Genomic DNA, 72,089 nt, shown 5'->3' with positions numbered 1-72,089 from the left:
CACAGTTTAAGGAGAGCATGTTCCTGTTCTCAAATCAGAAGTACAGAAGTATCTTGCTATGAGGGTGAGGCTGGAAGTGATGAATAGGTTTATCATTAGGGTGGAAAGAGGTCCAAGAAATTGTTGGCTAGGCTTGCTCCATGCTAGCAGGTGATTATTTTGAGATTTAAGTTGTGTGACAGAGTGACTAAGACACACAATTGTACAACTTCTATTTTGCGCTAGTGTGAGGTGGTTTATCTGGAATGTCTTGCAGTAAACAATGCTACACCTCTCCCACAACCTTTTAGTCTGTTTGTATGTGTGATTGTAAGGTGGGGGACAAGGTGCTCCACTGCTGGGGAAAATTCAGAGTATCAGGTCTCTGTTACAAAGAGAATGTTACAATTAATTACCAGCCGAACACTGATAAGGGCATTTTAATAAAGGTGCAGTTTTGCATTGTTGATATGCATTGATAACATACATTAATTATTTGATCTTATTAGCATGTTGCTGTTTTTGTACTCCTATTAGTTCTGCACTGGAGATGGCTATAGCTGTCTTGCCAGTCTCATCTAATCAAACAGATTCATAAATACACAATTACGTGCATTTAAAGGCTTTGGGTTAGGCCTATTCACCCATTTGGTCAATCACCTATGATTCACATTGTGCTTACAACCACCACATTGTATAACATGTGGAAATAGGTAAGTCCCGGGTAGCCTTTGGCTCTCTTACACTGTGAGTAACAGAATATTGCCTGATTACAGGTGGTGTTGCACCTATAATCATTAGGGGTGGGCGGAATTTGCGAAATTCACTTTCGCAAATTATCGTGAAAATGTTAAAAATCTCCGCAAACACGTGGAAATATCGCGAAGATGCAGAAGTTTTTTTCCCGCCCGTTCGCGGTATTTTCTGCGTGGTCGCGGCTCGCCAACTTACCCATGCGGTTGCTCGCAGGCACGGCCATCTTGTTTTCACTTGTCTTGCGGTGCATGATCGCGAGAAGAAAGACGTGATCGCGCGACGAATGACGTTACTGCGGGCGCGAACTGTCGCGAGATAGCGCAAATGGCTACCAACAATCCAACATCTCGTGGAGAACGCGACCGGACCGGGAAAACTTGTCTGCGAACGCGGGGATTCAGGTAAGGTGATCGCGCGCACGCAAGAATGTATTATTTTACAGCGCGCGCAAGCAAAAAATATCAGGTAAAATGCAGATTGCGGAAATTTTGACATTTTCGCGCTCTCCGCAGAACGCAAAAATGTCAAATTATCGCAATTTCCGTGAGCGGAACGGAATTTTAGCCCAGGCCTAATAATCATGCAATATTCTGCTAGTCACAGTGCAAGAGAGCCAAAGGCTACACTGGACTTACCTATTGCCACATTGTTGTGATGGACTTGGCATGTTAAAGGATTGTTTATTCCAAACCATCCTAGTTCATCGTAGAATGACCACATGTATAGGAGTCTAAGTGAGACAGGTGAAGGATGCTGCTGCTTTTCATGGTTGGTGCCATATTGGAAAAAAGATCTTCAACTAGCTTGGATATGACATGTGCCTTATTGAGGATCTTAATACACATGCTGTGTGATGTGATTGAAAAGAAGTCAACTTCAATGTCAGGACTTGTCCGTCAAAGCTTTCCTTTGCCATCAGTTTTCTTCTTTTCAATCCTCATCCATTTTGTGGCAGCAATGTGATGATGTACTGTGCATAGATCGATAACGAGAGAGCAACTACAGTTGTTCTTTGATTTAAATGTAAAAGTCTTTCATTTTCAAGTTCAAACACCATCCTCATAATCCGACTCCTGAACATATTGACATTCTGCTCTGAAGTGGGTGTCAGAAACTGGATTCATAGATGGGCGGGTATGGGAGAGCATCGAGGTACAAAAGGCCACAAATGTGTTAAGGTAAAACAAAGTTTCAAAAATTCAAACCTAGCTAAGCCAGTGGTAGCTTTGGCACAAAGTAGACAGGCCTAATGTAGGAATATGTGTAAAGTATTTACAAGTCGAAAAACAGTTAAAAAGTCAAAATACAACACAGTAAAAATCCCACAAACATATTAGAAAAATAGATACAAATGTATTGTTTGAAATGGCATCAACGTGACAAAAACGATATAAGGAGAACAGGACATATGAATTTTTAGAGATTTAAGACAAAAGGTGCAAAGAAATAGTAAAGTGCCTATCAGTAGTCACTGCTTGCTGTTCATCAGGACCTTGGCACAATTTCAGGCTGACCACGATGGAATGCGGGTTGGAAACACCATGTGCGTTTGTCCTAGTGAAAGATTTCACCTTCTGACATAGTCTCTGAAATCAAAATCCTCCAGTGGGGCAAGATTGCAGGCTGCATCCACCAAAGTCTTCTTGAAACTGGATAGCTGATGGACTAGGTCACAATGACGTCATTCGATTTATTAGGAAAATCTCAGAGCAAGAAAAATTCAAGTTTTGTGGCCCACAAAGTCCTCACATTGGGCAGACACTTTCTGCTCCTCTGCATGGTCAAAATGTCTATCTTCATATGTAGTCTTTTTTATAGAGCTTAAAATCCTCCAGCGGGGCAAGCCTAATGCTGTATCGGATGAAGCTGTATTGAAATCAAACACCTTTGTGGCAAACTCATGCTTACATTTTGGAGGTCTTGGAAATTCCAAAGGTTTCAAGAGCAGCTCTTCTGGGTCACTTCCAAAGCTCCCCGGACCTCATGGACAACAATCAGGGGTCAGAAATCATTCCAGCAACGATCACCATCAGGGTCCAGTCCAGTTCCAGTTGCAACTGGCCCACTGTGCACTTCAAGACAAAGACATCATGCTGCTATATGTATCCTTGTAGCCACATAGGAGGTCAGTCAACTGACCATTAGAGCATACTTCTTAGTCCTGGGTACAGGTGGGAGGAGGCCCAGCCCTTCATGCCTCCACAAGGCCCTCTATAGGACTTTGAATCCAAAGTTCCAGGATTCAGGATTTGTTAGGAGAAGTACATTTTGACATCAGCCAAAGTCTGTGACCCTGAGACAGCATGTGGGGGTCAAGTTTCACTCCAGTAGAGGCCAACAACTGGTCCAAGGCAGGTCCAATTGAAATTGGTCAGCTGGACAGTTTTAGAAAAGGCCTCTTGTAGCTTCTCGTGGCCCTGTAGCTGGAGCAGTAAGCCATTCTTTTGACCGTTAGAGTCCAATTCTTTGTCCTGGTTAAAGGAGGGTGAGCAGTTCCAGTCATCTATTCTCTTCTCAGTCACAGTCAACAGATCCAGTCTCTTAGTTCTTCCACAGGTCTTGAAATTTTACTCAGGAGGGTACTGTTGGTGCCACATTTATTCTTGTTACTAGCCTGTGGGTGGGGGTAACTCCAGCGTCCTCCCTAACCAATGGGGTAAATGTTTCTAAAGGCAACTCTACCCACTTTTGGAACACTTCCTGTGTGCCCTAAATGGCCTCTCTCTACCTAAAAGCAAGATGGTGCAGAGCTTGTATGTCCACCCCAGGTGTGCCCAAGTAAATGAGCAACCTCTCTTCTGTGGTCACTCTAAATCAGTTGTCTGGGCAGCTTCTCTTCCACTAGGACAGGTACCAGGCTGACTGGGGGAACAAAGAAGAGTGTTGCTCAGGTGTCAGCTTATATTTGCCTGTGACAATATAGGCCTCTTTAAAGCTAATGAAGTTCTTGGCAAAGCCCAGATGGTCATGCTGCCCGAGTAACAGAAACACCTCCTCATATGCAAGCCTTTAGCCTCCTCTGGGAGAAGTTTAACTCCTCATCAAAGGGGATATTTAGCTACCAAGTGACAGTTGGAGATCATGCAAATTGGCCTCCAGAGGCGTTAGGCAGAAAAAAGTACATTTTCCAGAAGATTTATTACTAGTCGGACAACACCTGTGAATTAGGATTGTAATAAATATTTCATAAAGTCTAAGAACGGAATTTTTTGGTGTTTTTATCTGGAGATAACATTATTACATTTAATATTGTGTCCCAATGTTTTTCTATTAAACAGCTCGCTGTGCTACAATGAAATCATTTTGAGGCTTTTTCACTGAAAAAGCATGTGTAACATTACATTTTTACACATTAGGGGGTCACATATCAACCTTAAAACATAAGGCTTAGGCCTTTCAAAAGGGCTTATTTGGACAGGTTTAATTTGAAGCTTTGAAACTGGCCAGACAGGCTACAAATGGTAGGCCTACAGTCACGTTTGCACTGCCACTGCAGTGGAATGGACGAAGGGTGCTGCAGTCCACTAGTGACATATAACTTACTGGGCCTGGGTGCCCTATGTACCAAATACTCAGGACTCATAGGTGCGTTGAATATACTAATCAGGGATATGCCAATTTCATCATATTGGAATGGAGTGCGTAGGCATTTCCCCCTGGCTAGCAGAGGTAAAGTGCACAAAAGTCTACCTTCAGCAAAAACAGTCAAGGCACAAATATGGTGGTCATTCAAATGATGCTCATTTCCAACACCTTAGAATAATATACCACTATCTCCTTGCCTACATTCAAGACCAATCAGAAAAATCTTAATTTCCAAGGACACATTTGATCTGGCTCAAGTCCATCTTCTTACCTAGTCTTCCTCCTTTGCGGACTCCTTTCTTAATGCACATTGAACACCTCTCTGGGGCTGTCCCACCCCTCCTTCCTTGCTCCTTCTCTCTCATTGATCCTTCTCATTCCACAGTACTTTTGTTTTCTGCACTAGCATACCTCCACAGTTAAACTATTATGAACTTCATATGACCTTCAGCATGCTGATAGTCTGTTAATATTCTTCTCCTCAAACCATTACCAGACAGTCATGACAATTTGTTTCATTGTGTAAGATTTACCCGTTTTTTTTGCCTCTCTTCCTGCTCAACATCTTTTACTGACTGTTGATATCACTGCTATTGCTGAGGTCTGCTAATTTTAACCCTGTAGATTATGTATAGTGCTCTAACCCCTGCTGGCTACTCATTACTGTTATCGCTTTGGTCTGCTCATTCCGCTCATGTAACTTATTATTTTAATGTAAAGTGCCCTTACGCCTTCGGGCAATGTTCGTGCTATATAGAACTGCATAAATAAATAAATACACAAAGAGTGCAAGTATTCTGATGATGCACTTTACTAGTCTCATTCCCAACTGTTAATGGCATGAGTGAAACAGATGCATTGTCTTCCTTTTGCATGACAAACTTATCAGAGTTTTTCAATGCTTCAATTGGCTTTGAAACATGTGGAGGGTGGAACTCCAAGGGGTCATAAGATCCTGAAAGTGGGTATGTGTGGGCAGACCATTAACCCTCTGAAGCTTCTCAGCTGTGTCTGGGACAGTGCTTAATTTCAGCCAGTGGTTTCCGATGCTCGGCACACTTAATTCTCAACACCAGCTCTTATGACAGCTGCCACATGGAGGCGCCGATTGTGTCATTTAAAGATGAGCAGAAAAAAACTGTTATTTATTAAGTCAATATCTAATAAAAACAACTAATACCTGCAGCCCAAACCATCCTTATTTTTTTGGTGGCCTTAAATACTCTGAATTGTCACACTTACTCATAAGTACTGTCATTGGCAGCGCCTGCAGAGGCAGTGGGTGGTTCAAGCAGCAGTAGCCTCCTAACAAGGTCTCTGGCACTTACTTTTTTTTTTACAAATTAAGCACTGGTCTGGGATTTTTAATATTGACAAAAATGGAGACAAATCTAGCAAAAAAAAAAAGACAACTATGTCTTGGACAGTATTTCCATTTTAAGGAAGCGCTGTAAAATGCGGTGTATGCAACAACTACATCAGAGAACTCAGAAGTATTCACCATTTTACCAGCATGGATTATGCAAATAATATTGTCAGTGGCAACAGATTCAACACTGAACCACTCCAGATAGTAGCCACTCATAAACTTTGGAGCTGAAATGTTTCAGGATCTTGACAGCTGTGTGTACTTGGTGTAGAGCATGGCTGTACAGTTTGCGGTTGCTCTCACCTCAAACCTCTAAAGACATGGGGGCATATTAACAAGGGCCATATCGCTGCTTTTCTGGCTTTAAAAACCAAAAAACCAGTGAAAATGTCATTGCCCTATCAACAATGCAGTGCTAACATGCATTAGCACATGTTAGCAGCCGTTCTCCAGACGCCTAGCCACGCATCTCTAATGAGATGCAAAGAAGGCGTTCCCAAAGAAAACTACAGGGAAAAAGTCGGTAACCGCACATCGCGGTATTTACAAGCCGTGCCCTGACACCTATAGCGTTATTAAAAGCCGCGATAACCGCGGTTATCGCCGGTATCTAACGTCTGATAAATTTCAGACTTGTCTATCTGTTCAATGGGAGGTGGATTGAATGGTAGAGTCCACAACTCCCTATTAACAACATTGCCTTTAGCGCTGTCCTGTTGTCGCTGGTTTTCGCACAGTAATGTGGAATATCGCCGTCAATCGCCGGATTTCACATCGCCTGTTAGCCAAACACTGTGATGTGAACCGGCGATAGACGCCGATAATGACAAATGCGATAAATGCGTTCAGTGATTATTATCGCCTTTTGTTGTTTATATGCCCCTTGGTACTTCAGGGATGAACATAACAGTCTGTAGCCTAAACACTGCTCCACATACATGTCTCCATTATCGTACTTACAACCAGTACGAGCATTGTGGCTTTTCGACATTGCCAGTAGAGAAACAGGCCTGTCTTGTGTGGAAATGTGGATTTCCCTGATCAGTTATGTCCCCTATCTTGGACCCCAACGGTTCTATGTGCATGTTACAAATACATGTATGTTCCCTTCAGTTCCAGTTTCGAAGACGCAAACACATGTGCGTCCACCGTTAACATGTCCTCTGTCAGATCCGCCATGAATGGGCTGGATATTCGATTCCTAAGTATGAAAGGCCACCGACTTTATATGGCTAAGTTACTCCATTTTTACAGTTCAGGCAAGTAGGCCCGATTCTGTCCTCAAAGCCTTTCCCTGCTCTCTGCCTCTGACAGCTTCAGCTTGAGCCTGCATCTGTGACCATGAACTTTGTCTCATTCTCTGCGCGGCCCACGAAGCCTGACATCAGCCTATTCTCTGCCAAGAGCTGTATTTCACCTTCGAATTATCTGCTTCCCCCTCAGCCGATGCATTCCTGCCTAGTAGCTTAAGTAAACATTCCTCCAGTTACCAAGCAAAAGGCCCGGTTTCTCTGCCCTCATGCAAGTAATTCATAGCCCTGTCATCATGGAATATTCCCATCCCCTCGCATTCAGTGTAGACACTTAGACGCTTGTACACACACACACAGTCAGTATAGAATAGATTCTGTCCGAGAGCCCTTCCCTTGTGGATAACATAGTTCTTTAAACATAGGATATTAGATATGATTTGGGATTAGGTTGACATAACCCCAGACTTTTGTCTCCACATGTAGAGCTAAATGTCAAGTCCCCTTCACCCCCTAGTTGCACGTCAATTACACGTCATGCTGCTGAGCGCGCATCTCTGCCAAGTATTTCTGCTGACATTGCGAAATCATCTCCAGGTATCCACCCACACATGACAATTTACCCCTTATCATCAAGTGGACGCCCACATGGACGCCCACCTTCACGCCTACTTACACGCCCACATGCTCTTATCTCATTCTCTCTTGCTCTCTTGCTTACGTACAATTGAGAAATGTATATATACTGTACTCTGTGAATAATGTTTTGAGAATATTGAGAATACTTTTCAGCCCCGTCCAGATCCTTTTTGGTGATGGAGATATTCTCCCTTTGACTCGAGTTATTGGAATAAAGCCCTTTATGAATCTGATACCACAGACTCAGCCTCTTGCTTTATGCATGATCCTATTGTTAATATTTAAAAGTCTGAGAGCGTGATATTTTATTTACCACAGAATGGCGCCCGAATAGTTTAATCTCTTTCCCCACACGCCGGAGATGAAGGTCCTGTTTTGCCCCCTTCCATAGCCGTGATGGACTTCAAGCGTGCACGTCGCGGGTTTTTCCCGCCAACTCCCTCAGGCCACCGAAGGGGACAGACTGCGACAAGGCATCCATACGAGGCGGTGAGGAACGCAGATTGTCTACCCAGAGCCCACCTGCGAGAGAGCTGCGTCCGAGGTATACAGAGGCCCACCAGGTTTTCAAAGTCCCGATGTCCAGAGGGTCCGATGTCCGCAGTCGTCGAGTCCAGTCCATTCTCTGAGGCCTTCCGTTTCAAGGAGCTACTCGGTGAGTACCATCGCCGGGGAGGCGTGTTGACGCGCACATAGGTTGTGCCGGTCAAGACGGATTTGGGTACACAAATCCGGTCTGCACTGTTTAGCAGTGTATATGTACTGTTTAGCAGTATATCAAGTATTCCGAAGTATTCAGTTATTGTCAAGAATTCAGCGTGGTGATTAGTTAGGCAGACTGTCATCATTGTCGGTCGTTGTTAAAATGTTTAATGTTTAATGTTTAAAGTGTTCAAATATTGTGGTATGAATGATTGTTCATTGTTCACTGTTCATTATTGTGTTTTTTTCGTATTAAGTGAGTTCAAGAGTAAGTATTGTCGTACTTTGATATTCGGGAACCGCGTAGGGGACAGGGCCCTACCCCTGTCTATCTTGGTATTAGCGAACCGCAAATGGTAAATGCGGCACGTACGAGTGCTTTGCGTGTCGTTCTAGTTACGAAACGCACTGTGTACACGTATTCTGCTCAACTACGCGGGTTCCATTTTGGAAGCAGTGGCCATCTTGTCATTGCCCTCACATAGGCTATGATGGAGTTAATACGGGCCTCACAGTACATGAGCTTTCCCTCTGACTTCTCTGTGACCTGGGCAGCTGGCTCTGCTGCCCCGGGTCAAACCGGTCTCACGAGCTCCCCTTCCTCCGTCCACCTGTGATCCGTATCAGGGCTTGGCCCGTCATAAAACCCTTTCATTCTACACAATCCCCCGGCTAATCTCTTCTACACCTGCTTGTTCTTGCTTTATTACTTGTTTCCCAAAACAGTAGATGCTCATGTTTATTGGGGGGTCTATTTACTTCAAACATGGGATCTGAACCTTCCGGTGTAAATCATTGTGGGCTGGCCGAACTGGAATGTGGGATGGTCATCATGACTCTGTCTTTTCTTTGTAATGTACACTTGCATATTGCCGTATCATAAACCAAGGAATGTATGCCTGGAGCATGATATCTTGTACTTAAGGAGAAGTCCGTTCCTATGATTTTCAGCAGTCTCCTGAGAACATACACTCTGTTGTACTTCTAGGATATCTGTCATTGGTCTGCAGCCAATAAACGATTCTTTGACTTCACCCAGAAGACTCTGTGTTTCTGTAGGTCCGGAACAGGGTGAAACCCCGAAGTCTTAGGGTGTGTGCCCCTGCACCGCTGGGTCTAAAATACCCAGTACTTCAGTTTGGCGCCCAACTCGGGCCGATTTCAGCGGTACCAGTCCAAGCCAGAGGTTCGTGAGGAGCTTCGTGTGGAAATTCCGGAGGAAGGCCGCCACTTCATCGACCCCTGCATGTCGACGTGGTCCGAAAGTCTTTTCTGCGAGGTTCTCCGCGTCCCGACGGCTACGAAGGTCTGCTGCCCTGATTAATCGACCTGTTTTGGACCCTTGACGAGTTTGAGAGAGCGAAACAATCGAGAGAGTCTTCTGGTGACGTCATCGATCAGCAATATTCAGTTAAGTATAAGTGGAGCGTCTCCCATTTGTTTTGGTATCCCTCGGGATCGTTTGGTTTGATTTGGTAATTGGTGATTTGGTGTTTGCAAACCCCAAAGCCAGAGGACTCGTGTATTCACGAGAATATCGTAATCGATAATCCTTTGACGTTTGGATCTAGACTAGTGAGCGAAGATGCCTGGTTCTAGACTATTTGGTAAGTTATTCTGTTTGGGTTGTGGAAAAGATTTCCAGCTAGAAGAATCATGTCCGGTTCCTCCGGTTGGAACTCCAACTTATGAGCTCTATGTGAAACATGGCGTAGGCCCCATTGCATATAACGAAGTGTGGATCCACTACACCAGGAAAGATGGTGTTTTAAAATGGCCCCAAAATGGTAGTTTTTGATACCGATATTCTAGATAATCTGGAAATTAAATTGTTTAAGAAGAAAGCCCGGCCGGCGATGTTTGACTCTTTCCGCTTATGGCGAAAAGAAGCCAAACAGAAGGAAATTAAGTTAGCGAAAAAGAATAAGAGAGAGAGAGGTATGTCAGTAATGCAAGCAGCTGTACAATTTAAAGACAATGAAGAGGAGCAAATGAATGAGCAATTGCACAGGCAGCGTAAGTTAGGGATTGACAAATGTTACCCGGCTTTGCCATATTCTAAGCAGGATGAGTCGGAAGAGAAGGAGAAAGATCCCTTGATGTCACATTTGTTGAGTTCGCCACCCCCGTATGCTCAGACTGCCACGGCGCCTCCCCAGCTTGTAAATATGCCGCCTCCAGCGCATATACTGCAGGCCTTGCCGCAACCGCCAGTTGCTTTGCAACCAGTTCCTGTTCCTGTAGCGCAGTCCTCTCAAGCGCCTCTAGTAGTGCTTCCAACTGCCCCCGCACTTCCTGCGACTTTGCTTGATCCAGTAACTGCCTCCCCTAATACTCTTCCTTCTACCACTCCAGTACCTGTCTCTACATCCTCTTTTCTTCCCTCTGTTTTTCCCCCTGTTCTCGCTTCAGCTTCTCCTTCAGCGCGACAGCGTTTGGCTAATGTGGTTACTACATTAATGTCGCCTCTCTTTGGGTCATCTGGTGCAACTCCTGGTGTACAGCATAAGCAGTTGCGCAGCCAATTGCCTAACTCCGATGAGAAAAAGGTAATAGATCACATGGCGCGCAGATGGATCGTTTTTCCTTCACTGTATGATGTGGAATCAGTTGTCAACACTTTCCATCAATGGGATGCCCCTAAACAGAGATACGTGTTTGAGAAAATGTGCGAAATTCTCTGTGAAGAATTGGAGGATAGTGGTAGAAATCCGAATCCGCAGGAATTGTGTAGAGTGAGGTGCGATTTTGGAACTGGTATAATTGTGGACCGCGAAGTAGATAAAGCAGTTGCGATTGTACTGTCCTTAAGGAATGGCGACTGCCAACAGTCATTGTTTGAACATGAGGTCCTTGTGGGGAGTAAGGCAAAAGCGCGACAATACCCTATGCGAGAAGTTCCCCCGGTATGGAAGGAAGCAGTTGCCGCTGTCGGTGCTAACCCCGCTGTGCCAGCGCATTTCCAACGTGTTTGGGTTCACGTTCCATGGAAGCGCTCTGAGGTGTTAGCACTTAAGCAGTCCTTGCCTGATCCCCGTAAAAACCCAGCAGGTTATTATAAAGAGTTGTCACAGACGGCAGGGTCATGTGTCATGAATCTGGCCGACATAGACATGTTGTTCGGTAATGTTGTTCCACAGCCTCTATGGGGATCAATTCGTAATGTAGATCACAATGCAGAACTAGGGGATACATGGGCTAACATTGTTGCTGCTGATGCTAGACAAACGGGTGGTGCGAAACCAGAACCTTTAGTAGCTGAATTGCCTGGTAGAATCCTTACGTATATGAAGACAATAATGCCTGCGATGCGCGTAAATTGGGACAAGTTATCCGCATGCAAGCAAAAGAAAGATGAGACAGTGTCAGACTTCTTTACTAGGTTTGAGGAAACGTTTATTGATCACAGTGGGCAAGATATGAGTACTGAGGGTGGACAACGGTTGTTTGTGGACAAGTTTGTGCAGAATTTACTCCCTGACCTGTGTAGAAAGTTGAAAGATTCAGAGAGTTCTTGGGCCGTTTCCTCTTCAGCGCAAATACTGGCTACTGCACAGTATTATGAAAACAGAGATAAAGACGAGAAAGATAGGACGGAGAAGAAAACGAAGGAACTAAAAACGAAGGTTCTTCTACAGCAGGCCTATCCACCACGTGGCAGTGATAATAATTATAGACAACCCCAAGGTGTCTATCACCAACCCCAACAATTTCAGACAAACCAGCAAATGAATGGGTATTATCAACCACGTGTCCCTGTAGGTCCCAACCAATGTTCATACTGCAAAGAGGAAGGTCATTTTAAATATAGTTGTCCTAAATTAATGCAACGGAATGGTAATACGTATGGTGCAAGAGGTAGAGGTGGTCAGCAAGCTCCTAGAGGCAGAGGGCGTGGAAGTGTTCCCCAAAATGCGCGGCCTCTTCCGCCCCAAAGCGCAATTAATAGTTTTGATCAGCAAGCCAATGCGACTGATAATACGGCTCAGTATTACAATAATGATTATTATGCAGAAGGTGACGATGCAGAAAATAATGGTTACTAGGACTGCCATAGACAGAGAGAGGGAGTTGTTTCAGTGCCAGTGGATCAGAGTGGACCGTATGTTGAGGTGACTACAGCAAATGTAACGGAGCCTTTTCTGCTAGACACTGGTGCTGCAAAGAGTTCAATTATGCATTCCAAACTCCCTGGCGCACCTTTGTCTGGCGATATAAATGTTTCAGTAGGTTTTTCTGGCGCCCCAGTTAGGAACCCGATTTCTAGTCCCATGTCACTTTCTGTTGGACCTTGCGAGCTGAAAGCGCCCCTGATCCTGACAACAGGTTGTGGTGAGAATTTGTTGGGTTTAGATTTGTTGAAAAGATTGCACGCTACACTGTATTGTTCTCCTTTAGGAGTACAACTTACATTAGGCAAGACAGTGGTTTCCCCAATGTACTTGTCTAAAAACACGATGCCACCTGAATTGTCATCCCTTCCGGATGCCCTTTGGGCTACTGGTCCCAATGATGTGGGCCTCTTGGAAATACCACCATATGTGGTGACTCTAAAGGCTAATGTCAGACTACCACGTATTCCCCAGTACAAAATCTCTAATGAAGGGCAGAAAGCATTGTTAGACATTGTCAGCGACTTGATTAATAAGGGTGTGATTGAAGAGACAAGAGGCAACGTTTGCAATAGCCCGATTTTACCTGTCTTAAAACGAACTGATCCTTCACAGCCACCTGTTTACAGATTTGTGATTGATCTCAGAGAGGTTAATAAGATCGTCGTGCCTCAGTTTCCGGTTGTCCCTGATATAACTGCCTTGTTAACGATGATTCCAGCCTCCGCTGCATGGTTTTCAGTGATCGATTTAAAGAATGCCTTCTTTAGTATCCCAATTGCAGAAGAGAGCAGAGACATTTTTGGTTTTAGTCTGGGAGGCCGAAGCTTCCGCTTCAAACGCGCTCCCCAAGGCTACTGCGAGAGTCCATCCATATATAGTCAAGCTCTGAAAGCGCAGCTTGATGCACTTGTTTTACCTAGTGGCGCTATCCTGATCCAGTACGTGGACGATTTACTGATCGCCGCGGATACCGAGAAGATCTGTAAAGATGCCACATTGTCACTGTTGCGCCATTTGTCAGCTTATCATCACAAAGTGTCTCTCTCTAAGCTGCAATATTGTCGACAAGAAGTGACCTACTTAGGTCATCTCTTATCGAAGGAGGGAAGGAAACTGACCCCAGAAAGAATTCAAGCCATTGCACAGTTGAGTGTGCCAAGAACACAGAGAGAAGTACGTGCTTTCTTGGGCATCACTTCATACTGTAGGCATTGGATCCCTAGTTTTTCTTTGTTGGCAAAACCTTTATTAGCCTTAACATGCAAAGACACACCGAATCCTATCCCATGGTCTGAAGAATGCCAGAGAAGTTTTGTGGAATTGCGTAATGCATTATGTTCAGCACCTGTGTTGGGTACCCCTGACTACAGTAAGCCTTTTACATTGTATGTTCACGAGAAAGATGGATGTGCGTTGTCAGTGTTAACACAGCCTTTTGGCGACAGACCGCGCCCATGCGCATATTTTTCATCAACCTTGGACCCTGTAGCGAGGGCATTGCCAAGCTGTCTGAGAGCGACAGCTGCTGCAGCGATGTCTATCCGACAATCTGCTGGTCTGGTAATGGACAACACACTGATTGTCATGGTTCCACACGCTGTAGACACATTATTGAATAGAACTAAGACACAACACTTGACTAGTGCACGCCTATCGGGCTACGAGCTCACACTGTTAGCGAATCACATACACATACGAAGATGCAATACACTGAATCCAGCTACATTGTTACCAATTCCAGCAGACTCAGAAGAGATTGAGCAACATGACTGTCTGTTTAGAACAGAAGAAGAGACGAAAGGGAGAGTAGATCTCAAAGATACTCCCCTGACTGAGTGTGACGGCACTTTATGGGTAGATGGGTCCTGTTTCAAGCTCCCTAATGGTGACACGACTGCTGCATATGCTATCACGACTTTACATACGGTTGTGGAAACTGCACGAGTGCCACATAATTCGGCCCAAGCAGCAGAATTAATTGCCCTCACGAGAGCATGCGTGTTGTCTGAAGGAATGAGAGTGAACATATACACAGATAGCCAATACGCCTTTGGCGTGGCTCATAATTTTGGGCGATTGTGGAAAGAGCGTGGGTTCCTGACGTCGCATGGAGCTAAAATTCAGAATGGCAAGTTGGTGAATGATCTCCTTGAGTCACTGACTCTACCGTTGCAAGTTGCGATCATGAAATGCAGTGCGCACAAGAAAGTCACCGATGATGTTGGACGAGGGAATGCGTTTGCTGATGAGACCGCGAGAGAAACCGCACAGAATGTGAAGACTAGAATGTATGTTGCAGGCCCCGCAAGATGGGTTAATGATGTGGGAATGTGTGAGAATACAATAGAGAGTGTGAAGTTGCTTCAGGCTGAAGCTACCGAAGAAGAGTTAAGCAAGTGGAGAGAGAGTATGGGTAAGTTGGATGAGAATGGTTGTTGGATTGACCTGACAGAACATAGGCGATGGTTGTTGCCTGATGCATATGTGCTTCCAGTGGTTACTATGGCGCATGGAATGGCGCATATCAGTACAAAAGGTATCTGTAAGTTGTTGGCTCCAGTATGGCAGAATGTTGGAATTCCCAAGTGTGCAGAGAATGTGGTCAAGAATTGTATGGTATGCTTGAAGTACAACCCTGGTAGGGGAACCCCAACTCCGGCTGGTCACTTTGCACCCCCATCATGTCCATTCGAAGTTTTGCAGCTGGACTTTATTCACATGGAAAGATGCAACAACCTGAAATATGTATTGGTGGTTGTTTGTGCTTTCTCCAAATGGGTAGAGGCTTATCCTCTGAAAGATAACACTGCTCTATCCACAGCCAAAGCCCTTGTGAAGGAGTTTTTCCCCAGGTTTGGAATGCCGAGAATGGTATGGTGTGATAACGGGAGTGAGTTTGTGGGTAAAGTGATGAAGAATGTATGTGAAGGATTAGGCATAAGGCAGAAGTTTCACGCTGCAAATCACCCCCAATCAGCTGGACTGGTTGAACGCTACAATGGAGCCTTAAAGCTCAAGTTGGCCAAAATTCAGGCGAGCACTGGTCTTAAATGGCCTGATGCCCTGCCCCTAGCACTCTTGTCCACCAGAATGACGATACACTCACGAGTGGGACTTAGTCCCTACGAGGTGGTCTTTGGCCGCCCGGCTAATGTATGGGGTGTGCCAAGGCCCACTAAGTTCAGCGAGATTGAGCATCCAGTGCTGCTCGATTACCTGTATGATTTGACTGTTAAACTGCGTGTTTTGCACCAACAGGTACATGATACTCTTCCCCAAGCCTCTGAACCTCCTGGACACCCCATCAACCCTGGTTCGTGGGTCCTAGTACGGAATTTCCAGCGTAAGGGCAACGACGAGCCTCGTTGGATTGGCCCTCATCTTGTTCTTCTTTCGACAAGATCAGCAGTGCGAGTGAAAGGGAAGAAACACTGGATCCATGGTACTCACTGCAAGGTAGTCCCCTTGCCTCTGCCATATGAACAGTGGGTCAACGAGGGTATCGCCGACTCAGAGACAGACATTGTGCCTCGTTTTGTACCATTCAGTGACGCACGCCTAAAAGACACAGCTTCAGTCCAAGAGAGTGACAATATTCTGCAGGAAGCTGTGCCGCCATCGAGTCGACTGGACACCACTGAGCCTGAACTTCTTTTTCAAGACCAAACAGCACCTGGCCGTCTCCGCTATAATTTGAGACCTAGACCCATGGACGAATAAAGATTTCCTCATTATTTCCCTTTTGACATTTTTTGCTCTCCCATCTGAAGGACTTTCTTGATTTTTGTTTTTCGAACCACCATCCGGGTTCTGCCGCAGGGTCGCGGTGCCAAGACTTTGGGGTACAGGCCGAAGACGCTAGGTCGACGGTTCTGGTTGGTCTAGGGCGTTTCCCTGGACTGACAGGCGTACTCCTTAGCAGAAGAAACTCATCCACCGCGAGCGGCCCGAGTAGAGGATGGAGTTTTGTAAGATGGAGAGACAGATTGGAGAAATGAGCTTTCAAGCCAAGATGTGTAGAATTGTAAAAAGTAAATGTTTTGTCTTTTTGTGCCTTTTTACACTGTGTAGTATCATGATGTTTATTGTAGGATGTGTGTTTTTCTCTGCTCCAAAACCCATTGCACCCACTCAACAGCCTATACTTCTTTCTACTGCCTCCTCTCACTCTTTTCACCCTTTGCCTGAGCACGAACAGACCCGACGATCAGAGTTCGTAAATAACTCGTTTATCCAGCTTCTGCACCAGCACCAACTGGTAATGAATACGACCAATTGCTGGGTCTGTGGGTTAATGCCACATACCATTAACAAGGGTATTCCCTACCTGGTGCTACCATACAGTTACAATGGATCGTCATGGGCATTCCAAACCATGTTTCTCTATGCTCTAGATACATACTCCCCTCGCCAACCGCGTTCCATTAGACCCATCACCAATAATAAGGCTTTGATGAAAGGAATTGCCGATATGAGTAGAGATATTAATGCATACTCATCCATTCCCAAAGAAGAGCTGAGACCTTATATGGGATGGAACGCGACGGGGTATAGTATTAGTCTGGGTGAAAGACAGCGAAAAATCTCATCTCCAATCTGGGTCGTACCCCACATGGGTCGGTTCTGCTTACAGGGTAATGGTCAGAACCCTAGGGCTCAACTGGGAAGAAGTGACTGTACTGAAACGTACACTTTCCCGTCACAGTTTTCCCCTGCGTTTTTGGCTGCTAAGGGCACATACTTCATCTGTCATGATCGAGCATATACATGGTTGCCCCCTGATTTCTCGGGCACATGTTATATTGCGAACTTGCTACCGCCGACATTTACTGCCGCCTCTGATTATCACAAGACCAGAGTTGTGAGGGGTGTGATCAGTAAGGAGGACACTGCCGGTCAGGAAGCAGAAGACTTCTTCTTGGGTTTCCTGCCGTTTTGGGGACCTATGGTCAATAGTAGGAACCTGAGACAGCTGACTCGTGTGGTTGAATCCACCGTCAATGTAACGGCTGGTGCCCTTAGTAATTTGACAGCTGAGCTCCAAGCGGATCGCCTTATGACTTTGCAGAACCGCATGGTCCTAGACGTTATTCTTGCCGACCGCGGTGGGGTATGCAAGGTCATCCAATCCAGTTGCTGCATTTTCATCCCAGATAATGCTCCAACAGTGTATCAAGCCATCTCCAAACTCCATAAAATATCTGAAGCCATACACGTGGATAAGGGAGATTGGTCACTGGTGGGATGGTTCTGGGAAATGATATCTGCCTGGGGTTGGAAAGTTCTGATGGTCATTGGAATGATCTTAGCCATTCTTTTCCTGTTCTGTCTGTGTATACAGTGTGCTCCCGCGATATGTGGCCTCTGTGCTACCTTATGTGTAAGGAAACCTGTATCGAGGGACGAGCTAAGTAATAGGATGATGCTACAGCAACATCTCCATGACTTTGCGAACATTGACCTAGACTCGGATTAAGATGAGTATAGTGATTGCCTATGTAAGGGCAAAAGGAGGGTCTGTCGTACTTTGATATTCGGGAACCGCGTAGGGGACAGGGCCCTACCCCTGTCTATCTTGGTATTAGCGAACCGCAAATGGTAAATGCGGCACGTACGAGTGCTTTGCGTGTCGTTCTAGTTACGAAACGCACTGTGTACACGTATTCTGCTCAACTACGCGGGTTCCATTTTGGAAGCAGTGGCCATCTTGTCATTGCCCTCACATAGGCTATGATGGAGTTAATACGGGCCTCACAGTACATGAGCTTTCCCTCTGACTTCTCTGTGACCTGGGCAGCTGGCTCTGCTGCCCCGGGTCAAACCGGTCTCACGAGCTCCCCTTCCTCCGTCCACCTGTGATCCGTATCAGGGCTTGGCCCGTCATAAAACCCTTTCATTCTACACAATCCCCCGGCTAATCTCTTCTACACCTGCTTGTTCTTGCTTTATTACTTGTTTCCCAAAACAGTAGATGCTCATGTTTATTGGGGGGTCTATTTACTTCAAACATGGGATCTGAACCTTCCGGTGTAAATCATTGTGGGCTGGCCGAACTGGAATGTGGGATGGTCATCATGACTCTGTCTTTTCTTTGTAATGTACACTTGCATATTGCCGTATCATAAACCAAGGAATGTATGCCTGGAGCATGATATCTTGTACTTAAGGAGAAGTCCGTTCCTATGATTTTCAGCAGTCTCCTGAGAACATACACTCTGTTGTACTTCTAGGATATCTGTCATTGGTCTGCAGCCAATAAACGATTCTTTGACTTCACCCAGAAGACTCTGTGTTTCTGTAGGTCCGGAACAGGGTGAAACCCCGAAGTCTTAGGGTGTGTGCCCCTGCACCGCTGGGTCTAAAATACCCAGTACTTCAGTATCAGATCAGTTGTCAATATGCCGCTCTTCTCGAAGTTAAGACAGATTACTACCAGAAAAGGGGTGCTTGAAGAAGCAGTTCCTATTCCTCCTAGGGACACTACAGGACATTTTATTTTTCACAAGCATGGCTTAGACGCCATATTATTCCTTGATCTATGGGTGGACTACACCAAAGAGTTACCAGAAAGTCAGAGATGGCCCGTAGCTGGGACCTGGGATGCCGAATGTATCATGAAAGTCGAAGAAGAGTTGTGGAAGAGGAAAGCTAGACAGTCACAGAAAGACGCTGTTGAATTATGGCGTAAAGAATAGCATAGACGCACAGAGTAAGCGCTCAGAAAAGAAGAGAAAAGTATGGAGGATTCAGACAAAGCCCGAGAAAACGTGTTAGTTGAGGAAGGTATCTGAGTAAAAGCAGAACAAGTAGATGGACAACGAAACACTCTTATGAAAGAGAAAATGTAGACCAGCTTGGAAGGATGCCATTGAGTTTTTGGCGCAAGGCGTCACATAGAAGGTCAGAGTAAGTGTTTCACGAAGCAGAGAGGAGTGGACTGGTGTCTGGAAAAGCCAAGGATGAGATGTTACAGGAGGAATTTGAGCTGGTAAAATGAGCGTAGGCTGACAGAAAAAGAAATACTGACGTTGCTGGTATTTATCCCGTCCTTTCAGAGGACCTAGCAAGAGTGGCCCCAGTAAAAAGACCAGTTATAATACATATATTAATTACATAGTAGCCCAAAGGTTCTTGAGCCCCCCACCAAATGAACAGCGCATAGCTGGTGTTTACATGGTCCAACATTTGACTACATTGTCAATAGGAAATTGAGAGGGGTGCAGCTAGAGAAGGAGCAACTCCTGTGATTTGATGACACTCCTAATGTACAAAGTGTTAACGAAAAATAATTAGTGACAAGTTTAGCTTGGAAAAAGAATTGTGGGTATTTCGAATTTGCAAATTTTTCATGAATACAGGTTTGTGTTCTTGATGGTCCAGTGAGCCAATGTGCTGGGTCAAGTCGGTAAGATTATGACCCCCTGAGTGCAAATTGTATGTAAAAATAATTTTTCAATTGAGCGAATTATTGCAGTTTTTATGGAATTGAGTAGTCTTTTTGTCTTTGACAGCTTCAGAGTGAGGAGAAGGTGGGGGCCGTGTAGAGCAGAATGTGATACAGAAATCGGAGACAGATTCTGACCTTGTAGCCAGTGTAGGTGGGGGCCGATGAGAGGAGCAGAACAGGGCACTGCTTAGAAGGCTTCTCTGACATCGCATCTGTGTAATGCCTGCAGCTGGAGAGCCTTGGGGCCAGGAGTAGGAAAAACAAAAAAAAAGATGGCTGGCAGCCCAGGCTCAGGCCGCGCTGAGGGGCTATTTTTAACTTCTCTGATAAGACAGGGCAGCTGAGAAATGTAAGTCGAGAAAGATTCCCTTGTTCTATTCTGTGCAAAACAAGTGCCCCGAGGAAATGTCTATGGAGAAGATTTGTTTTATTTTTTAGCAATTGTTATATTGCTTCTGGTCAGAAAGTAAAATGTTGCTCTTGTTTGGAATTTTAAGGGCTATGTGCCTATATAAAAACGATTTTCAAATTCAGACATTTTTGAATTGTGGCCACAAGCTGCCACCAGTTGCATTGGATAAATGATCCAGTGGTTACGGGTCTGTGAGGAAAGATGTGAGATGCATCTTCGACTAGGACATGAGGGTACATTGTGTACAAAGAAGCATAGCACATTTTTATAAAAAAAAAAAAAAAAAAAAAAAAAAAAAAAAAAAGAGACAGGTTCGTGTGTTCGTCATTTTTTGATTATTGTTGCTGATCCTGTGTGTCAGACTTGACGCGGTCATCATTGGGATGACCCACTGCCAGATGGGGTTGTATAGGGCAGGTAAATAAGTTATTGATTATAAGCCTGACAAATTAAGCAGGCCAGAATGTTCGCATCTGAGCTGTAGGTACTGTAATTACGCATCGCTGCTCATTTATATATGTTAGTGTAATTATCTATGCTTTCTGTGCCCGGTATACTGATGGCTTGGCACAATTACTAAATTTCACAGACATGATATTACCTTTATCATGCTGTCAAAATAGCAGACAACACGTTATCAGTGTATGTCTAATTGGTGTTGGAGATGAATGAAACAAAAGAAAAAGGCTATGCAAGACTAAAATATTTTTCACATAACTGCCTTTCTCTTATAGACAGGCAGCCTCGGTCATATGTTTCCAGATTGGACATTAAGGAACAATTATGATCTGTGCACTCGCATTTTAACTCTTGAAAGGCCTGTTTTAAATAGGGACTGCCACCACAGAGGGACATATGAGGCCCGGTATTTAGGGTAATGAGAAAATATCTGACAGGATTTCCTTTTTAAAGTTTGCTTTAGTAAGCTCATTCTTGTGAGTGGTGGCCCCAAAAGTTGACTTGTTTTTGAATTAGGCTATTTATTGTATAGGTGGAAATTATTGTACATTGACTGATTTCTTTAGCAGGCCCCTGAGGAGGTTCGCTTCCCGCTAGCCCCTTAAGAAATTAAGCCCCTTAGAAATTAGCCCCCTTAGAAATTAAGCCAAGGAAATAGGTATGGTGTTTTCCCCTTTTTCTCATGTTTTATTGTGATCTTTCAGGGGAATTAGTCCAAGCCCCTAATACAGCTTCTACTAAAGTCCTCCCTTGGACACAAGAACACACTGTGGCATTTGAAGAATTAAAGAGAGCTTTATGTCAAGCACCAGTTTTAGCAAACCCTGATTACAACAAATCGTTTATGTTTTTGTGACAGAGCGGGATGGAACAGCACTATCTGTCCTAACACAAGATCATGCAGGAAAACACGAGCCCTGTGCTTATCTTTCTAGTACATTAGACCCAGTAGCACAGGCTTTGCCTGCGTGCCTAAATCAGTTGCAGTAACGGCCTTAGCCATAAGACAAAGTGACTCGATAGTGCTGGGCCACCCTCTGACAGTACAAGTACCACACGCAGTAGAGGTTCTCTTGAACCGGACACAAACACAACACCTGACTGTAGCTAGACTGACGGATTATGAGCTGACGTTATTTCAACCACACATAGAGATCAGACGATGCAACATACTGAATCCTGCTACCCTTTTGCCCTCCAGTACAGAAAGCGTTTCACCACACAACTGTGTTGAAGTAATACATACCGTGACTAAACCAAGACAAGACTTGACAGATGTTGCACTCCCAGACCCCGACCTAACACTATATGTTGACGGCTCATGCATGAGGACAGGGGCGGGAGAATTAGTGGCAGCATATGCAGTGACTGCTGATACTGTAATAATAGAGACTAAAAGAATAGACATATTGTCAGCACAAGCAGCAGAGCTCATCGCCCTGACACAAGCGTGCATAAGAGCTAAGCACCTGAGAGTAAACATTTACACCGATTTTCTGGCGAGAAAGAGGTTTCTTGACCTCTCATGGGGCCAAGATACAGCATGGCCCCCTTATTCAAGCCCTACTGGAAGCAATACATTTACCAACAGCCATAGCTATCCTAAAATGTAAAGCACATACTAGAGCCACAGATACCATTTCCCAAGGCAATGATCTGGCAGACCGAACTGCTAAACAGACAGCTCAGACCCCACTAGACATGACAAAATCACAGATACTATCACTGTCCAAAGCCATGACAGTTAGGGATCCTTCCAGGGATGTACAAGACATTCAGACACATGCTACTGTAGACGAATTAAAGAAATGATCGGAACAAGGAGGGGTACTGACTGATCAAGGTTGGATGACAAAGGGCAAATCCACATGGTTTCTTCCTGATACCATGGTACAAGTGATTATAAATACCGCACATAGTCCTGCACACTTAGGAGAGAAAGCAATGATAGATAGCTTACAGAATATATGGTTCAACAAGCACCTGCGTGCAGCAGCGAAACAAAAGGTCAGAACATGTATGATCTGTTGCCAATTCAATGCAGGTAAAGGCATTCCGATGGAACAAGGTGGATTCCATCCACCTGACCACCCTTTTGAAGTGCTCCAAATGGATTATATCCAAATAAACAGATGTAGAGGTTACAAATATGTCCTGGTACTAATGAAGCAGGTGTCCCTTCTGTTAGGGTATACCTGGAAATTCCATTGTGTGCGACATCCTGAAGCAGCAGGCCTTGTAGAAAGACATAATCAGACATTAAAAATTTGCGCAGACAAAGGTATAGACTGGATGGTAACCCTGCCGGTTGCCCTCTTTTACATGCGAATTGTAGCTCATTCTAGAACAGGCTTATCTCCCTATGAAGTGGTCTTTGGTAGACCACCAAAATATGTGGGCACTACAATGCCTAAAAGATTACTTATGTTGACAGTAACATGCTGACAGATTACCTGGCTTCCTTGATGTCTGCACTACTCTCTTGTTGTTCGCAGGTTGCTGCCGCCTTCCCTGACAACACCCAGGTCAAAGAATACTCCATCGCTCCTGGATGACAGGCGCCGAAGTCAGTGCTCTGGACCACGGGGACGGCCGTTAAAGTCAAAGTGCACCTTCACCACTCTTTTACAAAGGAAAAAAAAACTTTGAACTTGGATTTTGAACAACATTTTCTAGAGGAGAATGCCCAGAAGTTTCCACAAAGCTAAACCTTGATTCAAAAAGTCAGAACCCGTTTGATCAATTAAGTCCACTAGGTGGTGAAGCGGTTGAACATGTATTCTGGCTCGCATAAGATCTTGGACAATAACATAAAGCAGAAATAAGAGAGTTAGATAAGAAGCAAATAGATGTATAGTGACTGTAATTTTTCAATATCTTAAGAGCATCACGATAATATGTATCAGCTTAATACTACATGCTATTTTTCCTCCTATTGCCTCACTTTTACACTCCTCCACTAATGATACCATAAAGCACACATTTAGTGATCTGCCATCCTATGAGCTATCATATCGACTTGCCTTACGCAACAATACCTTTATTCAGATGCTGCACCATTCACATCAGACTAGCAATGCTACAGACTGCTGGGTCTGTGGCCGACTCCCCCCCCTATCAGAACTATAAGGGAGTTTTGCCCCTTTATTCTCTATCCGTTCACACACAATGGCTCCTGTGGAGCATGGTTTAGTTTGATTAATTCCCTAGATTCGAATTCCGCAGTTTATCAAGACAACTGGGTATGGGGAAACCTGAACTTAGTTTTGCTTAAAGTCTGCTACCCTAACAAGGAGGGACTTCCCAAAAGAACAGGAACTGATCTAAGAAATGAAGTATATGGATTAGGTAATTTTACACTTAACCTCATGATCCTGAACGTTGAATCTGAAGCTACACCAATCTTGCCCGCCATGTCCGTATTCCCAGTAAAAGAGGAATTATGTATAAGAAAGAATGGCTCCATACACATGGGCCATAGTAAATGCACCACTGTAATAAAATTCAGTGATCAAGGCAAGTCTACATTTAGAGCTTCTCGTCATTCCTACTTTATATGTGGCCAGACCGCATATATACGCTTACCTCTAGATTGGGACGGTACCTGTTACATAGCATTCCTCCTACCACCTGTTTTCCTAGCTCCTCCTGATTCTCATAGAAATACTCATTTAGTACACAATAGACAGCAGAGAGATCTCCCAATTGTCAATTACACTGAAACAGCATGGGAAAAATACACAGATTTCAATAAAGGTTTCTTTCCCTATATAGGTACAGTTACCAATAGTAAGCTGATACGTAGATTAACCAGAACCCTTGAAGCAGTAGTGAACGAAACTATTTCCGCCTTAGGCAATTTAACAGAAGAGCAGTCTGCTATGCGGATTGTTGTGCTTCAAAATAGTCTTGTCCTTGACGTTATCCTGGCCGATAGGGGCGGAGCTTGTAGGGTCATCGGATCAAGCCATTGCATTTTTCATACCAGAAAATTCGCCATCTGTATATAAAGCCATAACTCGCCTTCATAAGATTGTAAGCCAGATACACCAGAATCCAGGCACCTGGACTTGGTCCGGTTGGTTTTGGAGTGTATTATCTACCTTTGGATGGAGGGTCCTATCCTTCCTAGGTATTGGCCTTCTCATACTATTCAGTTGCTGTCTATGTCTACAATGTGGACCAGCGATCTGTGGTCTGTGTGCCACATCGTGTATTCCACCACCAAGATTTCATTCAAGATCACGGAAGAAGAAAGAAGAACAAATGATGCTATATGAACAGATCAATGGATTGATGAAGATTGATATCTCTTGAAGGGCAAGTAGGGGACAAGGAGGGAATGTGGAAATGTGGATTTCCCTGATCAGTTATGTCCCCTATCTTGGACCCCAACGGTTCTATGTGCATGTTACAAATACATGTATGTTCCCTTCAGTTCCAGTTTCGAAGACGCAAACACATGTGCGTCCACCGTTAACATGTCCTCTGTCAGATCCGCCATGAATGGGCTGGATATTCGATTCCTAAGTATGAAAGGCCACCGACTTTATATGGCTAAGTTACTCCATTTTTACAGTTCAGGCAAGTAGGCCCGATTCTGTCCTCAAAGCCTTTCCCTGCTCTCTGCCTCTGACAGCTTCAGCTTGAGCCTGCATCTGTGACCATGAACTTTGTCTCATTCTCTGCGCGGCCCACGAAGCCTGACATCAGCCTATTCTCTGCCAAGAGCTGTATTTCACCTTCGAATTATCTGCTTCCCCCTCAGCCGATGCATTCCTGCCTAGTAGCTTAAGTAAACATTCCTCCAGTTACCAAGCAAAAGGCCCGGTTTCTCTGCCCTCATGCAAGTAATTCATAGCCCTGTCATCATGGAATATTCCCATCCCCTCGCATTCAGTGTAGACACTTAGACGCTTGTACACACACACACAGTCAGTATAGAATAGATTCTGTCCGAGAGCCCTTCCCTTGTGGATAACATAGTTCTTTAAACATAGGATATTAGATATGATTTGGGATTAGGTTGACATAACCCCAGACTTTTGTCTCCACATGTAGAGCTAAATGTCAAGTCCCCTTCACCCCCTAGTTGCACGTCAATTACACGTCATGCTGCTGAGCGCGCATCTCTGCCAAGTATTTCTGCTGACATTGCGAAATCATCTCCAGGTATCCACCCACACATGACAATTTACCCCTTATCATCAAGTGGACGCCCACATGGACGCCCACCTTCACGCCTACTTACACGCCCACATGCTCTTATCTCATTCTCTCTTGCTCTCTTGCTTACGTACAATTGAGAAATGTATATATACTGTACTCTGTGAATAATGTTTTGAGAATATTGAGAATACTTTTCAGCCCCGTCCAGATCCTTTTTGGTGATGGAGATATTCTCCCTTTGACTCGAGTTATTGGAATAAAGCCCTTTATGAATCTGATACCACAGACTCAGCCTCTTGCTTTATGCATGATCCTATTGTTAATATTTAAAAGTCTGAGAGCGTGATATTTTATTTACCACACTTGCACCCACCCTCCACCCCCCAAATCAGGAAAATTATTGCCATAAATTGTAGAAAAAGATCTCCTTTCACCAAAGAAAACAAAAGGAAGTGCAAATATTTTAGGGATTCCTGCACTAACTTCATTACTGCACTTAATCCTGAATCATTTCCACCAGCTGCAGCACCCTGTTAGCCCCTAGCTAGGTATGTGCAATACAAGTGCCTATGTGTACATAGATATACACAGCTTTCCGTTTTACCCATAGTTTATATGGCCTGTTGGATGGTTTCAGTAAGCACCAACTAACTTTGGGCAACAGGAGTAGAAGCTAAAACAGACAGAGGGGTCATCCACCGGTGAAGATGCCAGGCCGGTGAAGAGGCCATGGCGGAAGAGTATACATGTTGTTTAGCTTAGTTTAAATCAAATGAGATGCCAAGTTGAGATTCTAGGTTACAACTTCAATTGCATCAGTAGCTGTTTGCTGGTTGCTTCTCTACCGACTGTTGCTCATCTGGTGGTGTGCCAGCTTCCTCTCCAGCTCAATCCTCCCTCTCCATTTCAGTAACTGTTCCCCTGACTTACTTTGTGATGCAGCTGTCTCTCCTGCTCTCTCTTCAATCTCGCTACCTTCACACCTCGCATCTCCAAATGATGTTAGCCCAAAAGTACGCACCGCGATACAACTATGCTGCCATAGCCGGTGGTGAGGGAAAAAGCAGAAAAATTGCTCTCCTCTGTGATGCAACCATCTTTCAAATCTCCGCATTCCCCGCAATTTCAGCTTGCATCTACCAAGGATGGTAGCTAAGGAAGGGAAATTCCATAGCAAAGATCAGACGGATCATACAGCTGTGCTTCACAGAGCCAGGCAATGAGAAAAGCAAGACAAAGTCCAGAGCAATTGTTAGGATTTGGGTTGTTGGTTGAGGGTGGTGAAACCTGCTCAAGCAACAGCCCAAATACTTGTCTGGGTAAATCACAAAAAGTCACTAAATTAACCTGTGCTTAAGCTTCTGGTAGCTTGGCACAAAAGCAGTCAGGCTTAACTTAGAGGTAAAGTATACATTATTTGTACAGCACTTAAACAGTAATAAAGTGAAAACGCAATGCAAGAAAGATCTCACACCAATTTAGAGAAACAGAGTAAAATGTAATACATTATTTGACATCAAAACAAATATTAGAACTTGAAATATTGACTTCTAAAGGTTTAGTAGGGCTAAAAAGCGCAAAACACCAACTGTGATTATCTGGTCGTGCTGGAACGGGACAAGTCCAAGCAGATCATGGTGAAGTGTGGGCCGCATACAGGGACAAGGCTAGTTTCACTGAGAATTGTACCTTATATCCTTCATGCGGTGCATTGCGCTGCATTGGTTCCAATGAGGAGCTGCAAGGCCTTCAGCCTACGATCCTACCTCGAGTTGCATTGCTCTGTTTCAATTCCAGGGAGGCCGCTGATAAGGGCCTGTGAGGTACTGCGATGAGAGGTCCTGCACCCGGCTGTGTTGAATTGTATCACACTGCATCAACTCTGAGGAAACCCACAGCTGGGACAGAAAGAGTACACTTTGATGCCACTCAAGAGTCTAAGACGTGGGGTGCACCTCTGGGGGATCAGGACTCACTCCAGCAGAGGGCCGTAGCAGGACTGGAGTCTGGGCAGTTGGACAGATACAGGGCAGGTCTCTGTATCTTTTCCGTCTAGCTCAGAACTCTGATGGTTCAGGGTTCAACAAGCAGGTCCAATCTTCCTTCCGCAAGCAGCAGGGCAGCCCTTCTTTCAGCAGGGCAGTCCTCCCAGGAGCATGGCAGCAGAGCAGACCTTATTCTGTGTTTTCTATAGGTCCAGACGTTATCTGAAGAGTTGGTGTAAGGGTCCCATTTATATACTTGATGCTAGCTTTGAAATGGGAATAGCTTCAGGAGTTTTCCCCCCACAGAGGTGTGTGGAATTTCCTGCCTCCATGCCCTGGTCCCAGTCTTTCTGCAGCCACTATAGGCTAGTATGAATCTCTTTTGTGTGTGAGCTAAGACAGATCCTTTGGAATGCACATCAGGCTGGGCCCAGCTCCATACCCCCATCCTGCCCTGGGTATTATCATCCTGCCAACACCTAAGCCCTACATTGTGTGGCTTTCAGGGTGGAAGACACCAAGCTATTGCTGAGGTCTGGGCTCCGTGGAATATTCAGCTGCACCTATATTGGCTGATCTCCAGTATCGCTCCTCCCTGCCTCTGAGTGTTGCTACATGACCTACCTACAATTGCTTTTCCCTGGGGGGCTTGGCAGTTAGACTGCGTAAACTGGGCACCAGGACGGAAGTGACGTAGCCAAATCTGTCATACAGGAGACAGAGAAGAACATTTAACATAGTGTTACTTTGTACCTGAAGTTGAAGGTGCATAGAGGCCGGTAGGACTTGTGGCTGCTGTTCTCACCCATGCCTTTGCCCCAGAAGTTGCCCGCCAGTAGCACAGTGTGCAGACCAGGCACAGGGCAAGCGTGGCCCAAAGAACCGGGGTCAGCACCAGGTGGGCATCATGTCCTCATCGCTCGGGCTCAGCTACAGCCCACTCGTATGACCCCAACCGTGTCCTTGCAGCTCTACGTAGCACGCGACCCTATTGGGTGCCTGTCTTGGCTTCCTCTATTGCACGCTCCTTCTCGAGTTGCCTCTCCTGCAAAGGCAGCCTGTACTGGCAGCATCTGCCCATGAAAGAAACATCCTCGTTTGCCTCAACCATGCGCATGCGTTCTCCCACCTGAGTCTAAGAAAATGCAAAAAGGAAAAAAAGGTCAAGGGGGCTGAGAGAAGACAACTGCCAAGATGGAGAAGGTGACCAAGCACAACAAGAAAGAGGAGGTTTATTTATTTATTTTATTTGAAAAGTTTTATAAAGCGCGAACAAGACCCAAACAGGTATCAGAGCGCTGTACAGAAATGAGAAAACAAGGGTAACAAACTCAAAGGGACAGTACGTGAAGGTTACAACTAAGGGGCCGATTCCGATGTCGGACGGACACAGGTTCGTCCGACATCGGTCAGGAGCCGAAACCGACCGACCTGCTGTCGTAGGTTACGGCCCTGCAAGTACGATGCGACCAAACAGGGTTCGGTCGCACTCGTATACTTCACAATGCAAGCATGCATTCCAAGTGGAATGCATGCTTGCATTGTGAAAAGCAGGGGTGCAGTTCATCCCTGCACCCTGTGGCCGGCACCCCAAGGTGCCTACCACCGGGTGCAGTGATCCACAGAGGGGCACCATAGGTGATCCCAGGCCACCATTCGACAGCTTCGCACCCATGGGGGCCCTACTGGGGGCCCCCAAAGACAGTTTCCGACTGCCTTTTCGTGCCGGAAAGACCGGCACGAAAAGGCAGTGAAAAACTTCTATCGTACTCCCTTGGTCGTAAAGAGGCGGCCGGGGGAGTACTGAGGGATTTCTGGACGGCGGACGGGCTCTCCGTGCCTGTCATGAGCCATCCAGAAATCCGAGTTGGATTCCTTTCCGACCGAGCCCATCAAAATTGCTTGGTCGGAAAGGAATCCGGCCGACACGTTCCGATTCGGTCAGAAGGGCTCCGACCATCGTTCGGAGCCCTTCCGGCCGAAATCAGCTCCAAAGTGGGGAAACAGAGTACGTTAAGAGTTGGTGGTATCAGAGGTGTCATACAGCACGAAAACAGTTGACCCAAACAGCATACAATAAAGTGCACTCGTGCATTACAATTAGAGTCAGAATATTAACAAACAAGAGCGTGAGAGTCAGTGGATGTTGTTACAGTTTGTTCATGAGTAGCCGTTTGACCAGTTTCTTGAAAGATAGTGTGGAGGGATTGGATCTGATCGCAGGAGGCAGGGCGTTCCAGATTCTTGGAGCCAGACCAGAGAAAGTACGATTGTAAGATTTATTCTTTTTGAATCTTGGTGGCTTCAAGAGTAGGGTGGACGTACTTCTAAGGTTTCAGCCAGCACCCAAAAGTTGAAGCTTGTTTTCCAAGTGGATCGGAGTGTTATGATGTATAGCTTTCTGGGTCAGGCAAGCTATCTTGAATCAGATTCTGTCTTCAATAGATAGCATATTTAGTTGCAAAAGGTCAGGGGAGATGTGGTCATGCTTTCTGGAGCCCGTGATGAGTCTCGACGATGCGTTGAGGGTAACTCGGAGTGGGGCCAAGCTAGCTTTGGGAAGTCCAGCGAGGGTCACCAGACCATATTCCAACCTGGAGTTGCCAAGGATTGACCCGCCGGCTTGATGTCTTCGGGGGGGAGGAAAGGTTTGATTTTCTTAAGGGTGTTAAGTTGAAAGTTGGCTCCCCTATTAGCTGCACTGATCTGCGCTTGCATGTTTAAGTGTTTATCCAAGGTGATGCCTAGAGATTTGGCAGAGTCTACAACATGAGGGGTGCAGTTCAGAGCGGTGAGTTGTTTAAGCCAATCCAGGGTAGGAGCCAAGTGATTGGGGGGGAAATCAAAAGGAATTCAGTTTTGAGAGTATTTAACAGCAGATGGTTCTCAGCTAACTATTGTTGGGTTTGTGCAAGTGCAGCATTTAGTGTTTTTATGTCCTCTTGAGAAGAGATCTTCAGGTACAATTGCGTGTCATCGGCATACATGTGGTACTGAATGTTAGCAAGGTTCAGAATGACAGAAACAGGTTCCATAAAAAGGTTGGAGAAAGGGGGAGAGAGCGCAGATCCTTGAGGCACTCCAATCATGCCAGGGGTACTTGAAGCAAGGGCCTGGTTGATTTTGATCCTTTGTGTACGGTTATGCAGGAAAGAGGCGAACCAATTTACGATCGGGCCCAAGAGACCTATCCTAAGATGAAGAAGATCAATCAGGTTCTTATGTTTGATGGTATCAAAGGCTGAAGACAGGTCCAGAAGGATCAGGAGACAAGGGACATTTTGGTCAAGAGATCTCAAGGCGTCATCTACAATGTGGGTTTGAGCCGTTTCAGTACTGTGGCCTTATCTAAAACCTGATTGACGGGGGTCAAGGAGTTGATATTTCTCAATGTGTTTGCTTAGCTGCGAGTGGACACATTTGTCAAGCAGCTTAGCTAGAGTCATCATCATCATAAACTTTATTTCGGCCACCAAGGCCATAAAAGTACACACATTTTTACAAGACACACAATTATTTAAAATACATCTAAATCAAATTGCAGTTATACAGTAAATTGTACAAGACTTCAAGAATTTACAAAGATATATTAGGGCTTAAGAATTAGTTACAATATTTTCTGCGTTTTATCCACATGGCATTCAGAAACCGGGAGACTGCAAAAACAATTGGGGGATGGGTGTCATATTTCAAGACTCTCAAGGCTTTTTCGCATTCTCTAAATCCCAAGTTTCTACAAATAGGTTTTACCCAACGTTTTCTTTGCAGGTGGTACATTGGGCAAAAAAAGAAAACATGTTTTTCGTCCTCTAATCTAAAGCCACAGGCAGGACAAGCAGTGATTTCATTAACATCCCACCTCGAAGTAAAGGACCTAAGCGGTAGACTACCTATTCTCAATTGGAAGTACAACTTCCTAGCAACCGGCGGGGAGATCAAATCTAAAAATGCCTCACTCCTGTAGTTGTCTTTAATCTGTAGAAACTGGGCGGTCAACCTACCAGTACCAGGATTCGAATGCAGGCGCAAAAGATGAAAATGTCTGAATTGTTCAGCCAATTTGGCCTTAGAAACAACCAGGCATGAGGCCTCCGGAGAGCCCCATAGATCAGGAAGGCCAATTTTTACACAAGTGTCCCTAACAAACTTTAGCCAAGAAATATTCTTGTTTTTAATTTGGGACCAACCCCCTTGAATTCTTCTCGGTAGGGGCCCAACTCTGCATTGGACCAGAGTCTCTTCCAATATATCATTGGCCGCAGCGCCACCACCTCTTCCATGGGCATCAACCCCAGATCTAACCTGATAGGTACCAGCGGGGTGCTGGGAGGCAAACCAAGCAAATTCCTCATAAAGGAGTTTTCAGTCCCTATTAGGGTATAAATCTTGGAATGACCCCATAGTTCTGCTCCATAGATAGAGGCTGCTCTTACTTGAGTTTTGAAGATTTCTATTGCTGGTGCTACTGGCTCGGAAACCGATCCTCTGAAGAGTTTGGAAATTCCTCCTGTTGTTTGAGACAATTTTAATGTGGAGTTAGCGACTTGACCCCCCCATCCGAGAACTTCCTGGAGTATGATCCCCAAATATCCAAATGTCTTTACCCGCTCAAGGGGAATACCATTCAGCACTGGGTTTGGACGTGTATACTTGGGGGGGGTTAAGGATCATAAATTTGGTTTTCGCTAAGTTAATCTCCAGGCCTCTTTCACCACAGAAATCCACAAAACCGTCTAGGATACGCTGGATACCAATAGACGTTCGCGACAACAACAGAGTGTCGTCAGCGAACATCAAAGCTGGTACCCTACCCGTAGCTAGTCATGGGATATCAGTATCCTTGATGCCTTCCAGGTGTTTTATGAGCCCGTTAATGTCTAAACAGAATAGCGTGGGTGCCAACACGCATCCTTGACGGACTCCTTGATTTACAGGGAAGCGTTCAGACAACTCTCCATATTTCCCGCATCTGACCTGAGCGAAGTTTTCTGTGTGGAGTCTTCTCAGGACATCCAAAAGATATGGAGGAACATTGAGTGCCTGAAGGACTCTCCACAGATTTTCTCGTGGCACCAGGTCAAATGCCGACCTCAGGTCAACAAAAATGAGGTAGAGGCTGCCACCCTCCAAGCTCACAGTCTTCCAGTAAAGGACCTGAAGTCGGAATATCTGGTCCACAGTTGAAACGCCCTTTCTAAAACCCGCCTGCAAAGTACTTAAGATGTTATTGTCTGCCTCCCACCTCTGCAACCTCTCCAAGATTATACGTCCAAATAGCTTCTGAGTAATATCCATTAAGCTAATGGGCCTATAGTTGGAAGGTTGTAATGGGCAACCTTTTTTGAATATTGGCACAATCTCAGCACCACGCCAGGTTTCTGGGGGTTCTGCGCCATACAAAATGGAGTTAAACAGGACACAAAAATACAGTGCCCATATCTTGGGTTCCGACCGATAGAAATCGCCTGGGATTTTATCCAGGCACGGCGCTTTGTTAGATATCAACATGTGGATAGCGATTTCTACCTCCTTCATCGTGATCGCCGGGACATCCTCGGCTCGGCACTCAAAATTAGAGGGAGGGGTAATAATAGATGGTGTACTGTGATTTATGCCCGAATACAGACCCCCAAAATGATTTTCCCAGGCTATTGGGGCTATATTAGAAAATGTAGTGGGCTCAGATGTTTTTCTACCATTAGCAACAATAGTCCAAAAGCTTTTAAAATCTTTGAACTGTGAGGTTAGTCGCATCTCCTCCCACTTATCGTCCTCCCAGGACTTTCTTGCCCTTTCAATTGTTTGTTTATGCTGTGCCCGAAGTATTTTGATCCTGGCTTTGTCCTTGGCCTTAATTGCCAGGATCAGTTCACTCTTTGACTTCCTGCACTCAGCAGTGTACCACAATTGCCTTCTAACCAAATGGACCCTCACACTCCCTTCCGGACAGAACACATCCAAGAGTTTAGATACTAGCTGACTATGGATGTCTACAGGCCGGATCTCCCGCTCAGTGGAAGTACAGTTAAGCCCTGCTTCGGCTATTCCACTGAGATGGGGCAAGACAAGTCTATAAATATCTGCCATTTTATCTGTGCAGACAGAAATGCGAGGCCATCTTACCCTGCGTCTGTTGTTATGCAGGATAAGAGGTTGTGATGTAAGAGGGGCTGCAATGTCGTAACTAGTCAAATCCCAGCTTCCTGGTTTCAGTATCATAGCCAAGGCATTATGATCACTGTCGTCCCGATCTAACACCCTGAAATCAAGCACCTTATCCCACGATCTTAATTCAATAAGGATATAATCCAAAATTGAAGTTTGCCCCACTCTATTAAAGGTATCACGTCCGGGTCTGTCCGATTTAAATCTGCCATTACATGCCCTTAACAATAAAGAAAGAGTAAGAGCAATAATTTGTAGTACCAGAGGGGTCCAGATCTTAACCATGGGAATCAAGGGGTCAGGAATGGTCCAATGTGCATTTTCCGCATTTGGATCATCTAGATCCAACAGACTGAGTGGTTCGTATTGGCAATTAAAGTCACCACCCACAATCACGGAGTATTCGGGGTCCAGGGACAGAATGTAATCATTCAGAAGTAATATAACCTTAGATTCCCGGCCACTCGGGGAAGGTCTAGAGTAGACATTCAAGAGAGCCAAATGTGTATTTCCGGGCAAATCAAGTAAGACGCATTGAATGTCGTCTGAGCTGGTTTGAAGCTGTCTTGCTGTAACACCCAGGTGCAAGGCCACCCAGGTACTAAGGCCCACTGAAGGTCTCCCCCTACCACTTGTTACTGCAAGTGTGTTGAAGGACACAAAACCAGCCCGTTGAAAATTTTCGAGAGCCCATGTCTCTTGAATTAGGCAGACATCGAAGGTATCTATGAAATTGCCCCCGTCTTCACAGATCAATTTGCTCTTAAGACCTGCCACATTCCATGAGAGCAAATTGATACTCGACTTTGACTTGCTTGTGGCAGGAATCAAATCGCCAGCAGACCTATTGGTAGCTGGGGAGATAATTGCCCTCGCCAGGTTTTCCTGCACACAAACATTCACCAACCCACCCAACACTGGCGGTATGTATGGCTCTCCCCGGGTGCTCTTTGGGTTTTCCCAGGATAATTCCTCCATAACATCCAAACTGGGTGGTTTTTTTAATAGCCCCAGCTGGGAGGAGTTAAATTTCCGATCCTTCGGGCCCGTGTTGCTGTCTGTGACCCATTCTGTTCCCCAGCCAAAACGGAAATAACACTATAACTTGGACGTCAATCCACCTGATCAAGGACACTGAATCTGTTATTATGGTGAAATACTTCAAGTGGGGGCGGACAAAATTGTTCATAGACTTGAATTGCGTTGGAGGGACAAGGAAAAAATTGATCCTGACCATTTCCCAAACCATCCACCCCGCACCCCCGATGCGCCTCAATCCCGTGATGGGAGGGACCCGGGTAAAAATAGGTAAGTGGAAGAGCTTTAATGGCTGATTGAGAGCTGCCATAGCTGCCAAACTGGATTGTGCAGATATACCTGACTGTTCTTGGGTCTCTGAAATTGATTGTAAGACAGTCCCCCTGTATGTCCCTAACTCTTGGGCCTACCCAATTTATCCATCTTACAAGTAATATCTCCCTTCTGCACTGGTTAGGGAGAGGTTTGTTACAATTTAGCCAATGCATACACTTATTTTTAAGTTCGCTAGAGACCTCCCTTGTTCCATAGTTCAAAGGGGGGACTCCCATGAGAACCACTACATATGGAACAGATTCAGGTGGGAGATCCAGGCAGGGTAACTTAGATTTAGCGATAGGCCCTAGCTGCGGTTTGATAGGCTTGTCAGAAATAGGGTCGGGATTTCTCAGCTCAGGCGATTGATTGGCAGTGACAAGATTCACCTTACTCCTTGAATTCCCTGATAAGGCTAATGGGGTTGGGTCATTAGGTTCTACTTGAGTGTTGGTAACTAATCTGTTACCCTGGAGGGTGGATTGATCTGTTAAATCTATCGGGATATTAATTGATTTAAGAGCAGGACTCATCTGTATCTGCTTTAGACCCCCCCCAACCCTTGTCACCTTATCCCCAGACGATGCAACAAACATTAGTTCTAGATTCGAAAGTTTTTTTTCAATGAAATCAAGTCTATTGCAAATAGGGCGGTAAGTCGTGGTGAGAATCTGCTCCATTTTTGTCCAGAAATCTCTGCCGAGTTCCGTTCCCATCGTGCCCTCAGTACCTTGGATCGCTATATGCTGGGGGTCTATGTTGCCCGTTTTTGAATTTTGGATCTTTTGTTGGACAAAGCTGTACCACCCCGCTTGCGTCTCACAACCTGGTCTGTCAATTTAACATGAAATTCCTCGTTGCGGATTAATAAGCCAGATCTGGTTGTTCCGACATTCTTCGTAAATGAGGAAAGGTCAGGCCCAGTGAGGTCACCATGCTCAGGTAAGCTACAAGCGATAGGACCATTCCCATCACCTCTATACTCTATTGCATTAAGGTCTGAGGATGGGTTTAGCAAACTGATGCCTGTAGGTGACTTTGCTAGAGCAATATTGCCCAATGAGGATCGTTTAATAACATCTTGATCTAGGGAAAGTCTTTTTTCCGTTAGCTCGATTTCCTTCTGTAAAACCGAGGTAGCCCTAGTGATGAAGTTATCCAAAGTTCCGACCACTCCAGTCCCACAGAGGGACTTCCGCCCCTTCCCCAAACATGCAGTTGCCATTGCCTGATTCTGCTAAATGGTTTAAAGACAGGGACAAGGTAGAATACCTAGAGGGCCTTTCGTACAATGTCACAGAGCATCCAACGTAGGCAAATTGAGCAAAGTCTTCACTCACGTATTACTGCCCCGGGGAGCACAGAGAAATGCCCCGACCTCTACCGTGCTCGGACGGGCTCAGACGGGCCCGCCCTTGGCCCGGTCTACGCCCCGCTCGCGTCCCGCTCACGCGGGTATGGGCGTGCCTTAAATAATCAGGGGAGGGGTCAGGAAGAGGGTCCCAGGTGCTGGCGATGTTCTTAGCGCAAAGCGCCCTGGTCCTCGCGGTAAGAGTCCCGAAGTCAGAGGCACACGTTCCTGTGTTTATAATCCCAGCAGCTCCACACGTTAGTTCAGGAATGTCTGAATGAGAGCAGCAAAAGACCGAGCCAGCGAGCGGCACCTGCGAAGCGGGGGCCGTGAGGCGTGAAGTACCTTTCAGGGGAGGGGTCAGGAAGAGGGACCCAGGTGCTGGCGATGTTCTTAGCGCAAAGCGCCCTGGTCCTCGCAGTCCTGGCGGTAAGAGTCCCGAAGTCAGAGGCACACGTTCCTGTGTTTATAATCCCAGCAGCTCCACATGTTAGTTCAGGAATGTCTGAATGAGAGCAGCAAAAGACCGAGCCTGCGAGCTAGAGTCATAATGCAGGTCATAGGTCTGAAGTTGTTAGGATACAACAGGTCCACGTTGGGTTTCTTAGGGATAGAAGTAACTTGCCCAACCTTGAGGCAGTCAGGTATCTTTCCCTGTAAGAGGGATTCATGAATGATCCTGGATGAAAGAGGGAGAATGGCCTGGTTAATCTCTTTAAAAAGCTTGGCCGGTAAAGGATTACTAAAATGGTTGGAGGGTTTAAGGGACGAAATGTTGTGTAGAAGCTCCTTGACATCAGGGAGGCGAAAGGCATTCCAAGAGGCATTATTCTTGAGAGAGCATCCTAAGGGCGATGATATTGTTGAGGATTCTACCATCTCAAATGGAAAAGCGGATAGGTTCAGAGGCCTCAGAGTTGGAGTGCCCTGACGGAGCTCCAGCTCGATTTTTCTTGTTTTCTCAGCAAAATGAACAGTGAAATCATCACCACTAGGAAGCAAGGACACAGGAGAAGTGATAGGGTTGGAAGAGAGGTTGGCTTGTTCCTTGATGATTTCAAAGAGTTTCTTGGGTCTATTTTTAGCTCCATCCAGCTGCGTTCTGAAGTGGTCAATTTTAGCCACGCGGATGTGTTTGTTGTATATACTTCTCACTTTCCTCAGTTTAGTGAGACTGGAGGTGAAAGGCGTTTTTCTCCAGAGTCTCTCTGAGAGTCTAAGATTGCGTCGCTCGTCATTAAGGGCACCATTAAAACAGGGTTTGGATTATTCGACAGGAATCCTTTTGAGTTGCTTCGGTGCCATAGCATCAAGAATGTTAGACACCGTGTTAATGTGGAGATCAGAGAGATCGTCCAGGTTGGTCATGTTGGGGGGGTAGTAGTCTCTTTTTAGTGATTGAGGTTAGCATATTGATGTTAAGGTCTCTCATATTGCGCGTAATTTGTTTAGCTTTGAGGGGTTGTCCCTGTCTACCCCAGCCCTTGTCCAAGATGCTGAAGGGAATTTGATGATGATCTGACCAGTCACAGGGTAAGATGTCGCCTACTTGTATGCTATTGTCTTTAGCAATTATCAGGTCGAGAGTAGCGCCCTTAGTGTGTGTAGGGCCTTTGCATAGCTGTGAACGGTTAAGGTCAGAGAGAAAAGACTTAAAGGAGCAGACTATGGGATCATTTGCATCATTCCAGTGAAGGTTAAAGTCTCCTAGGAAGATATGGCAGAGTTGATCTGAGCTTGAGCTAATGACCTCCATGATTTGCTCTATGAATACCAGATTGTCTCCCGGTGGATGATAGATGGAGTGCAGTACACAAACCTTCTTACCTTTATTCCAGATTTCGGTGACCAGTTGTTCACAGGAGGATAACACAGAGCATATAGGTGAGTCACGTTTGAGCACTGTAAGAGGGCAATTCCCAAAGGAGGCACATTTAGACTAGAGTTGGTTCTGGCATAGAGTACTGATGTAGGGAAAGCCGACCGAAATTACAAATGTGAGAACTAATAGGGAGGACTGCCAAGGGGAGAGGAGTTGGCCTAACGGCTAGGGCGGTCGACTTCGAACCTGGGGAACTGGGTTTGAGTCTCTGCAATGACACTGAACATCCTGTGATTCTGGGAAAATCACTTAATCGCCCCGTGCCTTACAAATATGAATGTGTCCTCATGTAATGCAACTGGTGCTAGGGGAGCACCACTATGGAAAGCACTGCAGAGGGAGCAATACTCATAGGGATCTTTCCATATTAAGGTGCAGTTAAATGCGCATTTGTTCTGTAAAGAAAAGTAAGGAGTTTTATTTTAAATGGTCCAGGAAGAAATGGCTAAAACAATATGCATGCTTAGCATTCCACTTTATTTTGCTCTAAATGACAATTGATAAGCAGGCTTAGGGGCTGTTAATTGGTTTGTGTTGAGCATTTACGCTAATCAATGCCAGACAAGGCCCAAGGTAGTTGAGCACAAGTGACGTGTTTACCAAGCAAGGCCCCTTCCTCTTATTGACGTGTTAGAGTACAGAGGGCAAGCTTTAACCAGATCATTGATAGGGCCCTGGGACTCTGGGCTGAAGTGTTTACCTTGAGACGGTGAGCTGATGCAGAGAAGCTGTGGAAGAGGCAATCCACCTGGGAAAATGAGGATTGGAATGCGCCAAACCTCTGAACAGGTGATCTTGGGCTGCAGAGTTCCTTTCAATAGTGGCGGGTGCCAGCCATTAAACTCCGCTACGTGGCGTAGGAGGAGTTTTTGCCAAACTCCGTCCTTCAAGCAGAGAGCGGAGTGACAAAAACTCAGTGAATTCCACTGGCGGAGCGGAGAATACCGCCCACAACTATTTAGGGCCTACGTTAGGGGTGACTTATATGTATTAACATTAGGCTTGGCAAAGGTTTATTTTGCCAAGTCAAATTAGCAGTTTAAAACTGCACACAAAGGCTCCAATGGCTGGCACGGAACATGGTTAAAGCACTACTTAAGTAGGTGGCACAATAAGTCCTGCAGGCCCACAAGTAGGATTTAATTTATGGGCCCTGGATACCTGTAGTACCACTTACTAGGGTCTAATAAGTAAATTAAATGTGGCGATTTGCCATGTTTAAAGGAGAGAGCACAAGCACTTTAGCACCAGTTAGCAGTAGTAAAATGCACAGAGTTCTAACACCCAACAAAAATGTGTCCAGAATACAAGAGGTGTAAAGTCAAAATGTTTGGTGGACTCACACCCAAGGGTGTCAGGTCTAACAGCAACCAATAGTCAAACACCATCCAGTGATAGCAAAACGGTATACTGATGAATTTCCAGATTTCCTTTTATACAAGGTTGGGTCCAATAACATACATGGTGATATCATTGTGGAGGAGCAAGTGTAAAAGGTCCAGTGGACATTGCCAGCCTGATGAGACATGTCTCCATGACAGCAGCCCATTAAAAAAAATTAATACAAACACTATCATGTTATGTTATGCCTTAACCTAGTAAATGTGCATAAATTGCAGGCAACATTGCGCCCATGCTATACTGACTCCATACTTGGCAGCAAGGCTATGGCGACTAGGATACAAGAGCACATCTAACCTCCCAGTGGCAGGGTCTGGTCATAGATAGTGAGTGGATGGTTTAAAGGAAAGAGGATGGGCTCAGCTCAAGTGTGAAAGGGCCAGCAGCAGCCCTGAGGAGATTCCTGGACCATGACTGAGTCTGATGCACCCTTAGACAACCACTGTGTGTCTTCCAGCACTTTTTAAGTATACTGTGAGTGAGGACCATGGGGTAGGACTGCAGGTGTTAAGGTCAACAGTAGAAAACAACAGGGGGCATATTATCAAGAAGCGGCGTTAAAATTATCCCCGCTTTAGCGGCAAAAAACTGCCGCTAAAGCGGTGATATTGGGCTTGATAATATGCCCTTGAGAATTTCCATAGAAGCCCATGTTCTGGTGTCAACATGGGCTTCTATTGGAATTCTCTGAGGCATATTATCAAGCCCATTATCGCCGCTTTAGCTGCAGTTTTTTGCCGCTAAATCAGCGATAATTTTAACGCTGTGCTTGATAATATGCCCCTAAATCTTTTAGAAAGATGGCAGCCAAGCTGGAGGATAGGAACTCATTCCTTCTGCCTAACTGTGCTCAAGTGGCCTGTGAGGGGAGCAGAACTCGGCCGATGTGTAGCACAAAACAGTATAATGGAGCTTCATAGCCTATTGATTGCAATGGAATCACTCAATAGATTGACTCATTCACCTAACACCACTACACAAAATGCACAGAAGTCAGTGAAGAGGAAATACTTCATGGGCTGGTTCAAAAAGTAAATAACACTTTCAAGCAAGAAATGGCTATTGGCGGCTAACATGACACATTACAGGCTGGCGATATTTGATTAATAAGAGCATTGACGGTACACGTGGCTGTGTGGATTAGATGCATGGCATTTCACATGCAGGGGGATACGCGTATTAGTGGATGGGAAAGATGCTTCTCACATTAGTGTCTTTGTCAATTGAAGGCAGTCTATGTTGGGTACCATCTGGTCTGCATACCTGATACTTTCAGTGCTGCAGGGTCTGTGGATTGAGAGTACGGAGGTGATGACTTACATGAAGTGCGTAATGAGAGTTACGGGCAAACCAATGGTGCTTTACAATGTGTACAGCTATAGTACTGCATAGGCAGCCATGGTACTGCACAGGGGTGCTGATTTACATGCTAGGTTAAATATGCATTAGATCCTCTGTTTTCTCTATACTGGGGCTGTGTGGGTTAGTGGCGCACAGTTGGTGCTTCACATGCTGGGTCTGTATGAATTCCAAATATGACACTTTATGTGCTGGTGGGCACTGTGAGGTACTGGCATGGGAGTGGTGCACATCCATGATTCTTTAGATGCAGTTGCCTATGTGGAGTAATGGCACCTGTGCTTGTGCTGGCATAGGACACATTGAGCACCCTCTGGTTTTCTGGTACAGCGGCAGGTTTTGGCATGTTGCTGGGCTACGTGCATTACTTGTGTGGCAACAATGCTGCGTCTGCTTAGGTTATTAGTAAAATGCAGCACACATAGAAAGAGGAAAAAACTAGAAGAAATATAGATATTCCCCCGACGCGTTTTCCTCGGGATGCGTAGTATTTCGACGCATACCCAGGTCTACCAGTAATGGTAAATCTGGAAATGCGCAAAAATCCATAGTTGGTGCGTGGGAACACCCATGCTCCACCCATGGGACGCCTTCCTGGGGCAGAGTAATGCGACATAGTGATTTGCGCTGTGTTACTCCAGATTTATGAAGCCACTCAGGGCGATAAATCTAACTTAAGAGTGGCGTCGCCCTTCCGCCCCATTGCGTGGCACAAGGGCGACGCAACTCTTTGATAAATATGCCCCTAAGTGACCTTTACTACGTGTAATATGTGATGTTTCTGCGAAATGACACCTATTATGTGATTTGCACTTTGGCCATTTAGGCGTGAGCGACTGTGCATAACTATTCACACTTCAGAGTGTGTCTTGTGTGCAAATCTCACACAAGACTTCATCTTTGTGCCACAGCTTTAAACAGTTTTGTGTTTAGCCTCGTGCAGAGCATTTTTAGCACATATTTTGTTGCTGATCCCATCATTATCACAATTCTTAGGAGTAACGATGCTACTGGTATACGAAGTGCATACATACATTGCTGTCCAGCATAGATCCCAGGTGGACGGATGCATTCCAGCTTTTCTTTTATCAGATCAGTGCCTCGACAGGGTATTAAGCGCTATATAAATTCAATTTCAGTAAGATTCGTGTGCATATAGAAATCTAAAATTAATTATCTTACATAGTCAATTATTATTCAGACAATGTGACGTGGATCTGCCCTTCCTGCACCTATTCTGACCGTCCCATCAATAAAGCATCCTTTTGGCTTCCAGAACTCGCCATAAAGCATCTTTTTGGCTTCCAGAACCTTCTTTCCTCGCTGGGTTGTTGCCATTCATCTACTGCATGAGGGAAAACAGAGCGAGATGGGATGAGACAAGTGCATCAGGGTTCTTCATTGACCGCTCTATAGATCCGAAGAGCATCCCTCCCCACGCAGCTCGCCAGACAGCACAAATCATTATTACACTAATAACCACAATTATTTATTTCCCTGAGCAAGCACATTAGTTAATGGCATTAAACTCTGCATTTCGCAATTGAGATAATTAATGCAGTGTCTGATTATTCGCAGATCAACTGTGACTTCTGAGGAAACACTTGAGAGAGTCAGTTTCTCAGTCTCAGGGGAAAAGCAGATGATGCTCTGGGAATTTAAAGGGGCCTGGGATGTTTACAGGCACTCAAAGCTAGGGTGCACATGGGGGGATACTCAGCAGGAGTAAAATTGTCTTCTCTCGCCGCCATAACTGTGATGGGTCTTTTGCAGTTGGCAGGTTCAGGGCCAAGAGTGGAGCTCGCGGATTGTTTGGAAAGTCCACAAATGTGTTAGTTGGTGGCTGCTTGTCAGGGTGCTTTTCTGCGACTTGTACCTAGTACTATCAAATGGTGGGTCCCAGCTGTTCCCCAGTAACCAGGAGACTGGAGAGTTGGTTTGCAATGGAAAGCTCCCCGGGGTTCTTTGACTCTCCAGGTAGCTTGGTTGAGCAGTCAAGGCCTAATTTAAAGGCGGGCGGCTGAAGGTTGGGTGGGACATTAGGCAACACTATTATCACAATTGGAAAAAAAAGATGGGAATGTCAGGCAAAGTTGATATGTTTAATAAAAGAAGACACTTTAATAATACCTCAACCTATAGAATGAAAGCCAAACTATAAAAAGCACACACACTGTATAAGTAACAAATGGCATAATACCATACAGTTGCACCAGTGAGCTACCAGGATGCAAAGAAAACCTAATATAAGTGATTAAAAACTGGAAAAATGGAAGGTTACATTTGGGTGTCAGAACCCCATTTAGAATGTCATGGGGCAAGCGGGGGCTACGGTGCCCAGCCTTTGGGTTCAGGTCTTTTATTCCTGATGTACCCGGGCCCGACTTAACATGCAACTCGGCCAAGTACCCATTTAGCAGTTGTCTCTCAGTGTTAGTGCAGGTCGAGCAGCCCAAGTCCTCTTGGGGGAGGGTAGAGGAGGGTAAACACAGGCTCACAACTCAAAGTATGTTCATTAGCTGCAAAAAATGATTGCCAGTTAAATACTGTTTATTATGACAAAAGTTGAATTTACCCATCAACACAAAGTGAAATATGACATACACAAACAATCCCCCTCCCCTCCCCCCCCGGAGGTCAGGGCTCTAGTAATCTATAGGCAAACCCCTGGTTCCAAATTCCCTCTCACTAGTGGTAGTGGGTTTTCCTCATTCACCATAGGCGACATTCAGCTTAGGCCCCACTAGAAGTCCTAATCTTGGGTGTCCCACTCTGACTCTTTTTTAAAAGTCACAAGTTTTCCAGTGCCAAAGTGCTATCTGCCAGACAGGTTACCCCCAGGGCCTTTCGTCCCTTTGATCAGTCTTACCTGCTCCAGCAGGGATTGCACGACGAAAGTCTGCAGGAGTGTCCTACTCTTGGGAGCGGAGGATGCAGAAGTTGAATTTGGTGAGTAACATTCACAGCTCTTCAGGGGCAGCGGCTGAGTTTTCTTGGCGCTCCTCCAGTGCAACTGTAAATTTCCTTTGCTCCTTCCCACAGCTGCTGGGGGAAAGTTGATGGCTTCTGGCCCAATCCTCAGACAGGGATTAGGCCCGCATAGGTCACCACGGTGACCTCTCCTCTCATTGACAGCATCAATGATTCTTGTCCTTTCCCGTGGCCCCTATTGGCTGGCATACAGGGTCACCAATCCTACTATGCACTCTAGCAACAGCTGTCAGTCCCTTGAAAAGGGGGTGAGGTGTTAATTCACAAACTGGGGTCCCAAGTGACTTCAAATAAAGCAGCTGCATAATCGTGGGGGACGAATTCAGGTACTGATGCGCAACAAACTGCTGTCTAATCCACAGGGGTAGTTTGTGTGTGAGCCTACAGTTACACTGAATGACTCCAACTGATCAGCTAAGTATTAGCACCCATCCTCAAAGCCTCCATTGACTCAGCCACATTCCCAGACACCTGGAAAAACGCCACTGTCCTACTCCTGCTCAAGAAACCATCCATTGACCCAGCCACACTTTCCAACTACAGATCCATCTTACTCCTACCATACCCGCCAAAGGTCTTAGGGAAACTAATCAACCAATGCCTCACCGACCACCTCAGCAATCACCAGTCCCTCTATGCCACACAGTCTAGATTCAAGTACAACCACAGTACAGAAACAGCACTTATTGCCACCACAGGTGACACCTGTATAATCCTTGACAGAGGAGACACGCAGCCCTCATTCTCCAGAACCTTTCTGTAGCATTTGACATTTTCTCTCACCCCATCCTCATCATGTGCCTGCAGGAGATTGGCATCCAAGCACCTTCTCTATGCTGGATCTGCTCCTTCTTAACAGATAGAACACAGACTGTGATCCTGGCACCCTATTCCTCGGAAGTCCGCAAATTCATCTGTGGTATGCTTCAAAGTTCATTGCTCAGCCCAACCTTCTTCAACACTGATCTCACTGGCTAATGTCATCTGCACAAACAACATCAACATCCTCTCGTAGACAGATGACATACAACTCATACTCTGAATCTCAGACAAGACTCCCAAGAGCAGCAACAAGTTAACTGCCTGAAAGTCCAAAGTTGCTAACTGGATGAAAGCCAACTGTCTAAAGCACAATACCGACTAGTCAGAATTAGTAATCTTCGGTAAGAACACCTCACCATGTGACTTCAACTGATGGCTGTCCAAACGTAAACCCACACCCAGAACCCACACCAGAATATTCACTGACAGCAAACTGGACATACCTGCACAAATCAGCGTTATCACTGCATCCTGCATCCTGTTTCCACACCCTGAAGATGCTGAGAAAGATTTTCAAATGGCTCCCAAACAACATTAGAAAAACTGGTCACTCACATCCTAGTCACCAGCAAATTGGACTATGGTAGCACCCTCTATGCTGGGATCACTAAGCAAATCACAAGAAGTCTACAAACCATCCATAACTCGATAGCCAGATTCATCTTCAATCTTCCAAACTGAACTCACATCACACCACACCTAAGGAAACTACGCTGGCTCCAGATGCACAGATTCACTCAATTTAAACTACTCAAATGCACATTCAAGGCACTATACAACTCAGGCCTCACCCACCTTAGCAGTCGCATTTCCGTTCACCAACCACCCATACATCTCAGCTCCACGGGTCTCCTACTCGCACACATCTCATGCATACACAGAACCAGATCAAGAAGACGGGTGTTCTCTTTCATCACTCCTTAAGTGTAGAACGGCCCACTCGATCTCACAGCCTCCTCCTCTCTTCATGATTTCCACAAGAAAATGAAGAACTGGCTTTTCAATTAACCAACCTACCGGAGGCAGAGCTAGTCACACACACCTGCTTAGTACAAGGACACATTCACGGGTGAATGTGCAATTTTAAAATGCACATAACATGACTGGCACACTCTAGAACCATCCAGGTCGTTTTTAACCTATCTGGCTATCAAGCAAGACAATTGAGCACAGGAGCTGTTCTTTCATGGGTAGGACTATTTGGATTTTTTAGGCTGCTCATAAGTCCGTCCTCACACAATGCTTAGTGGTGGACAGCGAATACTGGGAAAGGAAAACAGAGGAGAGTCCACAATGTAAACCAAAGACATAATGCCAAGGATTCAGGGGAGGAGTGTGTTTGCCAGAAGGAGACAGCACTCCGCTCACATGCAGATGCAGATAGCACTTTCTTGGGCAGCTCTGCTCTGGTCTCTGAAGATGAGTTTAGAGGGCTGATTTGTGAACTGTGCTCACATCTGTGGACTTCATGTTCTGACTGGTACCTATCATGCAGGCAAGGTCAGCAACTTCAGCATGAGGGTAAATATAGCCATTGGCAGCATACAGCACTAAAGTTATGAAACACTACACCATGGGATACAAAGAGCATAATCATTGGCAGTAGAGTTAGTATTCCCAAGCATGGTTTGCTTCCTGAGAGAGGCACCTGGGAAGAGCAGGTCTCACGCTGATAGCATAATACACTGTGGAGGCCTGTGCCTAAGTGACAGTAGGCAGGCTCAGTCTCCAGGGGTGGGATGTGTAGTGAACCACTCGTATGGTGAGTAGAGTTGAATTCAAGTTTATTGAATAAAAGCTACACAGCAGACGAGAGCAAGGGGCAGCCACCTCCAACACCAACCGCTCTCCTCGCTCATTTCAAACCCCACAATTCTACCCATGGTAGCTAGGCAACATATAACATTCCATAGCATACAATGGCAAGCAATGGTAAACCACTGTGATAGGATAATCTATAAAATTATAGTGTATAACATATCCTCCTTTTTCAATAATAATAAAATATAAACTTGTACATAAAGAGAAAATTCAAAAGTAGAAAAGAATAAAGTAAACAAAAGAAAAAGAAAGTAGGAAGAAGAAAGCAGAATAAAGAGAGGCATAAAAACAAGGAGAACAGATAACATTTCCTCCTTTCTGAATAATAATAGTATATGAACTTGTACATAAAGAGAACGACAGATCATTTCAAATGCAGTACAACAAAGGAATAACTTTATATTTTGTGAACTTCCTAAGGAAGTGACACTAAAAGATAAAACTCTTCATATCAAGAGCGGTATCTCATAGGAATAACTTTAGGTCTTGAACTTTTCCTGAGAGACACCCCAGAAGGAACAACACTCTCACAATTTTGAGACAAATGTGGACAAGTTGTAGAACCGTCATGAACATTCCTAACTTTTACAATTTTGCTGACATTCCACTATTTACCTCCTTCAACCTGCACAGAGTTCCTACCCAACCTAGTGACAGAAATGGGAGAACCAAACTTGCTTTCACCTTTCTTCACCTGCAAGGGCGACCTAACTCGAACCAGATCTCCTACAGTTAGAGGTACAATTTACACACATCTTTTTTTGTCAAACCAAGACTTTTGCTTAGACTGAGAATTGGAAACATTTTATTTGACTAAAAGCATACGACTGTCAATATCTGGGACTGATTTGATCCACTTGTTCATCCATGCTGGCTTAAAACTTGTATTGGGCTTTCTTCCACTTAGTATGTCGAAAGGAGAAATGTTGGTTGTGGAATGTGGAGTGGTCCTGTAGAACCACAACATACTATTAAGAGAGTTAACAATATCACAGTTACAAGACTTGGCCCACCTAATGCAATCCCCCACCACCCTGTTCATTCTCTCAACAAGACCGTTTGACTGGGGATGATAAAGAGAACTTTTAGCGTGTTGAATATTACATGATTTAAGAAAGGAATCAAATTCACTACTTGTAAACTGTGAACCATTATCAGTGACCATGGTACCAGGAAAACCCTCCCTTAAAAACAGGTCTTTCAAAAACAGAATGATGTTTTTGGTAGAGGCTTCTTTAACAAGTTTTATTTCAGGCCATTTTGAGGCATAATCAATTAGAACCAGAATAAAACGACATCAACCAGGTAGATCCTCTAAAGGTCCCATGACATCTAAACCAACTTTGGACCATGGCTCAGATGGGAATTCAATAGGCAGAAGAGGAGGAGTGAAAGTTTTCAAACCCTTGTCAGCAGATTTACAAATGTGACAATGGCTGACTACATCATCAATATCACTGTCCATTGCGGGCCACCAAAAGAATTCACGGTCACGTCGTTTTGTGAGTGTGGAACCCAAATGCCCCTCGTGAGCTTTAAGAATGATGTTCTTCCTAAGACTTTGAGGAGCGATGAGCTTGTCCCACCTTAACAATACACCATCTTCTAAAGAAATTTCTGATTCAACTTTCCAAAAAGGTTGTATAGGATAAGGAAGAACACGTTCCCTTGGCCAACCTGAACTAACAAATCCACAAACACATTGAAGGATATCATCATCAGAAAGGGCTTTAATCCAACTTTCAGCAGTGTGAATACCATGTTCAACTAAGTCAAGAGATGCTACTAAACAATCATCGGAATCTTCTTCACCAACGTCGTCAATGAAATTTCTACCCTTGTTGTCCTCTAAGGGAAAACGAGAAAGAAAATCTGCTCTGAGATTCCTTCCTCCAGAGATATGGACCACGTCAAACTGATACTGCATAAGACGAGAAACCATATGAAGAATCCTAGGGGAGCAACATTTGTTACTTCCACACCCCCAAGAATAGAAATAAGAGGTTTGTGGTCAGTCTTCAATAAGAACCGCCTTCCCCAAAGGTAGGGTCGAAATTTTTCGATGGCCCACAAACAAGATAACAGTTATTTTTCTATAACTGAATACTGAAGTTCACCATTTCGCAACACCCTCGATGCAAAGGCAATTGTGTTCTCCCCTTTTGAACTATCTTGGGTGAGGACAACACCTAATCCTACTTGACTGGCATCAACCGTGACACAGGAGGCTAAATCAGGATCAAAGGGTTTTAAAGCATTGCTCTTAGCAAGGGAGTGCTTTACAAACTGCAATGCCGATTCGCATTGAGATGACCACTCAAATGTTGAACCTTTGCAAAGTAAGGAACTAATGGGTCTAACAATAGTAACATAATTAGTTATAAACTTTGAATAAAACTCCAATAAACCAAGAAGAGACTTTACACCACTTTTGTCGCAGGTGTTGGAGCTTGAGTGATTGCTTCAAGCAATCCTTGTCTCGGTTTGATCCCTTCACCTGAAATCAGATGACCTAAGTATTCAATTTCCTCAGTGAGAAACATGCATTTTTCTGGTTTTACAACAACACCACGATCCTTGAAAATCATGAGCACCCTTTCAAGAATAGAATTATGAGTTGAGATATCTTTTGAATGTATCAACACATCGTCTTGGAAAACAAGCACACCTGTAATCCCTCCCAACATATTTTGTATGACACGCTGAACGACCAAAGCCGCAGAGGCAAGTCCAAAAGGCATGCATTTGTACTGAAAAGTCCCTAAGGGAGATACAAATGCAGTGAGTGGACGACATTCAGATTCAAGTTCGATTTGATGGTGGGCACTTGCTAGATCCAGTTTTCAAAAAAATCTAGATCCTCTGACACTTGCAAAAAGATCACATATTTTAGGTAACAGGTGAGAGTCGATCCAGATTTCCTTATTAAGAGATCTCAAGTCGATGCAAACGCGAAGTTTCCCACATTTTTTGAGTGCGACGACCAAGGGTGAAAGCCAGAGAGAGGATTCAGTGGGCTCAATAATCCCTTGATCGCATAATAACTTGAGTTCTCTTTCTAGATCGTCTTTCACACTGAAAGGTACACCTCTCAGTTTATGCTTGACAGGGAGTGCTCCATCTTTAACTATAATTTTGTGTCTGAACCCTTTAATAGTACCTAACCCCTCACTAAAGACAGAAGGAAAGCGTTTACTCCATTGACACAATTGTTGGTCATCAAACACAAGGAGAACCTGTTCAGAAGTACCAGGTCTAAGAATCATCTTGAAAAGACCTTGATGGTACCACCCCAAAATATTAAGTCCTTTTACTGCCACATACACTTTCCCAGTAATTTTCCTGTTTTTGAAAACCAAATCATCTTCAAAGAAACCGAGAAGGTCTATTTTTCATCCCTCGTAAGAGACCGGTGAGCGATCTGGAGGTTCAAGGGGTCTTTCTCCCCAGGTCTCGATAAAAAGGTCATGAGTTATCATGGTCATTTTTGCACCTGAATTAACGAGAAGATTGAGCGGTTTTCCCCCCACAATAATCTCTGCAATAGGATCAACACATTCACTTGACTCATCAACACTGGACAAAAATTCATTTGTTAAGGATACAACAGATACAATTTCGGGATCAGACTCTTGATCCGATTCCATAACACAAGCAACAGTTCTTCTGTTATATTTACGCTTCATGCACACTTTTGCAAAATGTCCAATCTTTTTACAGTAGTTGCAGGTTACGTTAGCTCCTGGACACTTAGCAACTTTAACCCCTTCGATGCTCATGATGGAATGGTTCCGTCATGAGCATCGGTGCCCCTGTGCTCATGACGGAACCATTCCGTCATGAGGCCAGGGGCACGAAATCCCTCTGCTGCAGACAGCAGAGGGATTTCTATTTCATGGCTTTGACCTTGGGAGCCGGGGAAGAGCTTCCCCAGCTCCCGAGGCCCCCTCCCTGGTTTCTGTGCAATGAAGATCAGCGCGCACGTCGCGCTGTCTTCATTGCATAGAAACCAAAACTGAAATGAGCCTTTAGGCTCATTTCAGTTTCACTTTGTATGTGCTCAGGGGGCTATCTCAGCCCCCCGGGCACATAGAAAGACGGGAGAGGTATCATTGGAAAGGGGAGACTCTCCCCTTTCCAATGGTACCCGTCCCCAGTGGATCCCTGCTTGGGGATCGCCCAAGGAGGGCGATTCCCAAGCAGGGATCCACCCACTAGACACCAGGGAGGGGGGAGCAGCCCCTTAGGCAAGGGCTTTTGCTCCCCCAAAATCTTTTTTGTGCCATTTAGTCTTTTTGTCCTCCCTGGGGGGCAGATGGGGGCAGTAGCCCCAAATCTGCCCCCCGGGGGGGCAAAAAGCCCACTAGACACCAGGGATGTATTTCTTCATGTAAATTGGGGTGGGGGCTGCCCAATATGGGCATGCCCATGCCCCCACCCACCCTCCGCAAAAATGACAGCCTTTCTGCCCCCCCTGGAGGCCACAACGATAGCACATTTGCTTTAGATTTTGAGAATACGAAGTACTTTTACCAGGGTTTGAATACTTATGTGTACTGCTCTTGGACAAAGATGACTTTTTATCACTCTTTTTGACTTTATTATTCGAAACGACCACATTTACAGGATCTGTAGATTTATCTTCTAACTCCTTTAAAGACACTTGCGAGGTTTCAATGCTCTTGGCAATTTTCACAGTTTCATCTAGAGAAGGATTGGCAAGCGAAAGCAGTTTTTGACAGATCTGCTTGTCCCTACAATGGCAAACGAATTGATCACGGATCAGTTGGTCTGTGAAGGCCTCAAATTGGCAAACAGAAGCAAGTCTACGTAATGCAGAAATGTAGGAGTCAACATCTTTGTTTTCAGACTGGTATCTTTTAAGGAATTTGTGACGTAAGACCATCAAACTGGGTTGTTTGTCAAATCTGGTCTTTAGTTTTAGAATTGTGTCTTGACAATCATCCACTACGTTATCAGGTAAATGAACAATTTCTGGAAGGTGTTTGAAGATAGAGCGACATTCAAAACCTAGTGAATGTAGTAGTAACCATTTCTTTAGTTTACTACTGAACCTTGACGCACCTATTGCTCCCAAATACGTTTGGAAGGCATCAAACCAAATTTCCCATCTTACAGGTGGTTCTCCTGGAGATTCAAGGAATGAAGGAGGAGGAGTTACAGATTGCATAATGAGAATGTATGGTTATATAACTGAATGGGAAGAGAAGAAAAACCCACTTCGAAAAAAGGAGAAACAACAAAAGAAAACAATTTCCAAATCTCCTTGTTCTACCTAAAACAACACCTGAAACCAAATTGTGATTAATTGCTTTTAGCAAATTGATGACCTTTAGATTTGTTCGTAAGTTAAGTCAAACCACAAAAAAAAATGACAAGTATAATGTTTGTGTGATCTACCGTGGTATTAAAATGCTTACAGATTAGTGATTACTAACATTAGTTTGAGAAAACGAAAATAACCATATTTTGTTTTAATCACATTTAAAACAAAATGGTGTGTGAATCACCGTGAGTTGAATCACACAGTTTGAGAAATGTATGCTTGTCCGTGGAAAAGGTGTGTGAGTCACCATTGTTCTCTATGTTTTTTCTTGAATTGAACAGTGTTTATTTAGTGAAGGTGTGTGAATCACCATAGGCTAGATCACACAAAACAAAAAAATTTGAAATAGAAGTTCAGCTGACAACAAGCGCATTAATATTGAAGAAATCCATTGCATGTACCCGGAGAAAGAAACCAGAGAAGAACTTGTGCTGATATGCGCAGCGTTGCTAGGATACTATTGTTAACGTAGGAGGTGCGTACAGTCATGCAATGCAGGCCGAGTTAGGCCTTTACTTCCGTGTAAATGAGTAGCGCGGTTGCATAGTAACAGACGTGGGTTGAGTTGCGCATGCGCATGTTAAAGTAAACGCCTCATATTTGATTAAAATCGCCTATACGAAATGAGGAAGCGTCTTTCAAGTTTTCCTTCAGAAACCACAAGGCTTGCGATAATTAAAAAGGCATTTATCCATATATTTGCAAGCGCACACTCCACCAATTTGCAAGCGCCCTGTCCGCACTGTCTTCGCGCAGGGTTGCCGATCTCCGTCTCAGTCTCAGTCTCTCGTGATCATCGATCGACACACGGCACACTTGAACAGTCTTACCGCAGAGCAGAGAGAAGAATATGGCTTGAGCTTGTCATCAGGTGAAAACAGTTGCACACAGGGTAGAGCGTGTTGCTGTGCAGCTGGATACAATCATCGCCAACAATTGTAGTGAACGACTCGTAGGGTGAGTAGAGTTGAATTCAAGTTTATTGAATAAAAGCTACACAGCAGACGAGAGCAAGGGGCAGCCACCTCCAACACCAACCGCTCTCCTCGCTCATTTCAAACCCCACAATTCTACCCATGGTAGCTAGGCAACATATAACATTCCATAGCATACAATGGCAAGCAATGGTAAACCACTGTGATAGGATAATGTGTAAAAGTATAGTGTATAACAGGATGCTGTTTCATAAAACCATAATTACTTCTGAAAGTTCATGAAGGAATAGGAAGCAGAGAAAAACAAGTGTGGCATTCCTTCCTTTATGAGGACCAGAACAGTCGTCCTTAATCTTACAGATACCATCTGGAGAAAGTGTGTTCCACCCGTTAAATCCCCCTGGGTTGTTTTGCTTTTTGCGTGGTGCTCTTCTTTAACAATGGCTGTTAAGAAGCCTATGTGGCCAGAATTAAATTATATCACAAAAGATTAGATTGACCAAATCATCCTACCACCCAACTAAGATTGAGTCAGTTGAACATTCGAGAAAGGCCATATATAAGATAGTAAAATCTATGGCCTCCCCCGTTACAGCCATGCACAAAGCTTCTCCCTCCCAAGCTTTTTGCGATACCTTGGTGCTCTATTTTAAAGACAACATAAGCTCTTTTTTAAACATATTTTATTTGTCAATTTGCATATATAGTGCAGAGCTCTGCACACCAGAGGCGTCTGCCGAATCAGACCATACTTAGCCATGAAAGCAATCGAATTTTGTATTGCCAAATCAGCAATGCATAACAAGGGCACATTAAATGATGTAGAACCCCCCCAACTCCCTCCCTCCCTCACCCCCCCCCGAAGATCGCACATAATGTTGTCCACAGCCTTGGTGTAAAATCGAATAGTCCTAACATGAGAACACACACCCTCCCGGCCCCTCCCTCCCCTCCGTCTTTACAGACCCAGAAACTTAGCCCGGTAAATGAGGCACCACTATTGCTGGCAGCTCCAACTATAGGCCCGATACTCCGCCCATCGTTTCCATATTTTATAATGCTTGCACGGGCATCCCCTGGCTACAAAGATAGGTTGTTCCAGCCCCATGCAAAAATCTAACCCTTTTTTTCAGGCAGCCACCGAGGGGGCCCGCGCCGCCTTCAAGGCCTTAGCAATGTCTCGCTTCGCCAGTGTGAAGCCTAATAACATGAGATGCTGTTTGTAGACATTGCCACCTATCCCCTCCATAACATGAAGTAGGGCCAACTGCAGTGTACGAGGAAGCTCCCATCCAAGCATCTCAGAAAGGCATGTGAATACCCCCCTCCAGAAGCGATCCAGAGATGTGCACCGCCAGACCGTGTGTATAAATGTACCCTCCTCCCGACCACAACGAAGACACTCTGGGGAAGCAATCAGCCCTGCCCGCCACAACCGTGCACTAGTAAAATAAACCCTGTGGAGGTATTTGAACTGGATCAGGTGGAGTCGCATTTTTATAGCTGCCCCCCACGTGGTGCCAAGGCCTCTGCCCAGTCCTCCTCCTCCAGACTGCCCACATCTCCCTCCCAGTCCCCCCGGAGATTCTTAAGTGTGGAGGAGCAGTGAGTGACCAGGGACTGGTAAATTCGAGAAATCTTCTTTTCTTTTAAGTCCCCCATAAAAACTTTTGCTTCCAAAGGACTAAATTCAGGGAGGGATTCTAGACCCTGCAGGCTGGGGGACAGGGCGTGGCGGAACTGAAGGTATCGATAAAATTGTGACTAAGGCATGAGGAACTCCTTCTGTTGATCCCGGAATGGCTTTAGTGTCGTGCCCCTCAGGACATCTCCGAGGGTGTAGATACCAATGTTGTCCCATCCCCAAAAACCCGGAAGGGCCGCCAATTGGGGCAGGTGCCCATTATTCCACAAAGGGGTCTCCCGAGTCAGGACATTCCACCAACCCATACGCCACAGCACCTGTCTCCAAATCGAAAACACCACCCGTGTGGCCGATGGCAACATACCCCGCAGCTGAGCCGAGTAGAAAAGTGTATGTAGTGTGTGGCGTCCCATGAGTTGTCGTTTGGGCACATACGCCGGATCTCCCCTAGCACCGTACCACCACTCATTAAGGACCAGCAAGTGCGAGGCTTGATAGTATGAGAGAATATCCGAAGACGCAAGACCTCCACAGTAGGTGGACAAGAAGCATGTACGCAGAGCCACGGGCACCTTTCCCCCCTCCCACAGAAACTGCCCAAGCACGGAATTCACAAGCCGGAACCGTCTAGGAGGGATCGGGTACGGGTGATTCTGGAGCTGGTAGAGAAGCCGGGGAAGTGCTACCATCTTGAATATTGCAGATCTACCGAACAATGTCAAGGGCATACAGGACCAAGACTTAAGGTCCGCACGGACCCGCTCCCATACTGGTGACTGGTTTTGCTCGCAGGGAATTGCCGGTACGTCCGAGAGAAATACCCCCATATATTTCAAGCCTCCTGCTGCCAACTGGATCGAGGACGCCCAAGCGCCCAGTCTCGTTCGATCCCCCAGAGCCCATAATGAGGATTTGCGGGGATTCATGTACAGACCCGAAGTCTCCCCAAAGATCTGCATGATATGCAGAAGCCGTGGCCCCGTCCTGTCAACTGCAGTAAGAAAGAAGAGGACATCGTCCGCATATAGCGCGATCCTATCGGACAGACGCGGGGCCTATTCGAAGCCCCGTACCAGTGCATCCATGCGCACCCACACTGCCAAGGGCTCCATGGCTAGGGCTAATAAATATGGAGACAGGGGACATCCCTACCGTGTACCCCTTTTAATGATAAAGGTGGAGGAGGTCGCGCCCTCAACCCGTACCGATGCCGTCAGATCCGTATACAGCAGTTTTATATAGGAGAGGAAGCGTGGGCCCAGATTGAGTCTGCTTAACAATGCGAAGCTGTAGACCCAGCTAAGGGAGTCGAAAGCCCTGTCCGTATCCGCTAAGAGAAGTGCCGCCGGTTCCCCGGTCTGCCGAATTGCTGCGACCGCTACATGTGCCCTCCTAATGTTGTGTCTGGTTGCCCTCTGGGGCATAAACCCCGCCTGATCAGGGTGTACAAGTGTAGTAATATGGGGCAAGAGGCGATTGGCCAGCGTCTTTTCCAGAATTTTGGCCTCCACGTTTAAGAGAAATATGGGGTGGAATGAGGCATGCTGCTCTGGGGGACGACCGGGCTTATGGAACACCACCATCTTCGCATGTCTCCAATCTGGGGGGAGCAGGCCTTTTTCCCCGGCCTCTTCCACCACCGCCCGATAATGCTGGGCCAACTGTACATTATAGCGGCGAAAAAACTCACTTGGAAACCCATTGGGTCCAGGTGCTTTCCAGGGGTTGAGCTCTCCCAGGGCCGCTCCCAGCTCCTCATCCGTCAAGGGGGCCTCCAGCTGATCCCACACCTCATCCGACACCGATTTGGGCGGTACATTTTTTATGAACTTATCAATGGTGGACGCCGGCTGACATTCCTGGGAGGCATAGAGATCCGTGTAGTATGTGGCGAAGCTCTCCCCTATGGCAGGAGGGTCTGTAATCGGTTTTCCCGCTGAGTCCAGAATACCTGGGAGGACCTGGGAGTGGAACGTGCCCTGACAAAGTTGATGCAACATCTTGCTGGACTTGTCCCCCCACTGGTATATCCTGCTGAGTGTCGCCAGCCAGACCTGGCGTGCTTCGTCCATCAGTAGGGTGGCACAGGCCTGTTGGGCAAGAAGCAATTGTCGCACCCACTGGTCACTCCCTGCCTCTCGATTCTTATGTTCTCGTGCCTCCACGTCCGCCTCTCTGCGAGTCAGTTCCTCCCTACGCTTCCTGCGAGCTGCCGTGCACCAGGCTATGTCTGCCCCACGGAGAGTGGGCTTCAGCGCTTCCCACAGAGTGGCGGCGCTGGAAACGGACCCCTCATTTGTCGTCATGTACTGAGCAATTGCATCGCTCATGTCAGTCCCATATTCTTCGTTCTGCAGTTGCCACACTGAGAGGCGCCAACGGAATGGTTGCCTCCCCCTGCCCATATAAAGCTCAATTGATACCGGGGAGTCATCCGAGAGGCCCCGAGACAAAATCTCCACTGCTGCCACCCTACCAGCCACTGCCCGGGGAACGAAGATATAGTCAAGTCTGGAGAAAGATTTGTGGACCGCCGAGAGGTAGGTGTATCCCCGGGAATCACCGTGGGTATGCCGCAATGTATCGACCCATTCCAGTCCCATTACCAATGAATTTAGTTTCGTGGGAAGACCGCTCCTGGGGCTACCCCAATCCCAGTCCTATCTTTAACCAAGTCCATAATGTCATTCCAGTCCCCGCCCACTGCGGACAGTACGTCCGGCATATCGGTCCACAGGGATTGCCGCTTCTCTATCAGATTCCATTGTAGGGGGCCGTATACACTGCCCAGCACCAGGGGGTCCTCTCCAATCTTACCCCGAAAAACAGATAGTGCCCCTGTGTGTCGGACCACTGCTGTACATGTGTGTAAGAGACCCTACGATGCACCAGAATCACTACTTCCTGTGAACCCCTCGTAAATCCGGAGTGGAAGACCTGTTGAAACCCATAGCGTTGCAAGCAAAGGGCCTTCGTGCCCATAAGGTGCGTTTCTTGTAGCATGAGAACATCGGCCTTCGCTCTCTTCGCCTGGTGTAGTATGGCCCCACGTTTAATTTTATCCAGGGCCCGCGTTCATTCCAGCAGAGGCTGTCCTGGGTCACCTGGCCTCTATCGGGTACCCTAGCCATGAGGGGGTGCAACCTCTTTCAACACTGATGGTGAGCTGTGGCGATGTATATGGAGATTGTAATGGGCCTGTATTGGAAGTGCGATCTGTGAACATAAACAAACCCCACCCAACAAACCCCCCGCCCCATACCTCAAAAACGCTGAAGTATCTGTCGCGGCAGGGCTAGTCCCCAATCCCCAACGGGGGAATGGACACTGCCCCAACCAATGGATCCCCAACTCACAGCCCATGTCCTCCTGGCATGCCTCCCACCAGCACAATCCTGGCGGAGAGACCAGCCCACTTCAGGACTCCCCGGAAAACATCCAATATGGCTCTGTAACACCTCCCTGATATCATATGCTAGGTTTCCAATGTCTGTTGCCCTGGTGTAGGGCCCCCCCCCGAGAGGAGGTACCGCAGGACTGAGAGCGCCGCCGGGATCGTGATCGTCTGTTACTCCTCTGCCGTTGACCTCGGGGGCCCCCCCGAGCCGCCTCACTCGAGGAGGAGTCTGATTCTCTTCCAGGTGGCGTGAGTGGCATCACCCGCACTGTTTCATCTGTCCACCTGAACACTTCCTCCGGGGTGTCGAAGAAGTGGGTGCCAGAGCGAAAGACCACCCGGAGGCGAGCCGGAAACAACAGGGCGTATGGAAGCTTAAGATCTCTCAGGCGGGCCTTTGCTGCTATGAACGATTGACGCTGCTGCTGGACTTGCCTCGTGTAATCAGGAAAGATAAGGATGCGTACATTGTTGTAGAACAAAGGTTCTTTAGCTCAGGCCTGCTTCAGTACCGCATCCCTATCCAGATAGTTTAACAGTTTTGCTATAACTGGCTGTGGGCGAGCCCCCACCGGGGTTTTCTGCATAAGTGCCCTGTGGGCCAGCTCCACCATAAAGCATCGGGACATGGCCTCAGGGGGAAGCCAGCTCTCCAGCCACTTCGTAAGGAATCGTTCCATGTTACCCTCTTCACAGCCCTCCGGAAACCCAACAAATCGGAGGTTGTTAAGTCGGGCCCGTCCCTCTGCATCCTCCACTCTGAACGCAAGGACCTTCTGGACAGTCTTCATCGCTGCAACCTTCTGCTTCAGCACAGTGACATCATCTTCTACTCCTGAGATACGGGTCTCGGCATCGGTGATACAGGACACCTCATTGCGCAGGTCTTGTCGCAACAGCATAACGTCCGAGCCAACTGCCCCTATTTTTGCATCCAACATGTCCCTGGATTGGGTGATGGCAGCCATGAGGGCTGCGTTGTCCGGCATGGCACCTGGCTGGCCCCCAGAGGCTCCAGCCGCTGCCCCCGAGCCTGTAAACTTGTCTATGGGCCCCTGCTTGGTCGTGCCACTGTCACCTTTATCTCTCGTCATGGCTGCCCCTTGAGCTCCCCCGGCAGGCCCAGAATGAACCGGGTATGGCACAGACGCGTAGATCCAAAATGTTAGGAAGTTAGCGCACACCTACTGATAGAACTGAAAAAGTGTAGCAATTTCAACAAAGTTAAATAAATTGGAGCGTGCTACACTGAGACGAGGAGGCCCACCACGTATGAGAACAAATGAACTTCTGGTGAACTGTCACCAGTATACTGAGTGCACAGCTGGACAGTATAGGATGAACTATTAGTGTAAACTCTTAAACAGGATACTTGGGTAAAATAACATCAGCAGATATTAAACAAAAAATATAGGACTAATGAATCCGAAAATTGTTCAAAGAAACTTTTTTATGATCCAATCATAGCAATGAAAAATGAACAAAGCATCAATGAATGAATGACATTGAAAAACAAAGTACATCAGTGTGTATAAACTTGAGGCTTGACAGCATCAATGTACGTCAATTCATAAAGAAGTGCCCAGTGCATTTCGGGATTAGAAAACATCCCTTCTTCAGGGGCCGCTGTTGAACAAAAGAATGCCCTTTAGAAGCAAATAATGAAAAGTACGTCATTGTCACAATATAAGAACACTAGAAAAACCAGATACAAGATGCACGGTCCAAAGTAACGGAATGTTGCCAGCTGGTCAGTTTCATAACCTTAGCAATTAAGCAGAAAATATAGAAAGTGCTCGTAAAGGGAGACAAGATTCCAATACCATGTGACACAGGGCAAGCGAAGAAAGATTGGTGCGGAATATCAGACAACCACCATACGTGTTTAACAAAATAAAAAAAGAAGAAACATTTATGCATGCGAAGCTCCGTGTAATTCCCATGTGTATTTAAGAAAAACTGAGAAACGCTTACTGAGAAAGAAAAGACGGAAAAGGGAAACTCCTTGAGGCTGAGAGCCGCGATTTCTGGAGGAATTAACAATAACTTCGGACACGAAATATAAAACAAAATGCACAAGCTATTAGCAAAAAGGCGATGAGAAAAGACTAAAGAGAGAAGGTAGAGGCTATAAAAAATAACTTACTGGATGCTGTCACAAATGAGGCACTAATCGTGAAATGATGCAGGGGGTGTAAACAGCCGTGGCGTGGTGTGCCACTACAATGAAAGGAATGAATATAATGTCAGTGTGATAGCACTGGAAAAAGTGAACGTGTGACCCAAACCGAGACAACGAAGTAGAATACCTGAAGGCATGAAACACGGTAAAGCGTGTAATTCGAGCGTGGTGAAAGGAACTGTAACAGAAACAAAAATGCAAGAGAGAAAAACGAGTTACCTCCGTAAGGGGGGACCCAGGGGGTGCAGGGCGCGAGCCAGGTCTCCCCCTGGGTGGCTTCGCACAATGGAGCGGCCACCCAGGTGCAGGGTAGGGGGTCTGATTAGGGGCGCGAGGCGCGCCGAAGGTGATAAGTGGAGGGAGGCAGGGGCGGGAAAATCACTGGGCCCTCGGGAGCGGGGAGGAGGGGCTGGTTTACTCTTTTTGTCCATCTTGCCCCACCGTAGGCCTGCGTCGGAAGAATGACGTCCCAGGAGGCGGTGCGGGAGGCGGTCCGGGTGCTCTGCGAGGCAGGCAGAAGCGACCTACTGAAGCCGGGAGTCGCTGGACAGGCATGGGTGGGCCTGACACAGGCGCCGCGGAAGGCCAGCAGCGGGGTCGCGAAGGCGGTGGCGGCCTGTTTATCCCTGGGGCAGGCAGCAGCTATGGAGGTCCCGCAAGGTCTGGAGGTGGGTCTGGAACCGGCCCGTGTTGAAGGGGAGGAGGCGCAGGCTGGCCCTTCCGATGAGGTGTCCGCATTGTCACAGGTACGTGCGCCCGCCTGCTTTACTGTGGCTGGGAGGCGCGCTACAGTGCGGGGAAGGCGGGGGAGGTCCCTGGCATCGACTGGGCTTCGTGGGAGGAGCGCTGGGGGCAGGGCCGGCGGGCTGCCTATGCGTGCTACACGCGGAAGGAGGGCGAAGAGCTGTATTGGGCTGGAGTCCCCCGGGCCGGTGCAGGAGCAAGTTACCCCCCCGCTGGCTGGGTCTGAGAGTTCGGGGTGGCAGAGCACCACGCAATTGTTGCAGCTAAATGGACAGTCTTTTCTGTTGAGCCCGGCACCTGCCTTGCCTGTGCTGGTGAATACGGACCTCACCTCTGAGGGCCCCTCTGGGGGGACATCGGGGATATGGTCCCTGCAAAGTGTGGAGGGAGCCCCGGGTGTGGTGGGAACGAGGGCAGGCCAAGCAGGAGGAGGCGCACTGGGGCTGAGGAGTACACAGGGAGGGGTGGATTATCAGCAGTTGCCGGGCAGATCGACCGCATTATTGGGCGCATGCCCCCTGGCTTCGCCGGTTGATTTCAGCGGCCAGATTACGGAGAGGGGACCTGTCGGGGTGTCAGGGCGCAGGCCAGGCGTTCTTCCTTTGTCAGGGGTTACCGCACCCAGGGTACCGGATTCTCAGGTGGGCCAGTGGGTCTGGGTGGGCAGTGGGGGTGCCCCGGGAGCTGGTAGGAGTGGGTTGTTGGGAGATGGGGAGTTTGCTGAGGGCGAACAGGAACCACAGGGCTTGAGCGGCTTCCAGGAAGATATGCCGGTTTTAGCCTCACGGCTTGCGGCCGGCCGGCGTTCCAGACGGATGGAGCACACTGCGGCTCTGTCTGGGGGGCCTACTACGGGAGGGCGATCTGGAGCGGATCTCCTTTCTCAGTTGGGTCACCCTTCCGCTCACACGGATGCACAGTGGCATTTAGGTTCGGGGAGTGGGAGCTTTTTGGGCAAGATGGGGAACAGTGGGGCGCCTTCGGGTGTGTTGGAGACATTGGGGAATATGGAAGTGGACAATGAGGAATTGGAGGATGGGGAATTGAGAGACGGGGATGGTGACGAGGGGAAAAAAGTGGGGAAAGCGGTGAAGGGGCAGAGGGGTTGTTTGGGGCAACCACATGTGCTTAGTTTTTTGCAGACGTCTGGTGCGGACTATGCAAAGGAACAGGCTCTGGCAGCCACCAGTCGCAAGCAAGGGGACCGGCCAGGCAGCAGCCTTCGAGAAGCTACATTGTCTACAGGTACGCCGGGGTGGTGTTCTGTTTGGCAGCCCGGGGGTCCACCGCCGAAGGCCACCAGATCAATTGGCATTGGGGGGGATACTTTGGGGGACAAGTCCTCTTCTGAGAATCAAGGTTCGTCAGGGGGTGAGGGGAGGGGAGGGGCTGCATCCTTTCCTGGGTCACAGTCTATTGCGAATCAGAGTAAGGGTGCCTCGGAGGCAGTGGAGGAGGATAAAAATATACACAAGAAGTTGCCTTACATGGGGATTGCTATGCCGTTGGGCTCGCATCTATCAGATAAGACGAAAAGCAGGATTTGGCGTCATGAGTTTGTGGATGTTTTCAAATTATTGCACCGTGATATTCAGGCAAAGGAGGGCTCCAAGGAGGAAGAGTGGGAGCTGGCGAGGCGGCCTAGGGTCCCTAAGAATATTGAGAACTGGTCTTCTGCTTTCCTGATATATGCCAGCGTATATTGTGAAAAATATCCAGATAGGGCGGTGGCAATTTTCAAATACATGGATATTATTCGGAAGGCTCAGAGTTACTTTGGGGGTTTCGCATGGCTGTCCTATGATGAGGAGTTTCGAGCTCGGCTTAGTGTGTCGCAGGACAGGCCTTGGGGCGATGTGGATTCTGAGCTGTGGCTCCAATGGATGGCGTCGTCTCAGCCGCCGGCTACTACGCACACGGCTAGTGGTTTACCTATCTCTTATCGGCCCTTTCCCGCTCGTCCCGCCCAGCCTGGGGCGGGGTTTGGGGGCAGAGGTCAGACCCCTATTTTTGGAGCCTGTTGGAATTTCAACAGGGGTTTCTGCAATAGGCAGTTTTGCCGATATAAGCATGAGTGCTCCCAGTGCGGTGGAAGGCATCCCCTCACGCAATGCTTTGCCGGCCAGCGGTTCGGTGACATGGGTAGGGGGCAGAGGGGAAGGGGAAATGCTCTCCAGTTTGCAGGAAAGGGGTCCTACTCCGGTTAAGTTGGAGGTTTTGGGGCACTGGTTGCAGGAGTATCCTGACGTTGAGGCCGCCAGTAGGCTTTTTTGGGGTTTCAAGGACGGCTTCAAAATAGGTTACCAGGGGCCTAGACTGGGTAGGTGGTCCGATAATTTGAAGTCCGCTAAGGAGATGCCACAGGTGGTTCAACTGAAGTTGCAGGGTGAAGTGGAGGCAGGAAGAGTTGTTGGTCCTTTTTCCAGCTGTCCTATGCCCAATTTGATTGTTTCTCCACTGGGGGTGGTCCCCAAAAAGAAAGCGGGGGATTTTCGCATGATACACCACCTGTCATGGCCTGAGGGCTCCTCCATTAATGATTTCATATCGCCTGACGATGCATGTGTGTCCTACGCTTCTGTGGATGATGCCCTGCGTTTGGTTAGATCGGCAGGGAGGGAGGCTCAATTGGCCAAGAGTGATATCCAATCTGCTTTTAGACTGTTACCCATTCATCCTTCTGACTTTGAACTTTTGGGAATGCAGATGCAGGGAGCTTTTTATGTAGATCGAATGCTTCCTATGGGCTGCTCTATCTCTTGTGCCCTCTTTGAACTTTTCAGCTCATTTCTGCAGTGGCGATTCACTCAGGTGACTGGGCATGCCCTCATTTGTCATTATTTGGATGATTTTCTTTTCATTGGAGTTCAGGGTACAGGTCAGTGCCAGGACGCTTTGCTGGCTTTTCAGACGTTGGCGCAGGAGCTGGGTGTGCCATTGGCCCCGGTTAAGACAGAGGGTCCCAACACGACGATGGTGTTTTTGGGTATTGAAATAGACACCATTGCAATGGTAGCAAGGTTGCCAGCGGGGAAAGTTCAGGAAATCACTGCATTTTTGTCCTCTGTGATTGACGAGCGCAAGTTGGAGCTCAGGAAGGTGCAGAAGCTGTTGGGTTATCTTAACTTTGCATGCAGGGTGGTCCGGGCTGGGAAAACATTTTGCAGGAGGTTGGGCATGGCCATGTCTGGGGCTTTTCTTCCTCACCACAGAGTGCGTATTTCAGCGGCTACACGGGCTGATTTGGCTATATGGTTGACATTTCTGGCAGAGTTTAACGGGGTGTCTTTGTTTTTTGCGGACGAAGACATGATTTGGCAAGTGCAGATCTACTCGGATGCCTCTGGTGCGCATGGATTTGGTGTATTTTGGGAGGGCCGCTGGTGCGCTGAGAGTTGGCCGCGTCATTGGATGTCGCAAGGGCGCAGTATTGCTTTTCTTGAGTTTTTTCCGCTTTTGGTTGCCTTATATGTCTGGGGCGATGAGTTTCAGAATCGTTCAGTGCTTTTCCACGTTGACAATTTAACGGTGGTTCAGTTGATTAACCAGCAGAAAGCCAGGGATTTGAGAGTTTTACGCTTGCTGCGCGCTTTCATGCTCAAATGTTTACAGCTCAATGTTGTGTTTAAGGCGCGTCATATCCCGGGAGTGCATAACAGTATAGCGGACTCTCTGTCTCGTTTACAGTGGGCGAGATTTCGCAGGCTGGCTCCTGGGGCGGAACACAACAAGACGCCAATCCCGCAGTGTGTCTGGGAGTGGGGGGATTGAGACTTGCCGCTTTTGTGGAAAACTCCATAGCGGCTTCTACACGACGGAGCTATCAGCAGGCGTGGAGAGAGTTCTTGAGCTATGGTAAACTGTGTGCTGAGAATAGGGGGTGTTGGACCGATGCTCATCTGGTGTTAGGTTTTGTGTTACACTTGATTGATAAAGGCCTCTCACATACTACTATTTCTGGCAAGTTGGCAGGGCTTTCTTTTACGGGCAATTGTGGTGGGGGAGGGATTTGGTTCAGGGGGTTTTGGTGAAAAGGGTCCTCAAAGGTTTAAGCAGGGTGCAGGCGGGGACGAAACAGTTACGCAGGGCGGTAACCTATGATTTGCTGCAAGGAATGCTGCGGCAGTTACCTTTGGTATGTTTTGATGAGTCTGAGTGCAGGCTGTTTAGATTATGTTTCTTATGGTTGTTTTTTGGGGCTTTCAGAGCCTCGGAACTGCTTGGGCTGCGGCATAGGCCAGGTATCCGCAGTGATGAGGTATTTATTGAGGGGCACAGGTTGAGCCTGTGGTTGAGAATGTCAAAGACGGATCAGCTGGGCAGGGGTAAATGGGTTTTCTTAAACAGAAGTGAGGACGGTTTGTGCTGCCCGGTAGGGGAATGGGAAAGTTTCAAGGCTTCTAGTGGCTTTGCTCTGGGTCTTGTATTTTGCCACGCCTCGGGGCAGCCTATTTTGGTGGCTCAGTTGCTGGCGGTCATGAGGAAGGTTCTTCTTCTCTTGGGGGAAAACCCTTTATGTTTTGGGACACACTCTTTCCGGATCGGGGCAGCTACAGAGGCGGCCAGGTTGGGGTGGTCCTGGGCAGACATACGCCGTATTGGGAGATGGAAGTCCAAATGTTGTGAGAAATATGTTCGGAAAGTCTCTGCATAGCTCCTCTTTTTTCTTTGGTTTATCATTGTTTTTCTGTCTAGGTCTGGCATCAGGGCCCGTAAGTTTGAAAAAATCGACATGGATAGTAGGACACTCCTTCGTTAAATGGGCTGCAGTCTATGCCGAACAACAGATGTGTGGGCGTTCCCTTGGACTGCGCAGTGCCAGCCACGAGGTGGTATGGAAAGGAAAAGGGGGAATGCGTTGGGAGGGTTTGTTTCCGGTGCTGGCCACGATGTGCGCTGGAAGGGGACCGCCACATTTGCTCATTATTCATTTGGGTGAAAATGACCTCGTTGATTTGTCAGGGCTGTCGTTAATAAAGTTGATGAAACATGATTTGGAGGTCCTCCAGGCTACCTGGGAGAGCACCCAGTTGATCTGGACAGAGTTCATTACAAGGTTGCACTGGAGAGGAGCACGGCATCATGCAGCAATGGAAAAAGCGAGACGAAAGGTTAACCGCACTATGAGACATTTTTGTGAGGGTCATGGGGTGCGGGTCCTAGCTCATCCCAACATTAAATGCACCGAAGGTTATATGTTCCGTGAGGATGGGGTACATTTATCTGCAATGGGGCAAGCATATTACCTGCTGGAGTTGCGGGATTTGATTGGGCAAATTTGGAAGGAACAAATATGGTGCGCTTGAAAAAGGGGTTTGTGCACTACCACCAAGTTGAGGGGTGGGGCAGGAAAACTCTGTGGGTTTTCCTGGGTGGCGGGGTTTTGCTGGGGGGGTGGGCAGCCTTGAGCGGGTTAGCCTATCCTCCAACGGGGGAGGGGGGGAGCAGTCACGTGATCAGGAAATGAGAAGTAGGGGAAAATGCACACAGGGGTCGGGATTCTGTTTAGGGGTGGGGTTTTTACATTGGGGGTTAGGTTTGGGGTGATTTGAAGACAAACTTTGGAAAGTTATTGCATTGCAAAATTATGATTTGGCACCTGTCTTAATAAAGTGGCCTTTTTTGCTAACAAGTAAGTGGTGGTTGGTGATTTATTGTGCGAGGGGGGACCCAGGGGGTGCAGGGCGCGAGCCAGGTCTCCCCCTGGGTGGCTTCGCACAATGGAGCGGCCACCCAGGTGCAGGGTAGGGGGTCTGATTAGGGGCGCGAGGCGCGCCGAAGGTGATAAGTGGAGGGAGGCAGGGGCGGGAAAATCACTGGGCCCTCGGGAGCGGGGAGGAGGGGCTGGTTTACTCTTTTTGTCCCACCCACCCACCCTCTGTTTCATAGCATTGTTTTTCTTACCCGTTTTTTCCTGGTGTTGGCATTACACCGACGTTCTTTTTTCCTTTTGCCACGATAAGACAGGTTTTTTCTTTTTCTTGTGTTTGTTTTTACGGCTGGATAGTGTCCTGGGTAGGCGGGGTTTTGCTGGGGGGGTGGGCAGCCTTGAGCGGGTTAGCCTATCCTCCAACGGGGGAGGGGGGGAGCAGTCACGTGATCAGGAAATGAGAAGTAGGGGAAAATGCACACAGGGGTCGGGATTCTGTTTAGGGGTGGGGTTTTTACATTGGGGGTTAGGTTTGGGGTGATTTGAAGACAAACTTTGGAAAGTTATTGCATTGCAAAATTATGATTTGGCACCTGTCTTAATAAAGTGGCCTTTTTTGCTAACAAGTAAGTGGTGGTTGGTGATTTATTGTGCGATCGGTGGACTGGATTAGTGATCCGAAAGAAGCAAAAAACTGAAAAGTGAACTCACCAGTAACCGTGGTGAAAACCAGAGTGACCGTATCACATGCGCGCCGAGGCAAAATGAAAAACAGGGTAGCGTGTAAACTAGTCAGTGTTGCCAGATTTTTAGACCCGTCCCAAGCCCAAAGCCGCTCAAATACAAGCCCAAAATAAGCCCAATCAGACCAGTTCCAGCCCAAAAACCAGCCCAAATTAGCAAGTCTCCAATTATGCACAGATTGTCATCAGAAACAATTTTAACGACAAATATACATTCTATTCAATATACAGATGGTGGGAGGGTGTTATCTGGGGACCTGCCTTAATGCTATTAATTTTTAAGACCAGTTCTCACTGTGACTTCTAAGAGCCCCTGCAGCTCCACTCTGCCTATTGCTTAAAGATTCAGCCCCCCCCCCCGAAATCAGCTCCTGTTCGAGCGGCAAACAGTGTGCATCAGTGCGCGCCTTGGCATCAGCAACGTGGTGAAGCACGGAGTGTCAGATACATGCCAGGACAGTGGTAAACAGACGCACGCGGTGCTGCCAGCAGGTGCGTGCGAGGTTGGGTGGCCCCTGCACGACCGTTTTCGAAGCTGGGCTGGCCTACGAACAACCGATGTGGTCAGTTTTGGTTTGGGTATTAAAACACTCTCTTTACCTACGTCAACTTCCTGGCATCTATCAATATTCATCACTTCCTACAAATAGGGTGACCAACTGGCATGGGTGCAAATTCAGGACGGTGAGTGTAAAAATTCAGGACAAAGATTCAAAATTCAGGACAAAAATTCAGGACGGGAGGTCAAAATTCAGGACAAAACTTCGGGACAAAAGGTACGTTTTACACACACATCAAAGGTGGTCGCGTAATAGTGTATAAGTAATTCCATCTATATCCAAACATTCATCCACTTGAAAACGTACGTATCTTTCCATCCATCATTTCACTCATCCATTCATCCACCCTTTCACCCTATCCATCTGTACACTCATCCATCCACTCTTCCACCCAACCATCTACTCATCCATCCAACCATTTATCCACTCACCCATCCAGCCATCCTTTCACTTACTCATCCATCCACCCAGTTACTCATCCTACCACCCAGTCCCCTTTTCAGTTATCCATTCATTCTCCCTTTCTCTCTTCTTTGACCCTTTCACTTAGCCATCCTTCCTTTCTTCGATCCACCCATACTTCAACTCATCCACTCATTAATCCATCCATTGACCCTATCACTCATCCATCCATTCACTCATCCATCCACCCATTCACTCACCGATCAGCCACCCTTTCACTCATCCATCCATCCTTTCGCTCATTATCCATCTATTCACCCTTTCATTCATCCATTCACCCTTTCACTAATCCATCCAGCCATCAAACCATCCCTTCACTTACTCACTCGCCCACCTTTTTCTCTTAATTATGAGCTGAGTCTTTGTCTGCAGAGTTGCAGACAGAAGAGGCCCATCAAGAATTTCGCTCTTGCTGTCTTCCTAAAGCAAGAGGTGGGGTGGGGGAGGGTTCACTATGCACCTGCACATAGGCAATCTGAAAAAGTGGAAGTCATGAGTAATGCTTGATGCACAGTGCCAGGCCATGAGGTGATTGTGACATGGTGTTTCCAGGGCTTTAAGCGGGATGAAAAAACTGGGGGTCTCTCCAAGGGGCGTGTCTGATGTAATTAATGGTGTTGCTTAAAACAACTAAGCTAAAAATCTGTGCTTAGCATTGTGTGTCACCGGACTGGTATTTTGCCTCTTCTGTCATTGCATCCAGATATATATCACTACAAGTAACGTTAGACCTACAACAAGCCAGAACCATTTGCTTTGTTAATGGTTGTTAGTTTCATACAATAAAAATGCAGCAACCATGGCTTAATTGAATATAATATTAAAACTGCACTTTTCTAAAATGATGAGACGGAAAGAATTCCCTGCCCCAATCTCCACTCTGTCTATTGCTTAAAGACTCAGCACCCCCACCCCAAAAAAAAATCTAACCCCCCCCCCGCCCGAAATTTGGCTTTAGTTGCGCCTCTGACTCACTCACCTGAGGTCGGGGCGGGCGTCGAAGTCCGGACTCAGCAACTGGCCTGGGTGACCACCAGTGGACCACAGTGGGCGGCAGCAGCAGGGACACCACGTGCGTCCGACTCCAGTCCGACTCCTCATGATGACATTGATGATTGATGAGATGATGCGTCCTGGCGACTCTGCGGTGCTTTCGAGGCGCACTCCTACCACACGCCTCAGCCCGTTTGGCTGGGCGGATTAGATAGTGTACATGATTCACCAGTGTCAGGATAATGCAGTTCCACCTGTTGGAAGCGGCGTTGGAGCCGGTTTCACTGCTGCTTCCGAGTAACGCGTTTGGCTGCCAAGGACACCGTGCGTGAGCACCGCGGGGTGGACAAGTATATGTCGACACCAGAGGCTCACTAGTCACTCCACCGTATGGTGAACGTACGATGTTAATGCTCACAACCCTGTCGTGACACCAGAGGGGGATTACTGTTCCCAAATACAATTGAGATTCGAGGTTCACAATTGTACAGTGACAGGACATGAGCAATAGTTTTACAGTTGTTGCGTTACAGCAAATAGGTGCGCAGATAACAGCACGGGGTTGGGCGGGTTCACGACTATATCGTGAACACCAGGTTAGTCACAGTCAACTATTGTGCAAAGTTTGTGCTCGACCTCCATATCGCATATTGAAGCTGCTGCCTCCAGGCGGGGAGCGCTCAGCCCCCAGCATTTAAAGAGACAGGGCCTCTAGATCAGCATCCACGCTCACTCCATGCGTGCCCCTGCTGCTGTGGGCTGGGACCGGTAACTTGCAGCCTCGGCTGGCGGCCACCGTTGAGCCGATAGTAAGAGCTCCCCTCCCTCCGTCAAGCTGAGGTCACGCACCGTGACGCACGCACGCAGGGGCTGGCCAAAAAATGATTCCCAGGGCCGTCATTGGTAGCGTTTTCGCGCGCTACTGGATTGACGGCCCTGGGGGACCCCACATTGGCCCATGCACTCACGCGACGGACTCCTCGTGGTCGGCGCCCGCCCAGGCCACAAAATTGCGCACAACCATCCAAAAGTAGCCCAAAAAGTATCCCCCCGCCAGGCATGGTTTTTTCCCGCACAACTGGGAAAAAAGTCGCCCAATTGTGCGGGAAATAGCCCAATCTGGCAACATTGAAGCTAGTGAATAAAGCAGCGAGAGCGGGATCACGTGAGCCCCAGAAATGAACAGAGAAAGTGACAACGGATTGTGAAAGAAACAAAGAGACGCCATGTTGAAAGAACTAAAGAGGTGGAAAACTGTGTTATAGCTGGTGTAAGATGAGAACTAAATACTCAACAGTTAAGGAAATTTGCGAGAAGAGTAAAAAAATTAAAAGTAACATGGACAGACTGAACGAACCAAGAACCAAAGTGACAGAAAAATAAAAGGCGAGAAACGTGCAGGTGATACACATGGGGAAAATCAAATACAAAAACTCAGTACACTGTCCAAGGAAAAATACAAGGAAAGAGATGAAGAAATAAAAAGAGAGTAAAAAAATGTGAAAACGAAACAACATGGAATTGAATGCTGAAAGAAAAAATAAAGGGTAAAAAATAGAGGGTAAAAAATAATGAAGGCTTGTTGAAAACAGATTAAGAATGAAAAAAGAAAATTGCTAAAGATGAAACAAACTCACATTCTAGGAAAGATTACAGACACGTAGATCACCAGTTCCCACAGCCCGACTCAACTGCCGAATGGGCACCGGCTAGCAGATGTCCCAATATCCAGACCAACAGAACACTCCGGGGACCTTACCCCGCTGGGGGCTCGCAGACACGTGGGGGCCGATTCACAGAACTAACTTAAGAAAAAATCCTAAACTTGCTACTTTGGGTATTCACAGAAGTTAGGATTTTGTCTTAAGACAAACTTAAGACTGACTTAAGACAGTCTTAAGACAGACTTAAGACAGTCTTAAAACAGACTTAAGACAAACTTAAGATAGACTTAAGACAGACTTAAGACAGACTTAAGACAGACTTAAGACAAAATCCTAACTTAAGTCTGTCTTAAGTCTGTCTTAAGTCTGTCTTAAGTTTGTCTTAAGTCTGTCTTAAGACTGTCTTAAGTCTGTCTTAAGACTGTCTTAAGTCTGTCTTAAGTTTGTCTTAAGACAAACTTAAGACAAAATCCTAACTTCTGTGAATACCAAAAGTAGTATGTTTAGGATTTTGTCTTAAGTTAATTCTGTGAATCGGGCCCACGGAGTCGGTCTGACAAACCACCTAAAGGATGGTGCCGCAGATTAGTAGGAGAGGCCCACATGCATTCCAGTCAAGTATTCCTACCACTGGCAGCAGCAACCACCAGCCCCAGGGGTCTGGCAGATGCCCATGCAGTCTGATCCACCGCCGATGTGGGCGCCCCCGCGGGCCCGGAATGGCTCTGGGGGAAATGGATGAGGCCGAAATCTCT

This window comes from Triturus cristatus, chromosome 2_1 (assembly GCF_964204655.1).
Source record: "Triturus cristatus chromosome 2_1, aTriCri1.1, whole genome shotgun sequence".
Taxonomy (NCBI): Eukaryota; Metazoa; Chordata; class Amphibia; order Caudata; family Salamandridae; genus Triturus; species Triturus cristatus.
The sequence above is the reverse complement of the archived record's forward strand: the minus strand, read 5'-3'. Positions refer to the sequence as shown.